The sequence below is a fragment of the Haemaphysalis longicornis genome, unplaced genomic scaffold (assembly GCF_048455015.1).
Source record: "Haemaphysalis longicornis isolate Haplotype H1 unplaced genomic scaffold, Haemaphysalis longicornis Haplotype H1 scaffold_1, whole genome shotgun sequence".
Taxonomy (NCBI): Eukaryota; Metazoa; Arthropoda; class Arachnida; order Ixodida; family Ixodidae; genus Haemaphysalis; species Haemaphysalis longicornis.
In genome coordinates this window covers 271,187,446-271,259,534 of record NW_027526203.1, presented here as the reverse complement: position 1 = coordinate 271,259,534, position 72,089 = coordinate 271,187,446, and the positions used below count along the sequence as shown (strand labels likewise).

General features: G+C 46.6%; 1 protein-coding gene across 4 annotated transcripts; it reads right to left on the bottom strand.

The window, feature by feature from the left end:
* Positions 1–26,399: 26,399 nt before the first annotated feature.
* Positions 26,400–66,742, bottom strand: LOC144145752 (ragulator complex protein LAMTOR3-like). 4 transcript variants are annotated; one of them, XM_077677471.1, is made up of 7 exons: positions 66,673–66,738; positions 66,351–66,385; positions 62,262–62,320; positions 55,228–55,361; positions 46,144–46,207; positions 37,540–37,626; positions 26,400–26,691 (listed from the first exon to the last, which is right to left on the bottom strand). In XM_077677471.1, exons 1-6 carry the CDS (start codon positions 66,700–66,702, stop codon positions 37,553–37,555), a joined length of 396 nt encoding a protein of 131 aa, XP_077533597.1. In that variant the 5' UTR covers positions 66,703–66,738; the 3' UTR covers positions 26,400–26,691; positions 37,540–37,552. The 4 variants fall into 4 exon arrangements, with proteins under 4 accessions (XP_077533597.1, XP_077533601.1, XP_077533609.1 ...); XM_077677475.1 differs by lacking the exon at positions 66,673–66,738 and adding an exon at positions 66,571–66,666; XM_077677483.1 differs by lacking the exon at positions 66,351–66,385 and having other exon boundaries at positions 66,673–66,742.
* Between the last annotated feature and the right edge of the window lie 5,347 nt (positions 66,743–72,089).

The following is a 72,089-nucleotide window of genomic DNA, read 5'->3' as shown; positions in this document are numbered from 1 at the left end:
TCGGTTTCACCTGCAGGTGGCGTCATGTATAGAACTCTCCGGCCGGTCGCGCTGCAGGTGGTTCTTTTGGAACGGGCGGCATTTTAATGGAGAATTACGTCAACACTGCACCCGCTTAGCTTTAATGCGGGGATTGTGAAACCGTTGGAAAGTGTCCCACTGCGCGTCACGCGCAGTCACTAGCAGACAAGGTCTGCAGCGCCCTGCTTTCGTTATTCGCTGCATGTAATGGTTGCTGTCTTTCTTGTGCGTCGTCCTACACTTTTTGCGTCGATCGAATTACGCCCTCCCATTTGCTGACAGAGATGGGGTATGTGACCACAAAATATGTTTAAAGTTCCTTTGATCTTTTGTATAGAAGAGAACTAATGCTTCATTCATTGCGCTCGTGGCAGACATGATGCTTGAAGGCGGCTGCAGCGTAAGTGATTGATTTTACTACTAAAAACTGCTGTGTTGAATAGCACCAGTAAATTCCGTTCTTTTGAGTATTACAGCTAAATTCTCTTTAACTATAGTAGTAAAGCAACAAGTTGCAATATTTTCTTTAAAAGCAAAACTTGAGGAGACATTTCATAGCGTGAGGGTGGATGGCCAGCGAAGAAACACTTCAAACCCTCGACTCCCAATAACTATCAGCAGAGAAAAACACCTTCAACTGGGGGATGTACGTGGTGTACAGACAGTAGAACTAATCTTGACCTTTACCCATACATGTACCGAAACACACCTAAACCTTAAATAGAGAACTTCGTACGCACGAACTTTGCCTGGACGATGTGTAATCTGTCGATGACCTCAATGTGGGCGTTTCCAAACTGACAAGAAGTGGTTGACCTAATTCGTCTGGGAAAAGCTTGGCCTAGACAAGCACGGCATTCTTAGCATGTTTTAATCACTTCTACTAAAATGTATGTGTCATACGTGGGTGTAAGTCAGGGGCTGTTTTTATTTTCTAAAAAAGATACAGGGTGCTGTGGCGCATAGTTTTCGTTGACGGACGCAGGACACGAAAAACCCTTCCATTCTCTTCATATACATCTACGCTTCAAAAAAGAAAATTCCTATGTTTCTGCCTGAAGGTTCAAATTTTCGCGAAATAGATAGTAAAGCTTGACTTACCGTAAATACATAATTACAAACACGCTTGAGTTCGTGCGGAAATGGAATCCAGGCCTACAGAGTACATTACCACGGCGTTACCGCAGCTTTCTGCCAGATAGGGGAACAAGAGCTAGCATTGTGCGTGCCGGGCAGCAGGTGGACGTAAAGGCACGTGAGTAGAACCACGGATAACTGTGGTCGTGAAGTGTCCCCCGTCTGCCTGTCGTAGTAATTTGCGCCAAAATACGAAGAAACGAAAGTGCGGAAGGAGACGCAAGCACGATGCAGCGGGGAAGAAGCCTTTACAGCATAGGCTTTCGCCTTCAAAACCCGGGTGAATACTTGAGTTCCCCAAGGAATTGTTGTATCCTTTGCGTGATTCATTTTACTCGAATCATGCGCCACGCCTAGAAACAGATAGAGAAACAGAAACAGAAACGGTCATAGAAACAGACGAAGAATTTTTTTTTAGTCAGAAAGAAAGTGGTGAAAAAATGCCCACCGGGTGGGATCCGAACCCACGACCTTCAGAATACCGGTCTGGTGCGATGACCACTACGCTACCGGCGGGGCTGTTTCCCCACCACTTTCTCGGGTATTTATGTTAAGGTATTTTTTGTTTCCTGCACTTGGGGGTGGTAGCCACCGCCACCCTGACTACTCGGGGTGAAGGGGCTCTCTTTTTAACCCCGGGCCGTGACTCGAGTGTCTACGACATGTCGAGAGTGGTCGACCAGCGTTGAACCCTCTTAAGCTACCTTTGGCACCAAGACTGCCAGAACAGAGGCCCTCGCTATGCATGTAGCGAATCAGAAATGGGAAAATGAGGGACTCAGTGAATTAAGACAGAATAAGGGTTGGCAGTCAAGAAAACCTCGGAAAGAAAAGGGGGGAATGCGGTATGTCATAGAAACAGATGAAGAATTTTTTTTTTGAGTCAGAAAGAAAGTGGTGAAAAAAATGCCCGCCGGGTGGGATCCGAACCCACGACCTCCAGAATACCATTCTGGTGCGATGACCACTACGCTACCGGCGGGGCTGTTTCCCCACCACTTTCTCGGGTATTTATGTTAAGGTATCTTTTGTTTCCTGCACTTGGGGGTGGTAGCCAGCGCCACTCGGACTACTCGGGGTGAAGGGAACCTTCTTTTTAACCCCCGGGCCGTGACTCAAGTGTCTCCAGTATTCTGGAGGTCCTGGGTGACTCGAGTATTCTGGAGGTCGTCGGTTCGGATCCCACCGGGCGGGCATTTTTTCACCACTTTCTTTCTGACTCAAAAAAATTCTTCATCTGTTTCTGTGACCTACCGCATTCTCCCCTTTGCTTTCCGAGGTGTTCTTGACTGCCAACCCTTATTCTGTCTTAATTCACCGAGCCCCTCATTTCCCATTTCTGATTCGCTACATGCGTAGCGAGGGCCTCAGTTCTGGCAGTCTTGGTGCCAAAGGTAGCTTAAGAGGGTTCAACGCATGGTCGACCACTCTCGACATGTCGTAGAAAGTAGTTGAATTCTGAATTTAACAAATTAAGAGAAGAGAAGAACTGAGTAGCACTGCGCAAATCGCTATTAGTAGTATCGTTCCCTCAATGGAAGTACCACACTTCTACAGCAGCATGCTTGGTGTTTGGTTGGCGTATTGTGTCAATTTCGGCTTGTTTTTCCAGGGGCCGTGTAAATGTCCACTTAAAATTCCCTACGCAGTATGGCAGCGATACGTCGTCTCCATTCCATCGTGAGTACTAGTGCACATGGGTGTATCAAGTGGTAAAGAGTTGAACATTATCCTGCTATGTTACCCCCTCTAACTAACACCAAAAGCTCAAAACTTTTTATTGTACTAATGAATGCTAAAAAAATGCTCTGAATAATTCACTGGCGCATTATTTCCTAGAAAGAGTTTGTTGTGAAGCACGGTACGCCTAACGTTTAGTCTTTTTGTGCCTCTGTTCTAATTCAGGAGAGTTTGTGAGCGTCGGGTAGTTATCGACTTCACTGCCACTTACAGTTCCTTCGAGGGCATCCAGGTGAGCAACGAGCGGAACTGCGCCCTGGTCTTTCCGCAAGCCAGAGTTGGCGACGGTGGCCATGGGATCCATGCAGGGCAAGCTGTTAGGTAACCAACCGATGGCGCAGCGCTCTGAGAACCAGCCACCAGTTCCCAGCCTGCCGGAGCTGTGCCAAGCCAACGACGCCCGACTGGGCGGCAGAAACGACCGGGCTTCAGTGGACACTGTCGGGGAGCAGAGCGGCCTGGCCTCTCCTCCGGCCAAGGAGTGGCAGGCAGTGGAGTGAGAGGCACAGGAGTGCCCCGAGTGGAGGTCGCTTGGCTGGTGCAGGTATGGCTGGCACTGACACAAGATGCACCTGATATGGCATCAGGGCATCGATAGGAGGCTGCCACCGGACGATGGACGACATACCAGCACTGGCTGGAATGTCGCTCTAAGTTGTGAAAGTGAAGCGGCTGCACAATTTGCAAGTGACTTTGTGGTTGTTTTTTTTTTTTTTTTCGAAATTGTTGTTCTTTTGTTTGCAAGCTTGACTGTTGCTCCTATTTGTCCTCATGTTTGTGGTCTGTGCTCATGTTTGTGCTCCCGTGAACGAACTTGCTGTTTGTGGTATTAAAGCGCCAGTGTGGCTTTTTTGTGTGTGCACCGGCTCTGCTTGTTCCATGTGTAGTAAAAGGGCTCAAAGCATCCTTTTTCGTAAAAAAATAAGGCTTTCCCGACTCGCATGGTGATCAAGTAGCGACCTTCTGACTGCGCTAGCAGTGGTATTGTCATTTCGTAACAACCCTATATGTGGCATTTGTTTGTTGGAAACCTCCGCAAAAGAGGACGCGAGGACAGAGTGGTGACGATGCTGGAGAGGTGGTGGGATTGTGGGTGCAGTCAATTCGCTTCGTCGACACAGATCAGTCACACGTCGACACAGATCAGTCACGCAACCAGAATCGTACTGCTAGCGCAAATCAGGCTGCTGCATCAATCGGAAGAAATGCTCGTAACTTTTACATCACAGTGTGTGAAGCCCGTCAAGGGCACGGCCCATGGGAAAATGGATATGCCGGTGTTTCAATGCCCCCAGGGATGCACATCCCCGCAGAGGTGTACTGGACACAGCTGGGTAAACCGGCTGATCAATTGAACCAATTCAGTTAGTTCAAAGGTAACCATGCAAAAATTTCACCACCTTCCCGTGGGGGGAACCCTGAGGAGGATGCGAAGCAGCAGTGGGGGTTGGTTGGTGTGTAAGTAGAGTTGAAGTAAGTAGTGTGAGTAGAGTTGGTGTGTGGTGTTAGAGTAAGGAGACGCGTGGGTTGGGTGAGGAGGAGAATGGAGGAGAGATGCGCATGCACAGTGGAGTAGCGCGCAGCGCGTGTGCACACCTGGTTTATACGGCTGTGAGGAGGAGAATGGAGGAGAGACGCGCATGCGCAGTGGAGGTGTGGACGGCGCAACAACAAGGGAGGGAACAGGCTCGACCATAAGCATCCTACGGGAAGATGGTGTAATTTTATTGGAGGGGGGGGGTGTTAGAGTGGAGAGGCATTAAAGAGAGAGTGAGAGAGACGTTGTACGTGGTATGAGTTTGTCTTTATTTAGGCATTATCATCATCATGTTCAACGTAGGTGACGTCGAGCTGTGGTTGGCGTTCCGCTTTGATTATGACCGCCTTAAGGTCCAGGCACGTACCCAGGATTGTTTTTCGGGGTTGCAACCCAAGGCAACTTTTCTATGCAAATTAGGGGAGAGGACGAGGGTACCAGCCGTTACTAGTACAAACACGGTGAAACCCAGCGTTTAACATTAACATTAAGAAAATAACATTAAGAAAATAACAGCAGTAATTAAAATGTTTCCAGAAATAAATGCGCGTACCGCACAGTAACTATACATTCCCTCTGCTAATGTTAAGGCATATTTCGGGACCATCCCATACGTTACACGCAATCGAAGTCGGCAGAAACAGAAGTGCATGTAGGCACTCGACCGTTTAAATCTCCGTTGCAAACCTCTTGCGCTTCCATATTTTTCTCCAAACAAAACCTGTGACTACTAGTTATGAAGCAAGGAAACAAAATGCTAGGTAAATCGGAGATGTCATACGCCTAATACCGGGTGTTATCACCCTAAAACACACTCAGAGTTCCACGTTTAACGGTCTGCCATTCAAAGCGCCAACGATTCAGACCTCGGGAATTGCAGTATCGAGGGGCACTGGACTGCAGTATATGTATAGATAAAAAACGGTGGCAAGTGTCAGCGCGTCAGCGCTTACTTATGGCAGTTTTGTAAAGAAGCTTGTTATTTCCAGGGATGCGCCTTGTCGCCTTCTCGGCGTCGCAGCGTGGCTTGCCCTGATGTCTTCGCCCATACCAACAGCTCAGGATGCAAGGCGGGAGTGAGCTTCTCCTCCGTCCTCTCGTTCGGCCCGTTGATGAAGTAAACTCGTTGCTATCTGCAGACATCTTGACGATATCCGACATCGCGAGACTACGCTATGTTTAATGCGCCTCGTATTTGCATCCTATGTACTCGGGGTTTTATAACCTCTCTAATACAAAAAAAAAAAAAAAAACAATTCACAGTCCAAAGGTGAATCCGAAATTTTCCTTGGCCAAAGTCTGGTTGGTGTCCGTCGCGATGTCCGGCCTGGGTTCATTTCCACCAATCACGCGCTGCACACCCGTCTCTCTCATGTTTACCATTGGCCACCTTGACCCTGTCTGTGCCCTTGCCTGCTCAAGCCCGGTGTTCTCGAGGTTTGTTCATACGAATGCAGCTCGGGGTCCGTAAACCCGCTGTTGTGCATAGCAGCCATTAAGCACAATGGCTGTCAATTAACAATGCCGCTGTCAATGGTTTTAGTTGTCTGAAGGATTGCCGCCGGTGTCTCTTGCCGCCATACAACTGCGATGCGCGCTTTCACTTTGGCACCCTGCCGTCGTCGGGCTTTGTAACGTTCTTGCGCTTCGTTTATGAGCGATCCTTCTTGTCCAGACAGACGCGCCGACTGTGGAACAGTGCTTTTGTACACCCACGGTAATTTTCCCTAAGCGGGTGTAACAGTCGTTAGAGTCGCCGGGCGATGGGGTCAAGCATCGCCTCGCGCCACTCCGCTCGTCGCCATCGGGCTCCAAGCCTTTGTGTCGCTTTGGCTTGTTCGGCGGACGCTGCACACGTGCGCGAGCCAGACGTTGGAAGGCATTCCGTAGAGAAACCCCACAGCGGGTTCCTCTGCGGCAAGCAGATTTCTTACCGTCAAACGCAAGAACAGCATTCCCACGAAAACCAATGGAAAACACGCTGTGAGTTCGGCTCAGGGAAGGAAACGGTTGAGCCACAAACACCAGGTATGAGCGATAGTATCCGTCGACACCACGTCGCGCTAGGGCGGAGGACTTCGTTGAATGTTTATAGGCAAAAGGTTTTCTTCCCCACCAAAGCATGTACGACCCGAGCAGCTGAAACCGCCACCCTGGCGAAACAAGCGATAAGTTGCTGCTGTCCGAGAGGACCCAAGCACCGATTGCAGACGAACAGGGTAAAGCGGGTGCAGCGAATGGCAAGTGGCAGGCCGGCAGCAGTCAGGGCGGTACTGGCTTGCGTGTAAACGGAGCAAACAAACCTCACCTGTTACGTTTTGTTTTAAATCCCACGTTGACCACCAAATAAGGCGTCTTTTTTTCCGAAATGAACCTAATCCATAAACCAAAACGAAGCCAGATAAAACTGCACTGCCAAGAAAATCCCGACAACTTTCCCCTAGAAAAAATGTGGCAAGAAAATAGTTGAGACAATGCCCTGCAAACGTGTAGGCAGATCTTAATTACTTCGTATGGAAAATGAGCCAGACCCTGCTGTGGCGCGGATCAAAGAGAGCCAAATTCATTTGCCCAGTGGGATTTCGCTTTTTGTGTGACTGTTCGGGCTGTTTTGTGGGTGTTTTCATCAGACTTTTTCTTTTTTTTTTGCTTTTGAGAGCTGGCTTATTATGAGTTCAGACAGCAATTAGGAGATAGCGAATGGTCTGCCGCCAGACGTTTACGATAACGGGAACCGAAGTGAACGAAATGAAACTGAGAGATGTGAAACTATCATTTTATCTCGTCTTCCTCTTCCGAGGGAGTAAATCTGGTTATCATTATAATTTGTATAACTCCCATATTTCCTATTTACGTACCTAACAAATTAGCTGCCGCTTACAAGCATTGGCAAATCCCCCCTCTCTGTGAGTACGAGCCACTTCATTAAGATGAAGAAGATATGAGCAGGCTTCTTGTGAAGCCTTTTGGAAATTTATGGCAAGGCAATGATGAGCTTCATGAGTGTCTTCAGGCGTGCCCAAAAAAGTACCCTACGGAAACCATTTGAAAAGAGCTGCAAATGCTGCCAAGAGGACTCACCGGCTCTCAATGTATGGTTTTACTGTTCTTGAATCTCTGTTGCATGTTTATTCCGTTTTTTGCTTAAAACCCTATCGTACCATTCTTGAAAGTCAATTGCAATAAAGTTTTCATAAGAATTCCGCGTCATCTTGACTGTTTCAACTGAGTACGAGCCAAATCCGAACTTATCCTAATATTGCTCAAATTCTCCGCATAATTATTAATTACTAATCGCCATAGATTCCCCTAGCTGACATGCCATTTAGTAGTTTTGACGGCATTGCATTCAGGTCCGGTTCCAAACTTTCGTTTTCTTCCCCCTCAAATTCTCATTAGGTGGATTCGGCTCATTTTGAAAAAAAAAAAAAAAAACGCCCGAAATAGCTATCAAGACCGCGATTGATATGGCGGCGTTTTAGAATGTGCAAGAGGGGAGAAGAGAGGTGGCTCGCGGAAAGGGGGTATGGTACCCTGCCGCCCCTCTGGGTACGTCCCTGTTATGGTCTGTGAAATGTAAAGTCAAGGGCTGTTGTAGTGGATGAACCCTAAAGTTGCTGAAGATGAGGTCGATGCACGTTTCCCGGATGGTTGTGGGCTGCTTGTAATCACGGCCCGCCGATACTCGCCGACGCACGCCGCTGCCGACGACGATGAAACGTCGAAGGCGCGTGAAGCGTGCTCGTCTTGTGCCGGCCCAGGAAGACACCGGCAACACTGTCGCTCCAGGAGCCATTAAAGGGTAAGACACCACCGGGCGTTCAGCAAGCCGAGCATGCGTAGTGGGGGTGTGGACGGCGCAACAACAACAACAAGGGAGGGACATAGCCCCAACCATGAGATGCTTCGCATCTAATATATATCAGCGCGCGCTACGGGAAAATGAATGTGCCAGAGTTTTAAGCGCGACTTCCATCATTCAGTAAGCGCAGTCTATACCCTGAAGCAAATGATGCCAGGCTACGGCCCTTGGTGTTAGTGATTGAGCTTCCCAAAAGAAAGTGGTGTGCATTAAAACCACCAGTGATGGCCCACGGACCCAGTCGCTGTGCTTCATATGTCATCTAGCCTTCTGCAAATAAAGCGAGGTCTGAGGTGTATGTCCACACCCACAAGTGAGCTTGCACTTTCTGGCGGTCAGTCAGATGTACTCATTACCACTGTAAGGTTGCACAGGATGGTGTACTTAGGTCAGCTTACGTTTGACAAAAAAATTGCACCATCTTCCCGTAGGGGAACCCTGAGTAGTATGCAAAACAGCCATGGGGTCGATTCAAGTGCCCATTAGTTTTCAGTTCGTCGTTTCCGTTAGGTTGAGGTACGTAGCTACCGTTATATTTACCGTTTGGTTTCCATGGTAACTACCACACTTTTCACTTACCGGAACTACGAAATGGGGTATTGCGTTGAGCCCATGGCTGTTTCGCATACTACTCAGGGTTCCCCTACGGGAAGATGGTGTAATTTTATTAGATGCGACGGGGCTATGTCCCTCCCTTGTCGTTGTTGCGCCGTCCACACCCCCACTGCGTATGCTCGGCTTGCTGAACGCCCGGTGGTGTCTTACCCTTTAATGGCTCCTGGAGCGACAGTGTTACCGGTGTCTTCCTGGGCCGGCCCGAGATGAGCTAGCCGAGCATGCGCAGTGAGGGTGTGGACGGCGCCACAACAAGGGAGGGACATAGCCCCGACCATGAGATGCTGGAGCGGCATTGTTGCCGGTGTCTTCCTGGGCCGGTGGATGGACGGACGACGGAGCCGAGAGCAAGAGATGCTTTGCATCTAAAACAGCGACTTTTCTGGGCTTTCGGCGGGTGGCTCATTGAAAAAGTTTATAGCAATATACCATGAGATGATTTTGGAGGTTTGGCTAGCAGATGACGAAGATGGGGATTGACTTCATGACCTCAAACTAGCGAAGATTAGAGATGTGCGACATCAGCGCTCTGGCGTCCTGCTGAAAATTGAAGTTTCCTTGACGTCTGTGCTGAATGATGGCCGAACGTAGGCCATGCACTTGCTCACCCGAGGGCCTCTTGTACGCGCAGTGCACTCAACGTAGCTGAATTATTCGTGCACGCGTGAGCTATGTGCCGTGCAATTCGTGAGGGACCTCAGGACGCTCCTCATTCATGAGGGACCTCAGGATTCATGAGGGACCACAAGCGCTAGGATTATTGCTCAACAAAGCAATAATCCTACGCCAGCGCTGCCGAGGTTGGATGTATACAATGTACAACCAGTTAACGCTTTTATTTAGTTTTAGCATTTCAAGTACCTTAGGTGACTATTTGTTGTATAGCGCTCGTGCAGTAAGCGTCCCCCAAACTTCCACAATATCTCACGTCCAGCAATTGCATTTCTTAGACAGAAAAGCGTCCGCAGATGTGTGGTCGTGCTGCTGACCGCTGTGCTTGTTCACCCAGCGCAAAACAAAAAGTGCTTCCTGCTGCCTAGTTTTGCGCTGTACGGTTGATTTTATCTACTTAGCACCTGTATTGACTTCGCTGACTCTTCTCCCGCCTTCAAGTGGCCTTAAATTTTCCTACTAGCGTACCAGTCAGCGAAGCGTCGCATGTGCACTTGTGCAGCGCTTGTGTGGAGCGACCCGGACTCGGAGCAATTGATAGTGTACAAACTAACAAAGTAAAGAAAGGCACATTCTTCCATTCACAAACGTGTTGTGGCTTAGTTTCAACTGAGCGAGCGAAGTGCGATGACCCGTGGGCGGCTGGCGGACTAAACGCTGGGCCGACTGACTCTGTCGGAAGGTCGGCGACCCGTGCAGTAGCGCAGCCAATTGCCAGCTCATCTCCTCCTGACGTCATACGAAAACGCCACAGAAAATGGGCGAGGGTGCAGAGAGGAGCACAGCACTTTCGAATTGATTTTTCTACTAAATAAATTCGCGTAAACGCGCTCAGAGTGGTTGAAACATGGCCTATGGACTCCGGATTACAATTTGCGCTAGTAATCCCGCAATGTTTACAAATCACTTCAGTGTCCCTTTAAGTGTTCACGAAGCATTTATTACAGAATAAGCAAAAAAGTGCCACAGGAGAAGTTCTAGATAGAGGTCCGTAAGATTACATGGGCATGGCTAGGGCCTGCGGTTCAAAGGCTGAATGACATGCCGTAAAAATGTCTTCAGCCATCTGTAGAAAAAGTTAGATTCCTATAGAGAAACGCTGACAGGATCATTAAGGCACTAAAGGCAACCGCAGGGATGTCGATAAGAAAGGCTAAAGGCAGCCATGAAAACTGCTGTAGACAAATCATAAAAGAAGCTAAAGATATCCATAGCGATTTCTATAGGAACAGCTAAAGACAGCCATACAACCGTCTGTAGAAGCTAGACACCCATAGGAATGTCGATACGAATAGCTAAAAACAGCCATAGAACCGGCTATAGAAAAGCAAAGAAACACCCAGAGGAATGTCAATACGAGTAGCTAAAGACAGCCATAGAAACGGCTATAAAAGGAGCTAAAGTTACCCATAGGAATGTCGATACGAATAGCTTATACAGCCATAGAAACGGCTACAGCAAATTGGGCCAAATAGCTAAAGCCAACCATAAAAAGGATTTTCTATAGGCGACCATCGACTCCTGTGGGACCGGCGGCAGGGGCGGCGGGGGTAGCAGTGGTGGAGCAGCCGCTTGCGTTGAGTCATGAGTCAGAGAATATGCAGCTAATAAAGCTACCTATTAAGGCAGCTAATAAAGCTACTGGTCTCGAAGCCTTCCGGCATCGAGACCGGTGGCACCGCCGCTGTCGTACAGTCGTGGTAGCCTCCCTGTAGTGAATTGGTCCTTCACGACCTTTTTCAAGACAGCGACCTCCCCAATCATGCGTGGACACACCTTTGCCTGCTCCAAGCCTTCGTGGTGAGCAAAATAAATTACTCCATCCCCTACCTCCACATAAAACTGACGTCCCAATTAGACGCGCCTACAAGGAAGTGGTACGTGCTCCCCAGGCACGTTCACCTGCAGACTAGAAGGAATAGGACTTCACAGCAAGGCCAGCAGACTAGTCGAAGCCCACCAATGGGACAATATGAATGCCTCACTCACACCCCCACGGGAAGGCACACACTCAAAAACTAGTAATAGGATACGACACACTATCAGGACGCGGCCACAATTCCCCCTAATATCCAGTGTCACATTGTAGCCAAACCACTTCCCTGAAACATGCATGATGCATCCCATGTACCTTTCCGATCGGAAGATGCAACCAGTCCACGCCCTGCACAAAAATTACAAAAATGACCCACTAGTCATGTATGTTGGTGCTGCAAAGTACAGACACCATGAGGCCTTCACCGCAACCGCTGTTCGCAGTTACCGAACACCAACACGCTTGATTCTGTCACAGTCCAGACACCCATCCTGGAACTGATGGAAGAGGCGGGAATAGTGCTGGCCCTTTCACTCAACCCCACCCCACAACAATCATTACAAAGTCTAAATCTGCTCTCAAAAATTTTGCCGCTGGACTATACCCCTGACAGTGCTCAGAATTTTGCGCAGGAACCCCCTGCAATCCCCAGTGCAACTAATCTGGGTCCCCACGCATTCTGGGCTCGAAGGAAATGAGGTGGGCCATGCCCTAGCCCGAGGACTTACTATCCGGGTGGGGCCGAGCCCATATCCTTACCACGGAGCCAGGTCCGTGGGGAAACGTTCAACTTAATTTCATGATATCACCACCTACTACCGCCTCCCCCTTAGGATCTATCCTCAGGCGGATAAATACAAAAATTTGAACAATCTGACGTCTGGCACCAACTCCAGACCCAATCCAGCCACCATGACCCACATACGCCCTTGTCTTTAGCCAACCTCGGCCTGCCCCTTACGTAGCGCCCATAGCAACCTGGCACATCATCTGGGCACGCCCCAGGACCCTTTCTCCGAAATCCCTACTGAGAAGAGGTGGGAGGCCTCGCTTCACAGCCCCAACCCGGACCTACAGGCCCACTTGGTCAAGAGGGCGGAAGAGGTTGCCGGAAAGCACCCGCCTACCGCCACCTCGGGACTGCCAACCCAACTCAAGGAGAAGACGTTCAGGAGAGGGCGGGTCTTTAGCCCTTTGCCCGCCACCACCATCAGGACTTTGATTCTCTTTGGTTACTTCCTCATCCAATGACATTTTTTTTCTCTCTCTCCATGAGGAAGGAGGGCCTTAACAGTTGGTGCACTTTGGGTACCTTCACTGCAGTCGCTAGCCTTGTGGGGCCCAGCACATTTGGGACCAGTGTTGCCACCGCTGGGCGTCAGATATCCACTAAAAAGCCATTAGAAATCCGCCAGATTCCGCTAGATTCTAAAGCATATCCGCTAAATTTTCCGCTAGGGCCTATTTTTTTAGAAAAACAGTGCAATTTCGTATGATAAATACCTTTATCATTCTTAGAATCTCCCCAAAACTGCGAGAGCTGAAATAACAAATAAAAGAGTCTTCCAAAGAGTCTAACTAGAACACTTGAAGCTTCAGTGCGGCGGTGGTCGTCATTTGTCAATCACAGATGAGGCTAAAAGTTATAAATGTTCACACTGATGAAAAAAAGAACTCACAGGTCAACAAAAAACACATCGAGGTCTTCGTCGCCGCTGTCGTCGTCTGATATCATCCCTACAGGAACTTGTTCAGGTACTTGTTCAGGGACCAGAAAGGAGACTTGGTTGCACATACGTTGCAGATGTCCCGATGGCACTAAGAACTGCCGCGGGAAGTTCGTAATCAAAACAACGTTTCTGGTGTCGCTTCAGCCCCGCTCTTACGACGAAGATGGCGTTTCTAGTTTCAGGCTTCATCTTGTTCCGCAGCTTGGATTTTAGTATTTTAAGCTGACTAAACGTACTCTGTACTTCGGCATTTGAATACGGCAGCACGAGCATCGACATGGCAAATCTGGCCAGCTCGGCGAACAGGTTTTCGTCGCAGGCGTCCTTACAGGAGTGAACTTCACACCAGAACGACTGCGTGGATGATATTTGCCTCCAGTTCAGGAGGGTGATTTTGCTCCACTGGTTTTAAATTTTTTGTATTGTCTCAGGGGGCACTGCCATTGCTTCCAGCAGAGGAATCAATGGCTCCTTCACGACGCACAAAGCGTTTTCTATCGATAATAGTGATGTTTCCTGGAGAACTGTGATCTTGTAGGGAAGTCGCTGTCTGATTTCATCTACTAGCGTGGTAATAAACCTTATGCAGCTTTCTCGCATCACAGCGTCATCTGCGAGAGAGAACCCGTCGGTCTTCTGAGCTTTCACGTTGTTAACGTACGTCTCAAACACGTAGCCCAGATATGGCTTGGGGTTCAAGTGGTCCTCAAGTCTGCACGTCAGAACGTCAATCTGCTCTGTCGGAATTACGACTTTTTTAAACAAGCTTGAAAGCAAAGTCATAAGGTCTTTCTTGCAGGGCGATTTTGAATCGGTGCACTGCGTGAGGTATCCGCCAGAAATCCGCTATGTATGAAAATGGCCCGCCGAAAAATCCACTAGCCGCTAGACTAATTTTTTCCCCGTCAGGACAAAATGAAATCCGCCAGATTTAGCGGAAAATCCGCTAAATTGGCATCACTGTTTGGGACATACAGTTGCACTACCGCAGACTGCAGCGACATAGCCAATCTTAAGGCACTGGAAGGTTTTGGTATGCAGGATCGGACAGTCAGATGGAAGTGACCGATTGACATGGGCATGAATCAATTTTCACGCCCACAAACGGCGCTGGCTGCCCCTGAAGGGATGGCATTGGGAAGCGTATAGCCAATCTTAAGGCACTGGAAGGTTTTGGTATGCAGGATCGGACAGTCAGATGGAAGTGACCGATTGACATGGGCATGAATCAATTTTCACGCCCACAAACGGCGCTGGCTGCCCCTGAAGGGATGGCATTGGGAAGCACGTCAGAAGTAATTGCTTTGTGGCGTAGATCCTTGTTCTAATTGACGCATATAAGTGCATGAAGAACAAACCGTGAAATGGTGCAAAGAAAGCAGAAACTACGTGATGCCCCAACAACAACAAAAAAATTGATGACGTCTTCCCAAGCACCATGAAAATTTTGCAAGTCAAATATGAATGGAGGTCCAGCGACGGCAAAGGGCTGCAGAAAGGAGTCTGTGTCTTACTGCAGGCGAGTACTTACCCTTTCCCGTGACCCACCGCGGTGGCTCAGTGGCTAAGGCATTCTGCTGCTGAGCACGAGGACGCGGGTTCGATTCCCGGCCGCGGTGGCCGCTTTTCTGATGGAGGTGAAAAGCAAACACGCCCGTGTGTTCGAGATTTCGGCGCACCTTAAAAATCTCCAGGTGGTCAAAATTAATCCGGAGCCCTCCACTACGGCGTGCCTCATCGCCTTGAAGCATCGCCGCGTTAAACCCCACAATCAATCAATCAATCAATCTAGCCTTTCCCGCGGAGACTAAACATGTTTGATCCTGAGATGTATATGAAGACTTATTGCCAGGATTGTGGTGCTTTACCCATGCTCGAACACGATCTGGCCTTGCAGAACGAATTGAAGACTCGGCAATCAAGGACGCATCCAGGGGGGGCTGCACTTTGCAGTACGGACCTGGACGATCAATTCTGGGCTGTCCAGCAGGCTTACGACGTGGCTGCAAGGCTTGGCCTTCTCATCCCGATGTGGGAGCAGCCAAGTTAGTGGTTAATTATCACTACTTGAAGGACCAAATAAAGTTTTCGATCCATCCATCCACCGACATGCTCGCTCCCAGCTTCGGGAAAAGGCACGTGCGGATCAAGCACGTCAGCGAAAGCAGTGTCGCATGTCTTGGGTCGCCTGATGTTTCGTAAACTGAACCCGTAGCAGGTGACACACACACAAAAAAATCTTGCTCCCTTCAGTGTCAGATAGAACTCTGTTCAGTGTCAGTTGCAGCAGGGCTTGCATGCTCCTCAATTTTTCAGTTTCTGCTGTACACCAAGGCACTTGAGCTACGTAATCATGATGCCACCATTTGCCAGAAAGCAAACATCTTGCAGCATGCTGGCTACCGGAACGCCCGTAAATCGACATGGCCCATTATCATTACACACCTGGATCTACCAATGCGGCTGACTGGCCTGATGACAACGCCTTCAGACACAGGTTTGATCAGTATAGGCAAGCTATTCACAGGAATGGAAGCACCGACGTCATAAATGATGCCTGTCGTCGTGCTTGGAACTGGTGCAACATGGGCGCAAGCTTTTATTTCTTGCCGTGATGTGAGATTCCGCGAAAGCTCGAGGGCACTCCGATGCTCCACTTCGTCAGTCAAGGTACTTTCCCTTGAATTTTTCCTTTCGTCCTAGTCTTCTCGGGCCACTGCGGCCTCGAGGAACGCGGAGAGTGATCGCTTGTTGAGAAGCCTCAAGTAGTCTGTATTGGCCCTCGACAGGATCGTGTGCACAGAGGCGACACCAACCGAGACGACGTCAAGGCCGCGTCGCGGCGAAGTACCCTAACAAGACCAGGGCGACAAGCCGTCTGCAGGCACTATCAATAAAGTTGTCGTACCGTACTGTACCGTAGGCATGCCCTCCACTGTTGAGGCGCTCGATCGTGGAGGTGCTGTAAAGAGCCTCCTTTTTGCCCTTCTCTCAAGGTACTGCTGAAATACATCATCAGAGTCACCATCACCGGGCGCTGTGTACAGCTAGGTGTCCTCGCTGTCCACATCAGTTGTAAGGCTGGCACGCTTACAGGAGACGGCACCCGTCGGTGCATTGGCGCCAAACGGTTTCCCTGAGGGATCCCCATCCATCACCGCTTGTTTCAAAGGTATAAAGACCCCAAACAGTCGCAGAATAAAGAAGCGGCAACCTACCCTGCACACTTGGGAATTTGAAGGCTCCTGCAATGCAGGTTAATTGTGCTCTTCAATTATTGTGGCTTCTTTTCCATGCTCCAGAAACTGCCCACTTGAAAACTTACAATGTTCCCGGCACCCGGACACAGGAGCCACAACACTTGAAGTGCTCAAGCCCGCTTTGCAGGATCCTGCACATTGGCAATATTGGTCAAGTCGTTGTAGAGCCATAGCCGGTCCCACGCCGCGCACCTACACCCAATCTGTCTGTTCACGAAGTTGGAGACCGGTGATCATCCAGCCAAGGGCATCAAAGAAACAAAAAGGGGATGTGAAAGTTAGCCTACAGAGCGAAGACATCCTGTCATATACCTGCACAAAATTCCCGGTTTAAGCGACATGCCTAACAAAGGAACGCCACAAGGCTCAATAATCTCCCCCCTTCTCTTCAACATCGTGATGATAAAAAGTGCAAAAAGAACTGGCGGAAGTCCCCGACGTCAGATACTCTTTATGCAGATGACATAACAATTTGGGCAACCAAAGGATCACTAGCTCAGAAAGAAGAGGTGCTTCAAGAAGCCGCGAAGTTGGTGGAATCACTAGCAGCACAGAATGGGCTATAATGCACGCCCGAAAAATCAGATATCATCCGAGTTCACAATGCCCGGTACAAAAGCCCAGGGTTCATCCACACAACAGTTGGGGAGAGAAAAGTCTCTGAAACAGATAAAATGAGAATTCTGGGGATGATTCCCCAGAGAAACGGCATGGCAAACCTCACCATCGAAAAACTAAAACTAAAAAAGACAACGCTTCAAGTCGCTAAAATACTGAGAAGACTAACCAAGAGGAAAGCCGGCCTCAAGGAAGAAGAAATCCTACAGATCATGCAAGTCTTGGTAGCAGCCGTGCAGCTTACAGCCTGCCTTTTCACTGGCTCAACAAACGAGGTTGAACAAGCCAACATTATGATGCATACTGCGTATAAAGCACCCCTTGGATTCCGCATTATATGGCCAATGAAAAACTAATGAGCCTCCGGATATCCTACTCGTGCGATGAAATTGGGGAAGCTCTCTTCATTTTTCTCACACAGAAAGAACGACTCCAAAAAACGAAGACAGGCAGGGCCATTCTATCCAGAGTGGGCTCCCCAGCAGACGTATGCATAATCAACGAAAGAAGACTTAAGGGTGGAGGGACGAAAAAACTAAGGGTGCTTCCCCCTCCAAAAAAAACATGGACCCCATTTACACGAGGTACGGCAGCAAGCTGGGGTCGCCTTCCTAAGAAAACAGCTAGCAAACGACACCAACGTCGTATACACTGCCACTGCCTTCTACAACAGGAAACACGCTTTCCTCGTCGTCGTAGATCAAGCGGGAGACAGTAAAGACTGTCTCTGGAGACAGTAAAGACTGTCTCTCTCTAGGGAACACCTGGACTGAGGAGGCTGAAACCAGTGCTCTCCTACTGGCCATACGGTATGGCGGGCGCCAAAATAAACCCCTTCAAATTGTGATTGTGACCTTCAAAGAAGGCTATACAGAACATTATTTGTGGCCGAATCCACAAGCGGTTCAAAATACTAGAGCCGAAAAAAGCCAGCTGCCCCCATCGCATCATCTGGACTTCGAGGCATGAACATTTGGAAGGAAACGAGGGAGCGGACAGAGCTGCGCAGAGAACTTGCAAACTGCCCACCACACAGCCCCAACTCCTTCCAAACCCTTCCCAACAATTTTGGAGAAACGCTCATGATCCAATGAGATCGAGCCTCTCTCCCGAAGCCTGACAGAAGTCTGATGGTGACAGAAACCCAGGTACTTCGACAATCACAAACCAACACCTTCCCTAGAAAAACAAGGTGGCCCAGATGTTTCCACAAACTATGACAAGAAATTCAATATGTGCAGAAATGCAGCGAACTTATTCCACACAACCTGGGGCTGCCCCATCACACGGCCCTCAGCACCCAGCACCACAAGCACTCTTCAGCTATGGGAGGCAGCTCTCACTAGCTTCAACCCTGGGGTTCAGAGGGACTTGGTTCTTCGAGCCTGGAGAGATTGAAAGAGGCCGGGGCCCCAGACGGAGGGACCCACCCGTTAGCCAAATCTCAATCCCTCTTGCCCAAATAAATGTTTTTCTCTCTCACTTGGTTTAATCGTCCAGGCAGAGAAGAGGGGATCAATGTCCGTTGGGAAAATAAAGCATACGTTGGATCAAATCCTCCATTCGCTCTGACGGGGAGCGTCAGAAGAGGAGGCCTGAAGGAGAGTGACACACTCAGGCTTGTCCAAGCTTTTGTGATGTCCCGTTATCATATACGTCACACCTTATCTCCTCCTGAACAAAGGGAACCCACAGGTGCTGGATTCATCATCCGCTAAGTCTTTAAAGGGGCCATGCAGACAAAATACAAGTTTGTTCTATTTGAAAGATTTGGTGTTTTACAGTGGCCTCCACGCTTGTCTGGCAGCAAACGATGCTTTATTCACTTAGAAATTAAACATTTTAAGCCAAAATTTCGATTCTCCCGCTACATCGTGTTTCATGACGTTGACAATGACGTATCCAGAGCAGGGCATTAAAGCTGAAGATAGCATGCTGAACAGGGCTGCTACCATCTCACAGACGGCCGTTTGATTATCATGTTTATCGCCCACTTTCATGGATGACGCTGCAATACCGCTCAAGTACCAGTGTTCGCACTTTCTTCTGGCCAGGCCATATCTGGCCAATCATACCTGCCGTATTTTTATTAGGGTTGATACTAATCGTTTCCTAAAGCGTAAGATATGACTGAACAAGTATGGTCGCTTAAGTGGCCGTGCCACTTATGTCAGTTGGTCAGTGTTGTATCAGACAAGTCCAATGCGTCCCACGGCGGTGTTAGGCAGTGCCAGCCAGCAAAGTGCCGCACTAACTGCTTCAATGTTTACGTGTTCGTCCGCAACTTTCATTGTTTACCCCACCATTCTTACTGCAATAAAAAGAATTTGCCATGCCTAAATTTAAGTGCTAATAGCTTGTTCTGCAAGCTTATAATCCCTGTTCAATTTGTGTTTGGCTTTGCTGGCCTCAGCCAATCACACAGCTGTCCATAATAGATCACACAGCTGTACATAATAGATCATAAATTCTAGTGCAAGAAATGAGCTAGTGGGTTGCATGGTCATTCTCTTTTTTATTTTTTTTTAGCTTATTTGAGTGAAGTTCGCATTAAAAGTGGTTTCAGTGTTATTCTAACAAGGCAATCGTTCGAATGAAACAAAGTTGCATTTTGTTTGAATGGCCCCTTTGAGTCTTTCACCAGTCACATCGTTGTGACCCTGGCTGTCGAGCATCACCACTAAACATGGTGTTTTTCTACAGGTTTTTAAATCGTTAAATAAATAAGAAAAAAAAAGGAAAACAAACAACACAGCCTGAAACGAAATTCCACTGAAACAAAACCAAGAGCAGACTCCAAGCATGTAAGCTGGGCTCAACGAGTAACTACCACTGCTCAACCTGAAACACCAACTTACACCCCGCCCGTTAGGCCTAACAGCTAGGGCCACCAATGCATACAGCTACTACAGACTCTTGAGCAGCAAGAAACAATTATAAAACTCCTTCAATCGCGATTAGACACTTTAGAGCTCACGCAACAAGGGCATTGTGAGAAAAAAAAAGAAAAAAGCCCAATCAGAAATCAACACCTTCGCCATCCGCACAACCACCAGCTATATTCGCAGCTCCAAACACACATCCAGAGACAACACCTGGCTAACCATCGTGGTTTCAGGCAGCAACGACGAAACTGGTCACACAACTACAAAACTTAAGGGGTACTCACCTAATCACATTTCTATGGGACTTACTAATTCATGATCCATGGGCTTAAAAAGCATCGTGTACAGATACAAAATTTTCTACATCCAGGAAACTGTCCCCAACAGCCGAGTTTGCTTCTCTGAAAACTATATCATTTCTTTACTAAAATAAAAATTAGACAAGAAAACATTTTTGTTTATACAGCTTTCACTCGATGGCACTAGCTGTCTAGCAAGCAAGAGTTTTGTTTATTTAAGTAAAGAAGTGACATACATCCAAAATAAGTAAACTAGGCCATCTGGAGCCTTTTCATGGGCCAGCAAAACTTTTTCTATTGGTGCACGATGGTTTTTAAGCTCGCGGGTCATGAAGTAGTAAGTCCCATAGGAATGTTAACAGGCGAGTCCCCCTTAAAGGAGCCAAAAAGACAAAACACAAGTTTGTGTTATTCGAAAGATTTCGTGTTTTATAGTGCCCCCAGCACTTGTACGAATGCAAATGACACTTTGTTCACCGAGAAATTAATCAATTTAGGTTAAAAGTTTGCTTTTCCTGCTAAATCATTTGTTTTTGTGGTCCACAATGACATCACAGACCGCCCTGCAGCCTAGGGTCCCTTGATTCACGCGTCCGCCGTACAGGGTGGAGACACGTATACGCTGGCGCCGCCATTTTAGGTCGCTCGCTCACTGCCGAAGCAAGTCATTGTATCAAAACCGCGCTACAATTATCGCCGCAACGCGGTTAACTGGCGAAGTTTGAATCATCTTATCTGTTTTGCGTTGCTGGGTCGCGTGGGAAACGAAAAGAACGACTCGTTGAGCACGTTGACCAATTGCAGCGGCGCGGGACCGTTCAAAGGGTGCCTCCACCCTGTACGGCAGCGTTGGCATCGAGGTGCTCACGCGTTTGTTTACGTTAAACCTAGATGGTGCCACCATACCGTGGCATGCCGTTTTGTGCCTTTGGTTTGTTTTTGACCTTCTTTAACCTGACTTGTTTTTGTTCTGGGAGAAAATCGTTGCCTGAAACATAGTGCTCGCTTGACAAATATGGTCACGTAAGACACCGTAGCGTCAATCAATCGGCCAGTATCGTCTGTCTCTGCAGTTCTGTGCAGCTAAACAAGCATAGTGCGCGCAGTACCAACAGCAGTACGCATCGGTACTTCTATGTTTACATGTGCTTTTGTAACTTACACAGTTTGTCCCACCATTCTTACGGCTTTAAAAAGAATGCGCCCTAAATTTAAGTGCAAATAGCTCGTTCAGCAAGCTTATAAACTCTGCCTAATTTGCGTTTGCTTTTGCCGCCCTCCGCCAATCGCAGAGCTGTCTCATGTGACATCATAGGTTCTGTTGCGGGAAATGAGCTAGTGGGTCGCACAGCCATTCCCTTTTTTCCTAATTATGTAGCTTATTTGAGAGAAGTTTACGTTAAAAGTGGTGTCAGTATGATTCTAACAAGGCAATCTTTTTAATGAACCAAACTTGTGTTTTCTCTTCATGGCTCCTTTAAATTAAGAAATCCAGAACGTACGACAAGACAACAACCTCCTCAAGCAAGAGATTCACATCCTCAGAACAGACCACCTGAACTTTAGACAAGTACTCACCAACCCCATCTTTCCAGCTGCTTGGAGGAACGAACCGACACCTGCCCAAACTGAGCAAGACAGGTCCGAAAGCATCGGCTCAATCCCACTACAGAGCAGTCCCATATGCTAGATCAGTGGAAGGCCTGGCCCCAACCCTTAGATGGCCACGAGTCAATCTAACCAACAGGGCACTGTACTGCTTTAGTAGAACTGCCGCGGCTTCAAGGGAGAAAGCAGGGGTACTGCAACAATACCTTAACACCCTAGATCCACCGCCAGATATAATCGCAGTGCAAGGAAGAAATGGTCCTACAAAACTCCAAGGCTAGATCACATACGAGAACACATCTATGAAAGCCACAGCTACCTTTGTCCGCAACAAAAAAAAAACTGCCACACAGCACCCCACGCCGCAGAGGGGCTGCGAATAGACGCTGCTGGAAATCCTGCCTCCCTCGACAAAACAAAAGTTCAAACTTTGCTCTGAACATCCATTGCCGACCCTCCACCAAGAAACCTGAAATCCAGACCATGATGCAAACAGCACTAAGTCTCGCCGGACAGCGTCCCCTGTTGATTCTCGGAGACTTCAATGTGCTTCATCAGCTATGGGGCTACAAGTACAACACCAAAAAAGGGCAAAGTGTTGTCAGCCGTCGAACAACACAACCTTACTGTAGTGGATGGCCCCCTCACCCTGACTAGAACATGATCCAGCACATCCCGTGACACGTGTCCAGACCTCTATTTGTTAGCGGACCAGCTCGACATCGCATGGACCTCCTTGCAATTGAATCTGGGTTCGGATCATGACATCATCCATCATCTCATCCGGAAAAAAAAAGACAGGGCACGCATAGGCTCGGCGCGGATCACCAATTGGGATGCGTTCCGGAAAGCCTTCAACAACACCACGCCTGACCCCAATCAGGCCTTCGAAGCATGGATAGATGCCATCCTTCCGGAAGACAAGGCCCAAACTCAAACCACTGTGTAACACTATCAGACGCTAAGTGTTGGCGCAAAACTCCTCCACATGTAGGAGGCACGCCACAGCTTAACCCGCAGGTGGAAATGTCAGCGTTGCAATCGCGAGAATTGGCAAAGAGAAAGATATTAACCACCCACAAGACAAGGCACTTGCCCTGACACCTCATCGACACCCTCAAAAGCAAAGGGGAGTCAAACATGGCCCGTACCCTTCACGCATTATCAAGCACATCAGAGCAACTCACCCAGGACCTACGAAACAAGTGTACTTACAAACGGAAGTCCTTGCACCTCCCCCTTCAACACAGGAAATCCCAATGAGCACCTTGACCGTGACATTCAGTCATATGAACTCAAAGCAGCATTGGCAGAGTGTAAGATACACAGCGGTCCTGGCCTGGATCAGATAACTTGCAGAATACTAGCCAACCTTGGGGATGATACACTGGCAACCCTGTTCGCACACCTCAACGAGTTTCCTTCAACCGGCAGGATACCTACCCAGTGGAAGACTGTGGAGGTCCACTTCATTCCAAAACCAGGCAAATCACCACACATCAAAAACCTACGACCTATTTCCTGACCTTATGTGTTAGGAAGATATTAGAATGAATTATACTCAAAAGACTACAGCAACACCTTGAAGATACCAACCAAATTCTGGACACGACGTTCTGCTTTTGCCGAAACCCGAGCACCCAAGACGTCCTCCGACAAATAAAAGAAGAAATTATTGTACCTGCCACGTGTCACTCCCCACGGGCCATCCCCGCGCTAGACCCAGAAAGGGTGTTAGACAACATGGCGCACGCAGCAATTCTCAGCTACCTCAATTAAACTGGCTGTGGAAAACGGGCATACGACTACATCACTGACTTTCTCACGGGCCGATAGGCAATCCTCAATCTCGGCGCCATCAAATAAAAACCAATCGAACTTGGCAGCAGGGGCACACATCAAGGGTCGGTGTTATCCCCTCTTCTCTTCAACATTGACTTCCTGGGTCTGCCATGGAAGCTAGAGGAGATACCCAACCTACAGCATGCCTTATACGCACATGACATCATGCTTTGGACAGGCACGGACTCAGTGGAGGGCTTCAGGAGACGCTACAACTTGCGGCAGAAGAAGTCATCAAATATGCCCACGCAAGTGGCCTACGGTGCTCATCCCAGAAATCTGAACTGATAGTAATCAGAAAAAGAAGATCAAATCAACAAAAGGGAGATATTTCGGTAACTCTAGATGGCTACATGATTCACTCCAGCGCTTCACTCAAAATGCTCGGGCTCACTATCCAAGCTAATACCAAGAATGACAATACAATCCGCAACCTCTGCAAAGACACAGATCAAGTAACACAAATGATTCGCCGGATCACCAACAGGCACTGATGCATGAAAGAGAGGGACAAAGTGTACTTAGTTCAGGCATTCGTTACCGTATTTACTCGAATCTAGGCCGATACTATATTTAAAAAGTTGTTTACGAAGACGGGGGTTGGCTTAGATTCGAGGATGTGACTTTCCTGCCACTGCTAGACACTCAACGCCATCTCGCGGCCAAAGGCTTGCAGCTGGCAGGTTTTCAATGGGTTTTCAGAACTCTATGGTTTTCAGGCTCCATTTTTCTTGTTTGAATGTTGTGAACCATATGCTATGAACCCAGCTCTGAGGGTTCTGTGATTGCTTGCGTATGTCGCCGCGTGACCTCAAGAAGCGCCCGTGTTTGCGGCACAACCGCGCACACGAAGCGGTGCCACTACATCGCGGCTTTCAAGCGGAAGGTAGCCTTGGAGGCCGAGAGAACTTCAAACCTCCATGCACAGCGCGACTTGAGAGTCAAAGAGAAGAACGTGTGCTGATGGTGGAAGCAGCGGAACGAACTTTTCAACTGCGCCACCAAGCGAATGGCCTTCACAGGATGCAAGAAAGATCTACACCACGAGGTGGAGAAGGAAGTCACTGACTTTACCCAGCAGCAAAGAGACGACGGAGATAATACAGGCGAAGGCGAAGGAGATCGCAAACATTCGAGCCGTCGTGCGGGCTCAGTTCAAGGCCAGCAGGGGCTGGGTTAAGCGTAGCTTATTTAGTGACGCTAGGCTGGGTCAACCATTTTATGCAGCGGTTCCAGTTCAGCCTGCGAGTGAGCACCGGACATGCTGCGACAAGCACCGCAAAAAATAAAGTGCATGTTCTAGTCTCGGTCTAGTGCCTTTTCTCATTCGGCTTACATTCGAGGTAAGCTTTTTTTTGTTTTCTGACCTTCCAAATTTCGGGCGGCAGCCTAGAATCGAAACCAGCCTAGATTCGAGTAAATACGGTATACCCCGACTCACCATGGTTGCACCCTACCTCATACTAGCTAAAGCAGACGTCGAGAAAATCAACCGTCTCATCCGCAAAGCCCTCAAGCAGGCACCGAGTTTACCTGTAAGCACGTTCACAATAAAACTACTTCAAAAATGGGGCTTCATAATACCAGAGAAGAACTTACTGAAGGACACCTCTCGAGTCAACGACTTCGTCTGGCGCAAACACAAGGTGGATGTATAGTACTTCGCCAAAGTGGACCTGCCCAGGACAGACTCATCTGGTTCTAAAACCAGACGTCCAGCACCAGCACATTTCAATTCAGCCTCTTCGAAAAAACATGCACCTGGACCTCCATTAAGGTGGACGGGAAGGCTGAAGTCAAGTGCATAAACAAATTTATAGCAGCCATTCCGTTGTGGCCTACACTGACGTAGCCTGCTACGATGACAACCGGACCATGGTGGCTGTAACAACATACAAAAATGCCCTTATAAACTGCGCGTCACTACGGACGTCCTCCGCGAGGAAAGCAGGACTGGCCATCACCCTAGCCATCCCCCAATGCTCTGCAGACTGTAATCGCAGACTCCCAAGCAGCTTGTCGAAATTTTTTGTCGGGGTGAGTGGCTCCCACGGCGCTCCGAGAGCTCAAGAGACATCACCCAAAACACCACGTCAACATCGTGTGGACCCCTGCCCACTCCCCATTGACGGGTAACAATTTCACCCATCAACAGGCTCGAGATTTGGCCCACCGAGCTACTGAGTTTCCGGCAGCCCCCACACCTCTCCTAACCTGTCAAGAAATTACCCAATATTACAGGACTACAAGACAGACACTCCCAAGCCTCACACATCCCTTAGCAAAAGTGAAGAAATTACACTGAGACATTCACACAGGCACTTTTGCGCACCCCGTAAGAATGCATTTATTGTTCCCGACACAGTATGCAGCCCAATGCAAATTCTGTATTCAATTAGGTACACTCTGCCATATCATTGTGGACTGCAGGATAAACCCCGACCTGCCACCCCTTCCAAATGCTTTTTCCCCTGAGCAGTGAGAGATACTGCTGACTAGTGGTCGCCTAGAGAACCAAGCACTCCTTGTAACTCGAGCTACAATGGCACGGTCAACACATGGCTTCCTGAACTAAGGATCTACTCCTACCTTAACAGCTCAATAAATGTTTTATCTCTCTCTCTCTCTCTTTCCCAACAAACTGGTGCTGGGCTGAAATGCATTTTAGCCCTGCTTGTCCAATATACGTAGCAGCCCCACAGCCCAACATACCCTTGTGACAAGGTCACCACTAAAACTAAAGAAGCAAGGCACTCCTACAGTTTGGCACACTAGATGTGCGGCACAAAACATTTATTAAAAAACAATAAAAACCAGCTGTTCGTTGGCTCTGTCAAGTTGCACACTGCAGCCTGTGTCAGGTAGGAACAAAGATAAACAATGATGCACTGGTCGCAGGCCAGAACCAGCGCAGAACATGCCTGTTAGCTATTGTCGCTGCACAGGCAGATAATGGGACTCCTGGCCTCACTGCACTTGTAGAATTCCCAGCCAGGCTGGCACACCGCTGCGAGGACCCCTCCAACATGGGGGGTAGTCACCATTAAACCTGCAAACCAAATTGCAAAAAAACACTGCTCTGTTGAATTGCAGTTTGTGGGACTATAGGTCAAATCTTGCATGAAATGTCCCATAAATCAGCTAACGCAGCATGCGAAGAAAGAGTTCACAGCTTATGAACAAATCACAGTTTTAAAGGGCTGCTGAAGAGCTTTTCAAAAAAAATTTTGTTGGGAACATTAGTTCATAGTTTCCTTCATGCTGAATTAGAAAAACATGTTTACTTCACGTGTAAATACACCCAAACCACCTTTTTTTGCCAAAACATACTACCCCTGCCCGAGGGCGTGAGCCAGAGCCCTGGCTGACTTTCGTGATTGGCTGGCGGTAAATGACATTATACTTGGAAGTGCTGGCACTGCGGTGATTGCACGGCCTGAAGAGCTCATTTTGTTCCCATCCAGATAGGGGCCAGAAAGTCTTCTGGGGAATGGAAGACGCACACAATATTTCATTAGAATACGGGAGCGGGGAGTAAACAAACGCAACAGGACGAGCTTTAGAAAGGGGTTTTCCCAACGACTTGCAGCCGACTTCGGTTTTTTCGCTGTAGGGGACCTATGCAGATATCGGATCATACTTTTACTACCAGCGCTAATCACAATTCCTAGCAAAATTTCTCAACACACCATCATCCCCTTTCTCACGAGTGTAACTTTGCCTTTACATTTGGGCAGGCGGCAACAACTTGTGTGCAGCGGCCTGCATCGATTCATGTGCGTAGATAGCAGTGATGCAGCTGCCGGTCGTGGCTCACGCAGAGGTGCTGCTACCAGGTCGCTCCGTGGCCGGTCAGCGCAGAAAACGTTAGGCTTGGCATTGCATCACATACGCAGTTTTAAAATAGGGGAACTGAGCATTGGGGGTCCCCCAAAAGTTAAGAGATCGCAAATGCAACATGCTCGTGCGATGAGTTTTAGAAGAGCGTAGTCCCTAACAGCTCGTTGCCGGCTTGAGGTCCTCATATGTTGGGAACTTAAGGCTTTGCATCGAGGCAGATATTTGGTCGCTATGATCACTACATTGCGAATGACAATCCCTAACACTAATCCCTAACCACAACATCATCCCCTTTTTCGCATGTGGAACTTTATTTTCATGGTGACTGCCAATTCACGGTGATTGTCATTTTCACGGTGCTGTATTGAATTTGTGCGCAAATAGCGCCATCCTTCAGCCCTTCGCCTCATCACGTCCTCAGGCATCGGCTCAGCCAGGTGCTGATGCCAGCGGTGCTGGGTCGCTCCCCAGCCTCCGCGGCTGCCGGCCCGTCGGTGTACAGAAGTGTAGGCTTAGTTTCGCAGCACAAATTTGATCACCGCTTTCAAAATCACCTCGGATGACAATCCCTAGCACAAATTTTCACCACACCATCATCCACTCTCTTGCACATTTACCTTCTTTTTCGCGATTGCTTTGATTCTGGACAGCAGCTACAAGCAGTTGCTGCTGCGGCCTGTGCACTTCGTAGGCTGTACGGGCATGCACAGCTGGCGTTGTGCGTAGTGCTTCCGCGTGCAGAAAATGTTTCATGCTCTCCAGCTGAATTCATCCCTTGCTAACAACGTGCAAAATCTACATACTTACCTAGCTATTGTCATAGCCCACAATGTTGATCGGGAAAGCAAGCAAGACATTTGGGGGGCCTACAGCGCTGTGTTCCCCTAAATATTTTAAACCCGTTATAATAATAATGGATCAGGAACGTGGGGAACCACCATATTTGTTTGAGCCCGTCGCTTTGCCTACGAGCACAGGGCACCCGACGACACGTGTCTGGCCCGGACTACCGGTGAAGGCAATGCAGTAACCACGGGCGCTCGGGTAGGAAATCTCCAGTATCTAGAGGTCATCTTAGAGAATCACTTGAAAACACAGTAGCATTATTGCTAAAAATTCACGCCGAGGGACTCAAGACAATAGATATCAATAAAGTTTACATTACATGCCTGCAGGAAGATGAAAAAAAAAAAAAAAAAAATTGGCACCAATGCAAGCTGTGAATGTGGTTGGAAAGCAAAGCTGTAAATGGCACCCACAACGATTACCCATGCGACGTCACTTAAATTCACTCACGTCGCTTTACAAATATTGAAACCAGAGAGAAGTGAAATACACTTAACCACACCCTCTATTGCTTCAAAGAGATATTCTTGGCAAGGTTAAATTAATGCATGATGCATGAACGGTGGTTGGTTGAGTTGCATTGGTGTAGCACATGAGTGGAAACTGTCTTTTATAAAATCAAAGCTCAAACCCGGTGTTAGACGATCTCACTTCTCCGTCTCTGCCGTCGCAGGCGGAGGCGACAAGATCAGCGGCAGAGACGGAGGAGGAGCAGAAGGTGGAGGAGGAAGAAATACTTCTTTTCAGATTTCTGAACGGCCCAGAGTGGGACCAGGGGAGTGGTTCACTCTTCACTGTAGCCCATATTCAGTCCACGCCGTATGTGTTCTGTCCACCAGCTGAAGCTGGGTAGGCAGAGAGGGGCTGGACAGCAGCATCTCCCATTGCTCTTGTTTGGTAGCTGACGGAAAGAGGGGAAGGGTGCTCAGGGCTAAAGTCGCACAGCCCGATTATGTTTTAGATGTAGATGTGCTTGGTGAGTGCATCACTTGTCTCCCCCTTCTCCGCGTGGGCTCGTAGCTAAATCGGTAAGACAACAAGCTCTGGCTCTGCTACTCTATTAGTTCCAGGTTCGAATACTGGTGGTGCCAGTAAATTCTTTTATTTGTTCGCGGGAGTTTTTTGTTGACACTAACGGTTGCGAAAGAACCCTTGGGGGGTAGAGGTAAAAAGCTTTGCTATAAAACAACGAAGCGGCGGCACACGTCGCTGGCCGCTTTCCTAATGCAACGCTACTTCTGGTGGCTGCCTCTTGGTTTCTCACTCTTCCGGTGGTGCGGAAGTGAGTAGTGGGCCCTGGTCAACTTTACAAACGAATACCACTGTCCTGAAGCTAAAAACGCAGAAAGAAAGTTTACAAGCATAAAACTGACCAATGCATTAATTGTAAGAAACAAATTTTCACCCGATTTTAAAGCACTCCAGTAGCCCTTTAAAGGGAAACTGAAGTAATCATTGTCCGATTACCGTATTTACTTGCGTAATGAACCCACTCGCGTAATGAACCCTCCCCCCACTTTCCTTGTTGAGAATTTACTTTTTTGTCACTTTGAATAAAAAATGCAGCGGAAATATGTTTTTATTTCAGCATGGTTGCTGATGCTGTAAGCGATCGCCGTAACTTGCTATCGCGCTACAGTACGTGCAGAAATGCCAGAAACGCATTCCAAGAAAAAGAAATCTGAAGCGTAGCCGGAGATGAGAGCGCGAATGCCGTGGCTTAGAATTGAAAAATTGCGCGCTTGTGGTGCGCCACCTGTCGAATGCAAAACAAACCTTCTTGCACCATAAAAACGTTGCGGTGTGCGAACAAAGCACAAAACGTACTCCGCACTCCTTCCCTGCACTTTGCTGTTTGGGCTGGTTCTGCCGGCGTACGAACAAATCACTAAATGTACTCCGCACTCCTCTGCTCTTGCTGTTACACGATTTCGCCATTACGCTACGTGGTTTTGTTGTTCAGCTATGTTCCAACCTTTTTTTGTGTTCCTGGTGCGCGACATTTTAAACTACGGTGGTGGAGCATGCGGTGCACATGGAAATGGCACAGCTGTGTGGCACTTCAGTGTTGACCGAGTGAGTGTAGGCTACGGGCGAAAACGAGAGGTTTTCGGGCGGTGAACAGGGGTCGCCATGTGTTTCGCGGGCCCAAAGAAGGGAAGTTTGCTGGTGTCAGGAAAGAAATTTTGGAGTGCCTTGACAGCACGGAAGACGGTGCCGACAACAAAGTGCGGCCACAAGCGAATTCAGTGAGGAGGGAAACTCCATAGCGAAGGGGGACGATGGCGAGTTGCGAATAAAATATAAATTTCCTTACATAATTACCTACGTGTTTTTACGAAAATGGTAAGGCTCTGACAGCACTTCTCTTAGCAACTTTATTGTATGAAATTTCAACTTTTAAAAATCTATTGCAATTTTTTTCCCACATAATGAACCCTCCCCCCCCCCCAATTAATGCAGAATTTTCTGGAAAAAAAGTGGGTTCGTTACGCGAGTAAATACGGTACTTGTGCAGGTGAAAGTCTGGAGTCCCTAGGCAATGTATTGACCACTCTGGGTACATTTAACTATTTCGCTACCGCCAGAAAATTGACCAATTTTTAGGGGTCCAAGAAAACACTTTTTTCCTGCTAAAAAAATTGGTTAGGCACTAATTACAGGAACACAAAATGCAGATTATTTAACGGCCTTTCCAATAATACCAGTTTTTTTAAGTTTTTCTATATCATAGTTGTGAAAAAAAAATATCAAAATCAAAATATTTGTTAAGTTGTCGAAAAAAATGATAAGAAAGGAGTTGTGTATATCAAACCACCGGTAGTAGAAAAAAATTAGAATATACATTTTGCAAGGAAACATTTCAAAAACATGCCCTAGAAAAAATGTCGACTTGCGCAGAACAGTTTGTCAGATATAAAAAAAAAATGTTAGCATGCACGGTGCTCGTGTCATGCGGTGAAGCCCAACCTCCAATTCAAAATGTGAAATTTCGGGTGGTTCTCTGGAATAAATCTGGCGGTTTGACATTATCAGAGGCACCAATTTGCCCCCACATAATGTAAAAACATCTTGTCAATGACTGACTTTGCATTTACAGCGAGCGCAATATTTGGGACAAGCACGTGATGCGGAAAAAAACATGCATGAAGTTGAAAACGGAACGCCGTGGTTGATGTTTGTTGACGTTCACGGTCAGTTATCTCTCAAAACATAAAGCTGAGCTTTATTATCATCTTCTTACTTGCAATTGTAGCCTTGCTCGCAAAAATGAGGTACGATGCGCTAGAATCGTGCCCTGCGATCTTTGGCCGAGTCGCAGTTGCGCGATGAAAAAATCAGCACAACGAGCCTCCTCTATTGCAGCGCCACCTAACAGTTTTCAAATGAAACAGTACAAAAACTTATCGGAGACTCCGTCCGAATAGACAGTTCAACTAAGCAGCAACATTAGACACCCGGATATACCCTCGCATGGAAACGAAACTGGAAGGCGAACAGCTGGCAGTGTAATGCTGATTTGAAGCGCTGTCCTCGGCGGAACAGATACAGTAAAACCTTGTTACAGGAGACACTGTTACAAGAGACACTTGGTTATAAGAGACATTTGAATGAAGGCGGTTTGGTTGGTTTTCCCATGTTCGCCATGTTAGCAACATCGCATACAAGAGACCTTGGCTACAAGAGACACGTTTCTAGGGACCCTTGAGTGTCCCTTGTAACGAGGTTTTACTGTATCTGGCGACTGGGTGTGATCTTTTGACTTGCAACTGAAGTTCTTATCGCAGAAATCGGGTTAGGGTAGGGGGAAATCAGGAGCGGCGTGCTTTGTTCGAGGATCAGTCGCGGACGCTCCAGGCGCCATGGCAGGTAGCCTTGAAGTTGGGTAACTGCGTAGTAGCGCTAAATATGAATTTTGCGATGCAGAAACGAAACCGAAAATGTTGTAAACTGTTCGCGAATGGTCCTGAAGTAAGTAGAACTACCACAGAACTTATAACAACGTGCAGAAAGGCAATAAAACTGCCTAAAATCATAAAGTAGCTTTGCAACCAGGCACTGCTTGACATTTTCAGCCGATTTCTGGGATTATTACTGTCAGAGCGCGAACCTGACGATTGAAAATCGTTTGCTGGTTCACCATTCACGCCCTGATAGCAAAAAACAAACGCTGATGCAGAGTAATTACGAGTGGCACGCATTCTTCATTGGTAGCAGTGACGCACGATGACCACGCCCCTTTTCCACACCCAGGTGATCCAAAAGCGTGTCAAAAATCCTGTTTTTCTTGCAAAAATGAACACAAAGCTGATTTTGAAAGGCCATTTTCTCATCTAACTCCGAACAGCTTTACTTGTTCGAGCAACAGCTGGAACGCTATGAAAAGGCGCTCCCAAAGTATCGATCAAATTGATCGATTTTGAATAGGCGCGGTAGCGAAAGAGTTAAGAGAATTTATTTTGTAGAAAAATCAATTTGAAAGTGCTGTTCTTTTTTCTGCATCCTCTTTGCCGATTTCCTATACCATTTACTATGACGCTTATACTCTAGCGATAGCTTGACTGCACCTACTGCGGGGCTCACCGAACCGCCAATGGGTCACCAGAACTGAATTGAGAAGTGAAAACTGATCTGTGAAAACATTTCTGCCTTGAAGAATGTGGCTCCATTTTATTAGCTTGTAGAGTGACTAAGCTTAGCAAAGTCGATGAAGTCAAAATAACTTTACACAAGCACTTATGCAAACCATATATTGGTGTTAGTACAACGCTTCGCTGATCTCAGTTTGCTGGAGTTGTAACTGCGTATGCCTGTGCAACTAGCACGCTTGTAGAAAATCTAAGGCCAATTAAAGGCAGGAGAAGAGACAGCAAATTTAGTCTCGGCAATAAGGAATCAAAATCAACCAAAGCTTTTATTGTAGACAGTAAAATCAAGGTACGAGAAGCACTCTTGTGCCAGGTGAACAAGCCCACTGGCCACAGCACACCACACATTTGTGTTCACTTTTGCTGCCTGAAGAAACACAGTCACTGGTGATCAGATATTTGTGGGGGCTAGGGAGAAGCTTTATCCAAGAAATGCTCAGCTTAGCTGCCCTGAGTGCTGCAATCCAACAAATAAACAGCAATGTACATGTCGGGATAGGCCTTTGAGAAGCATTCATACAGGTTATTGCTGTATTGCTGATCTGCTGGGCATGCTGTTGTAGCTCAGTGGTGCGAGGCACTTTGCAAGGGGGTCTCACTGTGCAGGTTCGAATCCCATGCAGGTTTCTTTCTTCTTTCCTTTTTTGAATTGGTCTACTGTTGGTTTTGCCTGCATATGCCTTTTATAACCCTGTGGGACCTACAGAGATTAGACAGACAAGCTCCAAATGTGCGAAGGACACCCCTCCCAGTACAGCATCTCTGGTGGCACGGAGGGCATTCAGCACTGCGGACGCCCGGGCTCATCCTTCACTGCACAAAACGATGCTTGCTAGAATTCGTGCTAGCAGGTTTATCCAGCCCATTTCTGAAGCCCAACATTGGAATAGCAAGTTGTGATGATTCCTAAGGTATCACTAGTGCACAATTACAGATAACGTTGTCAAACGAAACTGTGGTGAGGTATGAGCTGCCAAAGCTTTCAAATAAGGCAATGTTGTTGTCCTCATGGTCCCTTTAATCTTGCTTTCTGCATGACGTCAGGCTTACTTCGCCATATCTTCAAATGATACTTGGTTAAAAAGTAGCCAGAAAAGGATAAGCATTAGCCGATGGCTGGAAAGCATAGGGATAAGCCTTAGCCTTCAGCCCACGGCTCGACACCGGCAGATAAGACATACTGATGCACTTCTCCTCCTAATACATGCACGCGGTTGCAACTGCCAAGGTGGTGGTGGAAAATAGGCATCAAAGTGCAGCCATTAACACGAAGCCTCATGGCAGCAGGCCAAATTTGCACAGGCCCTTAGTTGCATCACGCACAATCTCTCTCTTTGTCTGTGAATCTTCAAACGCACTGGTCTCTCACTACAGAATAAAGGAGAACAGGTGAATTCTGCTGCCCAGAGAGGATACTGACATGCTGTTTCTCTTTTTTTTTTTAGTGCACAACACTCTGGCGGCCGCTACTGTGGTTTTACATCAGCGTTGGCGTCGTGAAAGTGTGAGGGGGAGGGCAGTATGGCGAGCCTGCACGAGACGCTCGTCAGCAGCGACGCTTCGTGATAGTGTGAGGGGGAGGCAGTGAGACTTCCTCCTTGTTGCGTGGCTCGTCCAAGCCACGTGAAATTTGCGTGGGAGGTTATTTACAAGGAGGAATCAACTTTTACTGAGCCCAAGAAATCGGTGGTGCGCGCTGGCACCAGACGGGGTGGTTCCCTAGTTACGGGACCCATATGTTCCCAGCAGCTCCTGGCCCCTGTCTGTCAGTGCGAGCTGAGTCGGCAGGGCGGGGCTGGTCAACAAGGTCTCCCATTGCTCAAGGGGTTGGGGATTGGGGGTGTTCTGGGGAAGGGAAGGAGGGGGGGTCTTGAGTTCTGTACACTCTGTCAAGATGTGTGGCAGGGTGCCCCTCTCTCTTTTGCAAAACGGACAGAGTGTATCGTGTTCCGCAGGGTACATGAGGTTCATCAGTACGGGATTTACAAAAACATGCTCGACGGCGGTGACACGCTGCGAGATAACGGCGGAGTAGCGCGCGCCACCGTGCGTTTGCTGATCACACGATCACTTCCCAAGATGCAGCAGCTATGTGCCATGACTGAGAAGACTGCAGTTTGCGGTGCGCACAAATTTCGCTTTAGGGAGTATAGTAATCGTCCGCCATTTTTTGCTTGGTACTTGCCTTTTGCAGCAGTGCCAACTTCTTAGGCGTTGTCGTCGACTCTAATTTTAAGTCTAATGAGCATGTGATTTCCATTGTTAAGAAGGCGTCCTTCAGTCTCAGAGTGTTGATTCACACACGCCCATACTTTCATGTCCAAACCCTTCGTAGCTTATATTTCGCGTTCGTTTACTGTCATTTGAACCACTGTATATCATTGGGGTAGCTCGTACACCACTCACCTGTCACCCCTCACTACATTACAGAAACAAGCAGTTCACGTTATCAACTCTGCTCCCCATGAATCACCATCATTTCGGTTACTTCAGAAACTCCGCATTTTGCTCCTAGCTCAAATTTATCGCTACAGCCTTGGTACTATGTTTTTTAAAATTCGTGATCATAAACTCGTAATAGACATATTTCCAGTTCGCTTAATTACTAATACGAATAACACGTGTTTTTCGAGCCAAAACAACCTTTTGCTCCAATGGATAACGTTCGAACCAATTATGGCTAACACACATTACAATTTTCTGCTATATTATTTGGGAATTCCTTGCCTACCAATATAAAAATAAAATCATTTTACAAGTTTAAAACTTTACTTAGGAACTACCTGCCTGAAGTCAAATTTTAATTTCCTTTTAGTGCAACATCTTGCTTGTGCTTGTATCTTGTTGACATTTCAGTTTACCTCAAAGATGTCACATATTGTTGCTGTATCTATGCTTTTGTGCAGTTTATGATTATCTGTCTATAGTTATGCTTAGTACTATAGTTACCTATGTACATGCTTTTCTTTTGCAATGTCACTCACATTCTTTACTTTGTGTATTTTCAATGCAGGTCCCACGTACGGCTTTGGCTTTGGGACCTTCGTCTGTACTACAACCCAGCTGTGAACACGTATAAATTACTGTAATAAACTTGAAAATTTCTGTGTTAGCCCTTCAGCAATAAGCATAACCTAAGGATGGTGCTGGCTGAGCTGAGATTCAAATGGAAGGTGAAGCAGGGATATATAAAAAAAAACTGCACTTTCCAGGAGAGGAACCCTTGGGAGGGTGTTCCTCTTGTTTTGCATGGAGGGAGGGTTGTCATTGTTAATAATTAGCACAAAATAGAAAAGAACCTACACTATTAGAACATGCATTTGAAGACCCAGGAAACGAAGGTTCAGTTTTGCCACAAGGCTTCTTGTAGAACCATTACAGCAGTGGACCATTTTGGGATGTTTTCTTCCTTTTTCCTTTTTGGTGTGTGCGGGCATGATTTGAGTGGGTAGACATCCCTTCAATGTTTTAGGTTACACAGCACTCATGCATGAAACTTCTTATTTTGTTCAGGGTATTTTTAATAAAGAACTAGTTTCAAACTTCAATGTACAATTTTCACCCTGTTGAACACACACCCACCCTGAGCACTTCAGTTTGGAGCAAATACCAAACAACCCGCTAAGTTGATTATGCAAACGATCTTGCTTTGATTTAGTGAAAATTCATTCGTCAACTTTTCAATTGCTGGCTCCACGTGTCATACGCATATGCATTCCCCAACATACGCATACCCAAAGTTCCTCCACGTACTCAATATTTCCGCCCATACTATGCAACCATTCCGCTGGTGCATCAAATGACCTAGAATGCCAACGTTGAAATGCCTTGCAGGCAACTTCTTTTGCAGCGAAACCTTGACACACGGATTCTATTTTTACCTCCACTTGAAAAACAGCAACCACAGCCAGGAACGCATGACCTCTCGCAAAAATGGCTACCAGAAATGGCTATTCACGATGACTGTAGTGTGGCTTCCAGTTGCCTCCCGCAAAGCACGAATAACTATGTCAGTCAATGTTATTACATGAAACAATCTGGCAGTGACCCTTAGTGTACGCCTATATTTCTCATCAAGCTGCATTGACAAATATCCAACCATGCTGATTGCCTGTTCGTGGCCAATCCCAAGGTAAAATGAGATTTATGGAGAAACTAGCATTCACTTCAACACGGCTGTGTGTAACTGCATTTTGAAATGGTCCATTTTGGAATATCAATTTCTGGCTAGTGTGTCCCCTCAGAAGTTAGTAGGTAATTAAAAGGTGAATACAGTCAAACCTAGGTATATATTAAAGCCACAGCTGCTGCCAAAAGCTTCAATAAATAACAATTTTTGCCAGTTTGATATTCATTACATCCCATTTCCATGGCAAGAAAACTGTGGTACCTGCAACCAACACCTCAGAACAAGGCTGAGGTGGGTTCAACACTCGGCTGCAGAAATTGTTTTTCTGGAGAAGGCAAAAAACAAAAATGCCCATTTGCACAAGGGTTTCGGTGCATGTTGAATATTATCTGGGTGGTTGCTGCTAAGACAGAAGACATTTTTTACAGCTTACCTGTTCATCGCAGCTACGATGCTTCGACAACGGTCCGGAGTGCCTGTGAAATGGTGCTCAGCTCCTCTTCGAGGTTGAGTATCATGCCTGAAGAGAAAGTGTCACGAAGCACACTTTGAACATTGCCAATAAACTCGTGCAATCAGTAGGTTTGTAGTCAAGGACACTCGATTCAGACATCAGGTTTTCCCCCAACAGTGGGACCAGTTACACAGCAAAGATTGCCATCTCTTCCCTGAGCTGTTTTGAAGCCGTGCCATCCTTCATGCTTTGTTTACGTGCCATAAAGCAGGGATTCCTGCCACTGGCCAGCTTTTTTTTAATTTTTTTGCACTCTTGGAAAAGCCAAGTGCCGTCCTTTCAATCTCTCCTTGCTGTCAAACCGAGATCTTTCGTTGGTGCTGTAGCCTGCAGCTCACCTATGTTACAATTTTTATCTGCGCGTATCTCTTTCTGTTTAAATGAAACTTGCAAAACACAGTCGCAAGTTAGGTACACACCTGGTGCACGAACAGTTTCACAAAAGCACTGGTAATAATGACAGTCACCTATGCGGTAACTTCACTACTAACACCAATCGCACAAAATCATCACTTTTCATAACTGCACTATGCCTGTATCCCTCCATTCCAGACGAGCTCGCAAAATCATAGTAAAACAGCTTGGTAAGGGATGCGAAACTTGGACACTGGTGGCGAGCTCATTTCAACTGTTTCATGAATAAATAGTGAACTGACTGGGTGTTTTTTTTACTGCGCAAAAAGTAAGGAACAAACCGTGAACAGCTCTCAGAATAGAATTTTTGCATTAACACTAAACTGCTTACACGCCACAAGGTTAAATCACATGTTTGTGCAAAACGTGGGTTAATTGCAACTTTTTTTTTCTACAATGAAATGTACCCGTCAATTGTGTCAGGCAAATTTTTTTTGCTGGGTTATAAAACTAACATACCAGTTTAAACACTCTTTTCTTCCTATATTTTGACAAACTGACATTCTGAGAGGCAGTGCTGACAAATCAGGACATTATTCTCATCGGAGATTGGGCTCTCTACAGTGCCCTCATAGTTTAAGGGATACAAAGCAAAAAATTAAGCATTGTGTAATCAATAATTTGCATCAAGTCGAGTACTAATAATCAACTGAATAAATTGCTTTGGATGGTTTAGGCGCATCAATGTGCCATTTCTCTTTGAACAATGTCCTCAGACAGGATTCGGTATCAAATGTAAGGGATCGTGGGACATACTGTGCCCAAGTCTCGGGGATGGCTCGACTAGTGGGATGAGACCCGACCAGGCTGAGGAGCTAATGGGGTTGCATGCTGTGGACAGCAAGATGACAGTGTGGTCACACCGAGTGAAAGAAGACGTTGGACAAGGGAGATTAATGAGAAACAAACTTCCGCACTCGCATCTTACTGTTAGCTTGAAGTCTAAAAAGCTACACCCCAGAGCTTTATAGCTAGAGCGACATACAGGAAAGGGATCAAATTGGGAGGCAGCACCCCATTCATATTGTGAGGGCGCCCTAATGTGAGGTGAGCGACTTACTAAAAAATACAGGAAGTGTGTTAACTTGGAAGGACAATCAACGTAGGAACAAGGTTCAATGGCTTCTATTTCAACCAACACAGCTCGCACCGCTCACAGCTCTTTTGGATTTTGTTCGACGACAGCAATAGTTTGTTAGTTTAGAAAGAAATAAACAAAGCTGTTTCTGGCAGATGGCCCATGTAAGTGTGGAAAGTGTCTTCCCAAAAACCAACATGGAGGTGGTTGCAAGAAAGGAAGCTAAACCTATTTGTGCATAAGTGCCACTCATTATTGCCCCTTAAAGGGACACGAAAGACACCATTCCCACGACTAGCAGTTGTTTAACAAGGCAGAAAATGCCAGAAACATGAAAACAGGCGACGCCGCCCCGTACGCTTTTGGGTACTACGGTTTGTGAGATTATGAAAGTTGTAAACAGCGGGAGCTCACTGGATAAGCATCTACAGATTTTTTCCTGGAATAAACAGTGCCAAGTGGTTGAGCACGTAAAAAAATGTAAATGAGAACTTTCTGTGAGCTGATGCAATTTAAAAAACACAGACTACAGCTTTATACATTGTGAGAAAGGCTGCTTCCCTCATGCTTCAGAGTCGGCCATCATGCTTTCAGTTTCGTCTTTGAAGAGCATTGGTGTGCAATTAGCCAAGTCAATAACCTACCACGGTGAATGCCCGACCTTCTGCAAGCAATAACCCCGGCAGGAAGCGACAAAAGGAACAAGATGCACTGCAGTGATTAAGCTACCCACCTGAGCTTCTAATCCCTTCTCCACGCATGGATGTTGCTATCGGTATAAAGCGTGCCCGCACCCAGTTCGAACCTTACCGCCCGTGAAAGGTTAGGGTACTTGCTGCAGAGGGTTATCCGAACGATCTGAACTTGTGCTTTTCCGTTCGGTGCGAGCTGCTGTTGGTGAACATTCTGTAAATCGTGTGCGCGAAGCTCTACCCTTGTTATGTTTGGGCCGGGCGGTGCCTCAGCCACGAAAACTATTTGAGACAGGTGCGAGAAGAGAGTGTGCATTTCACACCAGGTTGGCGCACAGCGAGACTGAAGAGGATATAAGATGGACATGATCGTCAGACGAGGTGAGATGAAGGCTCCCGCTTGAGCGCCACCTAACAGGGCAGTCGCGCTTGCACGATATTTGAAATGGCACTTGTCGCTGCTTCACTCCCGGTCGGCGCGACGGGGTCTGGGTGTCTGGTGCAGGCGGGCACACTGGCCGCTGGAGCGGTGAAAAGCACTTCTCGTTCCATCGGTGAAAAATCCTAAATGTCTAAGCCAGCCTCCTGGGCCAGAGAAACGTTGCTGTAGTCAGCCATGGCTTGGAGATGTAAAAGCTATCGTTGCAGCGTTTACGCCCTAGACCCCACCGGTGCTACCAGTGCTTCGCTCCTAGTCTGTGACGCAATGGCTACGTCACGAAAAAATGAAAGGGAAGCAAAAAATTCCAGCTTTGTTTGCTTATTTCTCAGCAAATAACGCATTGTTGCTCGTCAAAAAAAGCCGAGAGAGCTATGAAATGTATGATCTTCCAGTTAAAACAAAATTTCATTCAGCCTTTAGTGTCCTTTAAGGGTGTTCATGCGGTCAAAATGAAATGTAAGCTTATCTACTTTAGATCTTCCATCTTAGTTTCTTGAGCAGGATTAAACTGTTGAAGACCGTAACGTCGAGTTCAAATAATATTTGCCAAGCCAACGGCACGCAGTGCTCTCAATCGCAATGCCCCGATTGGCGAAATCCACACATTCCACTGCTTTCAGTTCATAAATGATATTGGTTTGTTCTGTTTGCCAGCATGGCTTGCTGTCACCACCATTTCATCATTAACGGGCCTTTTATCCGTCATTTGATGATAGGGAGCTCTACTCTGCATTCTGCAACAACCTCTATCACATAATCAATGTCAGAGTCATCACTCTCCTCTAATAATAGCAACATTTCGGCACATGTCATTATTTTTGCATTTTTTCTATGCATTCATGTTCCCCCTCTCAAAGAAATTCCTTGTCAAAACCCAGCCAATGTGCGAACAGCAATGCATTGGCACATGTGCTCCCCACTTCAGTGTCAAAGAAAAGCAACTCTTGCCACCTGGCACAAAAAAAGGGAATCGATGTACTGTATTTACTCGCATAATGAACCCACTTTTTTTCCAGAAAATTAGGCATGAATTTGGGGGGAGGGTTCATTATGCGAGAAAAAATTTCAACAGATTTTTAAAAGTTGAAATTTCATACAATGCTGCTAAGAGAAGGTGCTATCAGAGTCTTACCATTTTTGTAAAAACATGTAGGTAATCAAATTTCTTTTTTATTTCCAATATGCTAGTGGCCCCTACTCGCCATGGAGCTGTCCTCACTCAAATCGCTTGCGGCTTCACATTTGTTGTCGGCCCACAGCGCACCATCTTCCATGCCATCAAGTCACTCTAAAACTTTTTTCTCCCACACCGGGAAACTTCTCTTCTTTGGGGCCACGAAAAACACGGGGATCCCTGTCCATCGCCCAAAAACGTCTCGCACGCACTGGGTCAACACTGAAGTGCCGCCCAGCCACGCGGTTTCCATGTGCATCAACGCATGCTCCACTACCTTCAGTTTAAAACCAGCTGTGTATCTCACGTACTAGCCCATCAAACGGCGCGCTCCAGGAGCACAAAAAAAGGTCGGAACGCAGCTGAACAACAAAACCACGGAGCGTAATGGCGACATCGCGGAACAGCAAGAGCAGAGGAGTGCGGAGTACGTTTAGTGCTTTGTTCGCACGCCGCCAGAACCAGCCGGTAGAGCAAAGATCAAGGAAGGAGTGCGGAGTACATTTTGTGCTTTGTTCGCACGCCGCAACATTTTCATGGCGCAAGAAGGTCCGTTTTGTGTTCAGCAGGTGGCGCTATGGAAGCGCGCAATTTTTAAATTGTGAGCCACGGCATTCGCGCTTATGTCTCTGGCTACCATTGAGATATCTTTTTGTTGGAATGCGTTTTTAGCATTTCTGCGCGTACTGTAGCGTGACATCAAGTTGCTGCGATCGTTTACGGCATTAGCAACCATGCTGAGATAAAAGCATATTCTTGCTGCATTTTCTATTCAGTGACAAAAAAGTAAATTCTCAAGAAGAAAAGTGGGGGGAGGGTTCATTATGCGAGTGGGTTCATTACGCAAGTAAATACGGTAGCTTACTTTTCAAGACTAGCAGCACATGTACTGTTGGAAAAACAATAAGGCACTCACTTTAAACTACACTGCCTCCGTTCACTGAGAGAGCAGTGTGTCCAGAGATGTGCTCCACACTTATACGTCAAAATTGATGCGCGTTTATAAATGCAATCCCCAGCAAACGGGTTAACATTGTTTAGGAACTAAGGTTCATGCTTCTCAAAAACATGCAGTCAGCAGAAGTTCACCTAAAGTATACATTTATTTTATAGTTAGATGTACAGGTAAGTGCACAAGTAAATGGAGTACAGGAGCGGTGGCCGAATTGCACCACTGCCCCGCCCATGTAGGGGCGCCAACAGGGACCAAGGGGAGGTGTTCTGCAGTCCATTAGCACTGCCTCCGCCTCGCTATTTGATATGAATAGTAATTTTTCAGCTAGCATGTCACACCGGCGTAACAGTACGGGCAGCGCTAGGCTATACAGTGGCGCTGTTTACAGAACAGCCTCAGAAGCGGAATATCTTTTCTGAAATGATGATAATTTAGCTAAACATTACCATTTACGGGGTGGTTTATATATTTTTCAAGCATATTTTTCTGTTGCTTTATAATCCCTTGTATCACATAGGCTTATAAGTGCTACAAGAAACCGGACAGGCAGGCAATACTAAGCCGCCCGTGAAGAGGACTTCCATGGGTGCACTTTACAAATCGCAACAAGGCATGTTTCCGAGCACGCGTAGCTTCCTTGAACCCAACAATGGCAGATGCGGTCACCGCTGCTGGCTGCGAGCAGCAATCTAACCAGCACCACTCTTAGCCTAGCGCTGCCTTTGAGAAACTGTTACATCCAGTTTAACATGCCAGCAAAGCAATGATTAAACAAATGAGATAGGGTGGTGAGGGCAGTGCGAACGTACTCGCAGAATGCCGCTCACTGGCTCCTATCAGCGCGCCTACACGATGCAACGATGCAATTCGCAGGGGTGGAACAGGGTACATGGTTTTGGGAGCAGTCCTGGGAGGAGGCAAAAGTACCTTTTGTAGCAGGCATAGAGCAGCCAGAAAGGCCTTTTGGAGCAAATGTAGCACCATTTCACAGCATTATGGTGCCTCCCTTACTTCCCTACAGACCACTGTGCCAGCCCCCTGCCAATAAGCTTGTGCTATATACCATATCAGGCGCTCTACCGTGCACTAGAACCTACTTTGAACAAGAAACACAATTCTTGTACTATATCTGGAGGGTTGCAACATGCGGAGTAGCTTCGACCCCAGCGAGTACGCCGCGATATCACCATTCAAAGGACAAACCTCACGCGCACAGTTGAAGGAGATCAGATAACAGGCCTTTCTTCGTGTACGGTATACGGCGGTGTTAATAAACGGATTCATGACGGTATTCCGCATGAAGGCATTCACTTGCATTTTTTCTATCGAACAGCAGTTGCAGTGCGGGCAAAGCTGACCATAGCTTTTTTGTCGCCCGTCACGGGGTTTTGAGAGTCAACGGACGCACACCGTAGACTACATAACTAGAGCGTGTAAAAATGTTGGACCACCCTCGACATAAGCAAAGTTAACCCCAAATTTCACAGGAGAAGTTGAGTAATCACCTCGCAACAAAAGGGAACCCAATTAGCAAGTGAGGTCAAAACGTCCCCTTCCCCTTTTTGTTCAATACATGCGGCTACAGAACATTGAGGGCTGCAAAGCTAGGATCGCCAAAAATGGTCAAATAAATTGAAGTTCACCTCCAGTATACAACAACCATTCATGTAAATATTATTCTATTTGTTTTCTATCTGTTTGCGATGAGACACGATAACATTTTACTTACTTTTGGTCATTTTACATCGATTGTGGCGCAGTGGCCAGCACCGGCAAACAAAACCATGAAAATGCGCTACAAAGAAATCCAAACAGAAGGCGGAGAAGGCGCATGGTGCCTGCAGAATTACGGCTAAGCCAAAACCAACTTCCATAGCCACTGATAGCCTTAACTGCCTTGAAACCATAACCGCCTTGATGAAACCGAAAACGCACAGTTTCTGCCAAATTTTTGCTCACAGGGCATCGTAGAGGTCGTATCTAGCGGTTCAATTTGGGCGCTGCGGCACAGGACAGTGCTGATAAACGAGTTCGGCGCAACAGGGACGGTTTGGCGCAGGATGGCGCCGGTAAATGAGTTTGGAGCACAATGGCACAAATGGCGCTGCTGTTCACCCCTGAATTTGGCCACTGCTCCCGTGCTCCGGTTACTTCTGCGTGAACCGGTACATGCCCCCGTGTTTGTCTCAGAAAAAAACTTGGACAAACTCCACCAATCTGTTTGAGACAAACTCCTCCCAATTTCAATGGCTGAAGGTGGTAGCATACCCTCATTTTCCATTGTGGAAAGAGGCCAGGGTGTCAGCGTTACACTAACTATAGATGTCTCATCATTGTGCCTGTTTACGATTGGGCATAGGCTAGGAACAGCACCGCACCTCTGTAACTTATGCCACGAAGAGGCCTGGGCAGGATGTTGATCAGATTTTGCTGACGGAGGTGGCATGTTTTTGACTGATTTGATTGCTTGCAGGGTTTAATGCACTGACGCTACACAGGCGACGAGGCGCACCGTAGTGAAGGGCTCCGGATCAATTTTGACCACCTGGGGATCTTTAACGTGTGCCAAAATCTCGAACACACAGGCGTTTTTGCTTTTCGCCTCCATCAGAAAAGCGGCCGCCGCGACCAGGAATCAAACCCGCGTCCTTGTGTTGAACAGCACAACGCCATAGCCACTGAGCCATTGCAGTGGGTGGCGTGTTTTTGCAACTTTGGCTACAACAGGTCTGAAAACCACATTGTAGAGGATGATGCAACTGGTCATCTGGCTGATCCTATGCTTCTATGAGGTTCCCACCAGGAAACCAGCAGAACCTGTGCAGAGGGGCAATACTAGGCTAACTAGGGTCACCCCATCGCTGCGAGGTCATTTGGATCACAGTTGCAGGGGTGGAAAAAAGCAGACACCTGTCTCACAGGGGGCTGGCTAAGCATGGTATCTCTACAGTTGCCTGCCGAGACAAACAGGTGTTGAGTCTGTATTTGCATCTATACCACACAGACCACAGAAGGAGACTGGTTGGAGGTTTTGGCAAGTGAGGTGATGGGTTGGCCAGAAATGTAGGGCAGCGTAAGAAGTGTTTGCCCCCTTGCGATTTATGGGTTCTAGATGTTAAGTCTGGTGTTGCTGAGGGGCGTCGTTGCCGCCCCTTACTACATACCCAAAAGGGGGGTAACTGATGAGTGAGTGGAATCAACCAGCAAGTGGGACTTTTGGGTGCCTGGGAGGGGCCTTCTTACCCTGAGCATTTCATTGCCATTTGTCTCCCACTACAGGGACATCTCCAGTTGTTACTAAGAAGGCGACGGATTAGGTTCCCTTCCCCCTTCTCCCTGATGCTCTAAGAATTTGCTGCATTTTTCAGCATCTGCTGCTGCCATGATCGATATATTTGTATTCCTGGCTGTGTAATCTACTGATAGAGATCAACTTATTGTTTCTAGACTTAGTGACTAAAAGTGCAGAAAAACACAGGACAAAGAGAAGAACTACGCAGGACGAGCGCTTGCTAACAACCGAGTTTTATTGAAACCAAAATCATTGTTGTTGTTTAAACTCGATGGTTCTTGTTTGTGCATGTGTGTGTCTGTATGTTGCGCCGGAAGGGTGCACTGTGTCAAGATTTTCCGTTTTTGGTTTCAATAAAACTCACTTGTTAGTAAGCGCTCGTCTTGTGTAGTTCTCTTTGTCCTGTGTTTTTCTGCACTTTTAGTCACTATTCCTATCAATAATGTGAAACTGGGGAACCTAAATTACAGCCTTACCAGTGTTTGCTGTACTGGTAGCAACAAGGGTGATTGTCACAGGATGCCGATTAAAGCTGACCACCTGCAGAAGGACAGACAGAGAGAGGCAAAATGTAACTGCACAGACTGAAGAAAAGGAGTGAAACACAACAAGTATGGAAACACGGGTGTAAGAAACTTTTCAGTTTGCAATCCGTTTACTAATTTGTAATTCATTAATCAATCAACAGCTTCGTCTCAGGAGTAAACCGTAGATGTGCAGGTGAGGAAAGGGCGAATGAGGCTTTCACAGCCACCTGCACATTTGAAGATATGCCGAGGTTATGCTTTAATGTAAGGGCATAGGAGGAGGCGGGGCTATCCCCATTAATCCTTCTAGAGAGGCACTAAGTGGACCCAGATCTTGCGCCTGCCTCGCCAGTGTTTAAAAGATGCGAATGAAAGAGCAGCAAAATATTCTGAGGCAGCATGAAATTGGTCTATGCTCCTTTTAGCACAAAGCTACGAGTGACATCAATGTATTCTTGCGAAAATTGTCATCGTCACCACTCTTCACACGGGTAATACCCCGGCTACACTAGGGTCCCAATGTCATTTGAACCAAATGTCATTTGACTCAAATGGGGTGCTTCGAATGCCTACACTACAATTTCGATGGCATTTGGAAGCTTTCACAATTTCTTGCCATGCCGTAATGGCGCTCTGTCGCCCCGTTCCGTTTTCGTACAATAATACAACAATCAAATTTAGGAGCAGTCTAAGGCAGCAAAATGATATCAAATTAGAAGAGACACCAGTTTTGACTCTAATGTGGTGGCTGTTTGCGTAGTTTTATTTTATTCTTTTTGCAACTGACCCACTGGTTTTGAGTATGAAAAATATGTTGATTTCGTATTTTAAGTAATTGAAAAGTGAACAAAGTTCCACAAACAAAAACATTTTGTTTGTTTTACGTACAGAAGTATTATATTTCTTATTGCCGATTGAAGACGCTGAGTGCGAGAGTGCTAGAAATGGCATTTGAAATCCCAAATGTTTCTCTCAGGGCTCATTTGGCTCGAATGTCATTTGAGCATTTCAAAACCTTGTGTAGCAGCACAACTTGGCATTTGGTTCAAATGACATTTGGTTTAAATGACATTCGGACGCTAGTGTAGCAGGGGTACAATATGCATTTCACTGTTTTATACCAGGGGGAAAAAATGTATTGAATAATGTGTAAGGACCAATAGTACAAGATGTAACAAAGATCAGAAAAATTCTCAATTGCAAAACCACTAGTTCCATCCCACACCAGACTCAGAGAAAATCAATAAGACTACTTTGAGTCAACAAACGGTTCCTTACGAGACAATTTATTTCAATATAAAATCCTGATGAGAAAAAAACAAAACAAAAATTACTACTTTCAGGTTGTATTGCATGCAATTGCAAGGACATCTACCCTTCCATGCATGTCTTGCATGCTGCTTGCAGTAGCGGGAAATTAGAGCCATATGATTCAATAATTTTGCACCCTTTTATGATTTCAAATAAAACAGCACGAGGCCTGCGCCCTTTCCCTTTCAATTAATCTGCTATGAACGTTACATGGTGCAACATCTTGATTAGAAGAGGTGAGGTTGGATTGCCAAAAGAGGCAATCCATGTTTGCCTTATGTTTACAATGCTCAAACGGCTGCACCTCCCCGTGACTGACAGACACTGTTGTTGACGGGTGTTTGGTGTGGACTCCTATGCACACTCACTTCCTGCATGAAAACCAGTGCGACAGCACTGCAATACTTGCCTCTCTGTGTAGTGCGAAAAGCATGTCTAAGTTTCCAAACAAAATTGCGATACATACACACGTCTTGGTATTGCCTGACCACACTCCTGAAACCCCCTCGAATGGGCGCACCACACAGCTTGCTTTTTCTCGTTCAGCAAGTTTGCATTCTTCCCATCACCATTTCCCTATCCTCCAATGCTATTATTCAAACGTGTGCGACTCCATCAGAAGAACTCCTATCCCACAGCGCAAGTTGTCTGTTCAATTCTATCCCATGTTTTTGTTTTTATTTAAAATAATGCAATTTCCTAAATAGTGATTCTGGATTTTTTTGTTCTGGACATTTATTTATTTATTTTAGATTCCAGTGTTTGAAGGGCCAAGCAGAACCAAAATTCTTTAACTGGGCTGCCTCGTTCCATTCTTCCGTTTTATAGTTTAAGACTTTCACTCCGAACTCATGATCCTCGTCAACATAAAATTTTGCATTCTTACTTGATACTAGAATCTTGATACTTGATACTAAATCTTCATACTAAAAAAAATTTCATACTTTTACTTCATTGATAAATATGTGGCGAAATTCCCACTGTAGCAGCATCAACTGTCGAGTTCAAACTTGCCACACCATCCTTTATTTCAATCAATTTTAATTCTTTTCATCTTGACAATTTCATTCCTGAGATTGAGCTAGTGTACTTAAACAAGTTAATGTGAGCCCCGCGAATTCCCACCAAATATTTCCACAATCCGCAAATTCATTCAAAGGGGGCATAGGAAATTTTTGCTATTCCTTTATTCATTTTTTTTAGTTTATTGCACATGTACTAAATGCCCATCTCCTCTAAAACCATTTCATTATACAGTCCAACCCACTTACAACAATAGCGGTTATATAACAATATATTGGGTATAACAATGAACAGTCGTGGCACCATCAGCTTTGCTATATGTTATATGGCAAAATAAACAATTTATTACAATGTTCATTTTCCTTATTATTGGCCATAACAATTGAGCCTGACGGTATGAGCCTACGTAAAGTACCGTATTTACTCGCATAATGATCGCACTCGCGTAATGATCGCACCCCTTAAGTTTGTCGTCAAAGTTCGATTTTTTTTTATTTCCCGCGCAATGAACGTATCCTGAACTATGCAGCAATATGTCGTATGTGTGCCAAGTCTAGCTGATGATGGTCCCGCGTACCTCTGTTTCCTTCCCTTTCAATGAGGACATGGCTACATTATTGCGGCAGACTTGCCGATATTAGCGATATCAGCAAGCATGCGTTCAATGTTGATGAGGAAGAAACTCCCACTCAATGCATACAATGTACTCCCACGACAAAGAAAAAAACGCGGTCAGGTTGCTGCGTCAGCAGCCATGTCTGTTTTGATGTCCTGTACTGTGACAGTGGCAGCCCCCTTCAGGTTGAACTGTTGTCACCTCGCAGCAAACTCTTTCCGACATGTTCCATAATTCCTGAAAACACAGCATTTTGCTTCACTTTGCAAAGCGGCTGGCAGCGGTGTGTGGAGTTTTTATGTTTTTATTTATCATTTTTTTTATTATGTTCGCGAGACTTACCATAAAAATTTTGACCCACAACTTGCTTGCGTTTTCTGTGCTCAAAACTTTTTCGCGAAAAATTTACCCCGCGTAATAAACGCACCCCTAAATTTGCATCAATTTTTTGGAAAAAAAAAAGTGTGATCATTACTCGAGTAAATACGGTATAGCATTTGGAGATCTGCGAGAGATTATGGGTGCACTGTTTGTGACTAGGCACGACTTTAAGCATGAAAGAGGTTGCAGCATCTTCTATCCTTCCTGCGTCTTCTTCAGCAGATAAAGGAAAACAGATTTTGCTTTCGCTTTCAGTGGGTCCCTTCCCACGTAGGAGTGCTTGGAAATGAGGCTGCGGATCAGTTGGCTCATGAAGCGACATCGTGCACTCGTCTTCTGAAGGTGGCTCCAGATGAACGGCGCATTTTAAAAACAATCATACAAGATCATTTCCGCTCTCTTTGGCGACCACAACATCAACCTTGCGTCACAAAAGGAATGAAGAGGACAGAGGCAGCCTTACTGTTCCGCATCCGGACCAACTCAGCGCAGACACCGGCGTGGCTCCATAAGCTGAACATTATCGCTTCACCTCTGTGTGAAACGTGTGGTGCTACAGGCGACATCGGTCATTTTATTATGGACTGCCGAGAGCATGCGGAGGAGCGCTTAGTTTTGTTTAAAGAACTGCGAAGGATGGCCGCTCCGCATGCCTCTTTGAACGATTTAATTTTCCCGGAAAGCCATTGGATCACGAGAAGGGACATCTTTCGTTTGATCCTGCAATTTTTACGTGTCACAAGCCTCAGCGAGTCATGGTGAATTCCCGCACATAGCGGTAAAAAGGTGCTGATCGGGTGAGCAGAGCAATTGCCGGCATACCACGCAAGGCTAGGTCCACCCGTCAATAAACATCATCACCACCACCACCATCTATACTTCCAACATACAAAAACTTGGTGCCTTTAATGTAGCCATGCTATCTGTGAAGGAAGAGACCTCCTGACTGCCCCTCTTATCTCCCACTGTCAGCAGGCCCAGGAAATGAGAGAGGCAGGGGGCACCTCTTCAACACTGCCTAGATTAAAACAAGGCTTGTTACATTCGGGGAGGTGTCCCTGAACCGGGCTCCATCGCTCCGTCATGCGAGGTAGCGTGGTGGCCGAGCGGCCAGCAAAAGTCGCTGCCTTGGTGAAGACGACAAGAAGCCGAAAGCAAACTTAACTGGTTTACTGCATGGCGACAGATGAGCCAAAGCAATACAGGAACAATACCCTTCCGGGTGAGGTTACAGTGCAGGACTCAAGCAGAGCAACAGCATGGATTCACTGCTCCAAAACGAATGATTTCTGCGCTCGGAGGCACCATGTATTTATACCTAAAGCGCTAATGGTCACAGTTCTGGTGCTTCTGCACACGGCCTGAACACAGTACAGACACACACAATGCTTTTCCCAGAGTTCGTGAGGGGCCGGCAGCATCGGCGCTTGTTCAGCCTGAGAGAGGGGGGGAGAGAAGATCTAGGCTGCAGCGTCCACCCCGCCGGGGCAAGCTTCAACTTAGTCCGCTGGCTGTCGCTGCAACGATTTGAGTCACTGACAGCGAGACACCCAAGCGGAAGCGGTAAGCTTTGCCACCAAGCACAAGAGCACTGCATGAAGCTTGCAGTACGGGCAAACAGAATAGCGGCACGCTGGATCGTAACAAGGTACAGCGGGGTAAAGGCTACTGTTGACTGCCAATGTTAAAAAAAGGCAGAAAACAATGCCACTTCAGTAACATGCAATCTGCCAACCCTTAAAAAAGAAAGAGAACAAAGTCAACGACTTGATGAAGGGACTTCCTCCTCGGTGAAAGACGGTAATGCCTCTCAGGGGTCCTGTGGAGTCGGTTGGCAAATGCATGGCTAAGCCTGAGTGGATGGCCATGCAGTTACATTTCCATTTTGTAAATATTGTATGAAAACCACTAAATGCTTACAAAAGTAGCTTTTTCTGCCCAACCCTGTTATAACAATTACTGGTCATAACAATGACTTTTTTGTGGCACTTCAATATTGTTGTAAGTGGGTTACACGTATAACAAAGCGTAGACAAACGGCACCTTGCCCTATGCACTCGACAGCAAAGCAGCTGGCATTCTTCCTAGGCATAAATCTCGTGCCAAAACATTTAGAGTAAGGAGGGTACGCATACTCCTTGTCTTCACTTCCCTAACCATATTGGTGTACAGTGTGGTCTAGCTGCCAATCTGACTGCTTGTAGATAGTTACAAGGTAGCAAGAAACTCCTTAGTCAGCTGCGCCTTATCTAATCATATTCGACAATCCCTTCCACGGAATGGCATCTGACCTTGAATGGTGAGAACACTTGTGATAAAAGACAGGATAACACTTGTGTCCCAGACCAAACAGAACAGAGAAAATTCACTTTCATTTTTCTTTTGACAATAAGCTGACTAGAATAGAGCAGGGAAAGAGTACCATGACAGCTGTGATGTTGCATAGATAAAAGCACAGCGTGCACTGCTGTGAAGCTGCACTTCAGGGCAAAATTCACGTTACACGTGTTTCTTTCACATTCCAGGCAAAGTGCAGCACAAGACATTTACCAACGTCACTTTTCTTTACCCTGTAAAATGCAGTAGTAAGCAACACGGACTGCACCGCTCACTTGGAGGCTGTTGCTAACTCGGAGAACCCTTCATACTGCTCATGCCAGGCCTGTTATCAGATCGCTTCAATGCTTCCATATGGTGCAGCAGTCCTTGACCTTCCAAAAGAATGAGTAGGTGCTAGCAGTCAATATTGGATACCTGTACCTCTGCATATAGTATAACTATTCTCAACAAGAGAACTCCATTCTTTATTTTGATTTTAGGTTGTGCTCAAACTTATTGAACATGTGGCATGGCTTGGCAAAGAATACCAGCGGATAATTGCTCTTAATTTCATCCCATAACAGCTGCCTCCACAATGCATCATGAAGCAGAGCAAACAGCCACCAGGCTTTATCGCTCGCTAAGTTAGCTGAAAGGGATGAAAGCTTTTGAAGGGGAATTTCCTGGCGTTCGTTTGAGAAGCCGGCGGAGGGGGACCGTTGACATTTTAACAACTGCGATTACCGCCGCGAATCCCCGAAGCAGACGGGAGCTGAAGGTCGGTCAAGGGGTCAAACCTTGGGTCAGACCTAGGAAGGTCACCAGACGTTCTGTCTACGATAGTTGCACTGCTCAAAGTTACTGTGCGAAGCTTGAGTTCGTCACACGTCTGAACATGGCGACTTGGCGGCTGGGATGCGTCAATAGGTAGGCAACCAGGCTTTTTTAGGTGCTCCATGTGTCTACTAAGGAAAGGAATTCTGGTGGCGCGGAGCACAAACATAGGCGTGCACGGTATGACAATACTTTAAGACGTGCCGCCCGAGAGCCGCTTCCCGGAGTTGGGTCTGCTTTTAGTTGGTTGGTTTTCATTTCTGTTATATTTGTGTTTTGCAGAATACCTTTGGGTTTCTGTATGAGAGTGAGAGAGGTGGGCCACGTGACTATTTTGAACCCACCTAGCTTTGTTTGTCACGGTGGCCAATCAGTGGCCTATGTGGGCTAATGAATGAGCCATCCTCACTCTCAAGCTGTGATGTCCCATTTGTGGGCGGGGTTTTAGTGGTAAAACCGAGGAGTTTGATGTTTTAAAACGGACAGAGGGAGCTGAGAGAGGAGAGATTCAAGGAGAGGTGTAGAGCGCGGCGAGCCCTGCTCGACGCGGGCCTTGCCCGACCTCTTGTATGCGATCATGAACCTTGGAAGTTGTAAATACGTAATGTAAATAAAGTGTACATATTGTACATTTTGAGTTGGCTTGGAGTAGACCGTCGTCGGCTATGTGCCGTCGGCCAACGAGCCAGCAAGTCATCGTTCCAGCGATCATCGACTTCGGCGACCGATCCACCCTTGAAAGTTAACTGCAACGTTCGTTTTCTTGCTAATTGTGCGTGAAGCTTATAAATAATCACTGACAAATTTGATGAAGCTTCTACAGTAATATTGTTGCTTTTCGCAGCCAGAGCCAATTTTTCAGCCAGTTCATGAGCTATACCAAGGACAAGTGGAACGTGCCTGCCCGGTACATGACAGAATGCCCACTGAAGCACGGCTCCCCTGGACAGTGGCGCCAGATTTCCCTCTAGTATATATTAGTATGGAACTCTATGGTGCAGGCAGCTCCAGCGACCGCTTATTACTGCTCGCTGAAACGCCGCACGAAGTCCAAGCGAGGATGCTCACGCAAGAAAAGAGCTGATAATCTGGGTGAAAAGAGGAATATAAACTGCCATCCACACTGCTCATGAAAGCACCCATCAAAAAATACCTTGGTGGTAGGCCTAAACATCTCTGGCGCAGCCAGCCGGTTGCTCGGAGCGCTTCGGATCTCCCGCCATTAGGTGCACGTCTCCCCATTGGTGCAAGTCGTCAGGCTCCTCCCACTGCTATGCGTAGAAGCCACCGCGAGCGAAGAATCGTCGACACGAGTGTGAAAAAAAAAACACGTGCAACGCCGACGTCCACGAATCGTGGGCGAAAACGGGCCATGCCGTTCACGCTTAATAGAAACAACTTGCCGCGTGCGGACGGGGATGAAAGTCGCTATCTTCCAAGGTGCACCAGGCTATGAGTTGTGGTTACCACGTACGGGCGAACTAAAGGGTGCCTATTCTTTTCTTGTGTGCCGAAGTTAGAGGAGAGCAAGGGGTGCGCACAGCGTCAGATGGCCGATTTCATCCTTTGTTTTCTTTTGCTACCCTAAAACGATGCCCCAGCTGCGCCGGTCGATCAGCAGACCCACCAGAAAACCGCACTATAAACGGTATTGTGCTTTGGCCAACCACATTTTAAGCGTTATGCTTATGCATTGAGTTCTATGGGAGGTAAACCGGTGGCCACAAAAACCCGTGCTATATCCGGTCCCGCACTATAAGTGGTCACATTATAAATGGTCTGCACTGTCTTGCTTAAAAAAATTAGGTAAGAAAGTTAGTTTAAAACGTGCCCCTACCATAAATTCGCTCAAAAAGCTTCTTTGACATGCTTAAGACATTGCACAGTCACGCTGCTCAGAAAGACACAAAGGACTGCTTAATTAAACCAGCATCACACATGTGATCGTAAAGTTTGCAAGACCTTTGAGGTCTCTCAATGTATACATCTGAAAGCCCTTGTTTGTGTCTCTCCAGTTTCGTGTCTTCGTCCAGTTTGCGCTGTTACCCGCCATGGAACAGTACCAACCAGCCCAGCTTACAACACTCCTGCAAACATTTAGACACTGCTTGTGGCACATTGGTACTCACCACTACAGCATGTGACTGCTTGGCTGTGTGTGTGCCCAGCAGTGCATATTGTACTGTGTATAGCCAAAAGAACAGCACACCGTAGTTTTTACTATAAGCTGTTATCACTGCTGTTGCTGGTCTTCGCCAAGGCATTCTTTTTTCTCCAAGCATGTGTAATGCATTCCCAACATCCCGGAAGCAGAAGGCATGTTCTATGCATCCAGGGCAGCTTGAAACTTAAGAATTGCCCAGATTAGTATCCATTTGTCTCACTTGACGCAGCTAATAATCAAGCTGGTGTTCCTACACCACAGGATGCTCGTGACAATGTTTTTCACCCCTGCCCACTTATAAGACCAAAGCAGGTGGTGAAAGCAGTGGCAAGTGCTGACTCTTTGCTGAGTGCGAAGGCCAAGACACCTTGCGAGTGGAACCCACCTGGTAGTTGCCATAAGCGGAGATCATCTTGTTGCATTTGCCCAGGCCCAGCTTGTTGCCCTGAGACATGGCCATGCCTACAGTGGCCAGGAAGCCAGGCTTCAGGGCATGCTCGGGGACACCGTCCATGGCGGCTGCATTCAAAAAGCGCACAAGTTGTAGCAGGAAGCTCCACAGCCACCGCTCACAAGCATAACCGACAGCACATGCTGGGAGGAGACTCTGATTGGGTACAAAAAATGATATTACCTAACCCACAGTATCTGGTATAAACCCGAGACCACAATACGACATTGGAAGCCGTGAGAAGGCTGCTATGGGTCACCAACAAATCGCAGCAGCACTGCACACATTTCCACACTGAGAATGGTGAACAGGGAATGAATCGATTTTAATATCAGAGCTGCTTAAGCCAAGCATTATCCGTCCGTCACACCAAAACACTTCGCGGAGCGATGATGTCACCTCGCGTTGCCTGGCAACCCCTGGAGCAACTGTGCATAGCTTCGAGCTCGCTTCACTAGCCTAGGCATGGCTCTGCCGAGCCTTACCAGCGCCTATCAAGCCGTGACGTCGCTGCAAAACACATGGCATAAAAGCTCATGTACAGCGGCGGCGTCCAGGCTTGCACATGGGCTTGCGCCATGTGAGGAGCTTGCAAAAAAACTAAATACCAAGAAAAAATACCAAGCGCATGTAAGCGTTCGCCTCGTGAGGAGCGCCCAGTGTCAGCCAGCTCGACCTTTGAGAGCCCTCTGCCCTGCGTCCGTGGCGTGATCTCTAGCGTGCTGTTCTCCTTGCCAGTTCCCATGCGTTCGCGCCTGAAGCAAGGAGCACCGACGCCGAGTTCGCGCTACAGACGCTGAGTTCGCTAAGCCGATTGCCACAGGTTCTAGCGCGTGCATCGCAGTCCACTTTGGGAGAGGTGTGAAAGCCTGCGGACCAAACAATCCGGGCCTGCCAGTCATAGAGAAGTTTCAGCGGCAAGTTCAGAAATCCATGTGAGGTGCAACAGCCGGGTCTCCAACGAAGGGAGAAGGGCCGCCAGCTCTGCTGCTTCTCCAGCATTGCACCACTAATGCAAGCTGCGGCAATTTTTTTATCTAACCCAAATTAAAAGTAGCGGCTGCTATCACACCAGAGCAGAAGCAAAATAAAATACAAGGAATTCTATAAACCCATCTATCCGTAAGCTATGAAATGGCAGCTGACTGAAAAAAAAACACTGCTGTTTTGATAGATTCACAATTTCATCCTGCCTTGAGGGCCCCCACCATACTGAAATTTCACCTACGGTATGTGAAACAGGCCCAGGGCCATTAAACTGGTGATGACAGTAACACTTTAGGGAGGGTACACACAGATACCCAGAATAATGACGGACAGCTCACATTACTCTAGAAGTCATGACTTAGGCTAGGTTAGCTACGATTCACGTCTGCTTCAATTTAGCCCTGTCTATGAGCAGTGCTGCCCGCCCCAAAGCTGCAGTAGAGATCTGCTATCCTGCAAAATTTCAGCTTGAATGTAAAAACCACGAAGGATGGTAGGGAAGAAAACATGGACACCATGCTGTTTTCTTCTCTGCCATCCTTCGCGCTTTTCTCATTCAAGCTCAAATTTTGCAGTGATCATGAACCAACTTGCTCAATCCCACGAAGTGCTATAGAGACCTGTACACGTCCTCCAGCTGGTTCAGTTTAATTTCATTCGAGTGTGTCCCCACACTTTGTGTGTGCCCTTTTTGCCCTCTCTATATTCCCGCGCTGTTTCACACCTTTCAAGTTTTAACTGTAGCATATCTCTGCTCACGTGGTATGCTGAATATGGCTAGGCTTCATGCACCAAGTGAGATACCTACGAGGCCTTGCCTGTGCCCTGCTGTAGGCAACCGCAGAGTCCATTTACAGTGTTCATACACAAGCTGCATAGTTTGCTTTTTTTTTAAAGCAAAGCTTTCTATGCCTCACTGATGGCATCTGTCCTGGCACGAAAACACGCTGCAGGAAAGCCAACTTTACATAAAGGGTTTCACAAAATAATGATGACGATAAGTGAACACACCAAGCGCCTCGAGAAAAAAATGCTTGCCCTGGTTGGAATCGAACCTGGGTCCCTTGCGTTATGAAGCCGACGTCTATCTGACTGCGCCATTCCGACACGGTCAAAGCAGTTCATTAAAGCAAAGTTTTCTCGGTCTCACTGATGGTGACCGTCGCTTCACCAAAACACTGTGAACCCCTACAACCCCCATGACAGCAAATGAATCCCTCATGAGAAAGCTGAGCGTTTAAAGGGACCCTGCAACACTTGCCATCGACTACTAGTACTGTATTTTGGGATAAAGTCTATTGTCCCAGAAATCTCCTCCCGCAAGAATTATGAAAATCCGTTCACAATTACCAAAACTACGCGCGATGAGAAATTGCGCATAATCGTTCCCTCTCAACTCGAGCGCGGACAAGGCGACGAAAGCTGCGCGCTCTCTCCCGGAGAGGGGGGCGCCTCGCGGCGTTCTCTTCGGCGGCCTTCGATATATCACATGCCAGGTAGTTTTCTCCTTTTCTCCGCAACGCGGAGGGGCCTATTTCCGGTCTGGTGCCACAAAAAAGCAGGCATGGGCGCCTGCTCGCAAGTGCGCGCTCGGGCTGGTAGGGCGTTTTTGAAGCAATAAACGTTTGTAGTCGAGTGGTCCCGTTGAAAGGGAAGTATTGAGCTCATCACTCAAACTCCGCGCGCGCTCAAAACACAAAATAAATGGCAAAACTGTGCCTACAGGTTCAGGCATAGAAGAGGTTCGTATACAGCGATGACGACGACGGAAATGGGAGAATCTAGCCGCGAAGTTGACCAGTGGCAGCCGATCGGGCAGTCATGGCCTATGTGATGTCCCTTAGGCCATGCATAATGAGGACGACTGAAGAGAGCGCGGTGTGTTTTTCTGCGTCTTTCACATCGATTTGCGCGCTCACCGCTTCACGTGCACGTGTAATATTTGGCTCAGGTATTCCTGGCCGTGTAATCTAAACGTCGCGCAGGTTTACTTGTACTGCTCAAAGAGTGTTGCAGGGTCCCTTTAAACTCTCGTTGTTCTTGACAAAAGGGCATTAGCGTTTTTTTTTTTATCACACTGACATTTTTTTCCCATACACCTCAGGTAGTGTCCTCAGTGTTCTTATAGAATGCAGCAGCAGTAGAAGCAACCAGTGGACAACATAATTACATAGTAAAAGGCAGCTGCACCCATGATGGTGCGCTGACAACATTCTCCGAAAGCCGAAGAAAAGAGTAGTTAGGCAGCACACTGAGACATCAAATAAACATTACAAATAGCCACTGCATATTGACCCTGGCACTGCAAGAATAAGGTTTCTGTATACAGTCGAACACGGATATATCGAACACGGGTATATCGAATTATCGTCTATATCGAACTCATAAATTATCCCCTTGAAAATTCTGTGTAAAAGTATAGGAATTCGTACGTTTATATCGAACCGTATTTTTCCCGACATTGGGTATATCGAACGCCGCGCGAGTTGGAAGGTGCTCTTCGGCGGTCGCTGCACTCCCGATTGAGGTTGCGGAGGATGTGGAGGAATGCGCGGGCATGGCAAAGACTGGCTCGCGTAACTAATCCCCCCTACCGGAATGAATTTGCGCTTGCCCAGTCGGGCCCCGCTACCGGACGCCTTAGCGTTAGCGGACGGAGCCCGGTATGCTAAATCTCTCTAGGCACACAAGCCCGAACGCTCGGAAAATATGACAGTGCGAGGTAGGCATCTGCCCCGACTGCACACGTCCTTTTTTTTTTCGGCTGCGTATGTTCTCCGGCTTGCCGAAAAAGAATTTTTCTTTCTCTCTCTCTGGGTCTGTCTTCCCCCAATGTCGTCTCGGGAAAGGGAAGAGGGAACGAAGGCGCTGGCGGCCTCCTCCTTCTTTTGCTTTTTGCTGCTGTTGCTGCTTTTTGGCGAGTTGTCCCGTACCTTTCGGAGATAACTGTTTCTCTCGGAGATGACCATCGCGAGTGCTTTGTTGGAGTCCGTTCGGAGAGCCTTGGAATTGTTACCTTCAAAGTTCTTGTGGTACGTGCGCGCTGTTCTTCTTTTGCGTACGGGTTGTGCATGGTGTGCGAAGGCGCAGCGTGCTGCTGGAATTTTCTACTTGTGCGGCCTCGAGCAGATCGAGACCAGCATCTTTAATTTCATTTCCAGGACGAAGAAGCAGGCCAAGATCAGCGATTTTTTCACGGAAATAAAGTGTCCTGTTGCGTCGTGAGGGCGGAATTAGTTGTCATTCTTGAATGCGACGATCGTCCGCCATAGGTGAGGTCTCAGAGCCCATATTTTTATATCGAATTTTTCATATATCGAACTAATGCGCGATCCCCTTGGAGTTCGATATATCCGTGTTCGACTGTAGTTTAAATTAAACATTAAACAGTTGTACCTGAGGGCTTAGATTTGCACCATGGATGGCATCACTACATTTTACTGCATTCAACATACAACCAAAACCCCAAACTAAGTTTACGTTAAAGTGTCCCTCTAATTAAAAAATTGGCCGCGTATCTGTTCCTTTCGTTGCAAATGTCGACAACAGACGATAGCCTTTATCGACTTTGGCCTCCCTTCGCTTTCCCGCTCACCTCTCATGTTGTTCCTCTTGCGTTGTGCTCCTCCCAAGGTAAAGACGCCAAAGGTTTGCTTAAATCCTTTTAAATTTACCGCGTTCCATCCACTGCTCCAGGCCGGGTGTCTCGATGCCAACGCTGCCGTACGGCGGAGACGCACGTGAATCGAGGCGCCCTACTTCAACGTTGATAGAACCGTGTTGCCCTACTCCACGTTCGTTCCAAGCAGAATGTCGAACCTATCTAGTGGAACCTTTCGTAACTGTTGCCGGTTGATTTCTTAAAATGGCGCCAGAAGCTATAGTGGCGCGGGCGACAGCAGGTGACGGCGGAGGGAGTTTTTTTTCTGCAGTTGATGAAGTATTCAATTTTGCAAAAATCGAGCATGTATGATTTTTTTATTAAGGAACACTGCAAATATCACTTCTGTATTAATTTGCTGTCTTATATTTGCGTAATGTCTTGTTCTTCTTCAACAATGTTGACAAGTATGAGCATTAGACCGGACTTAGACGGGTAGATTTAGCTGCGACTATATAAGACTATTGTGCAGGCCTTGTTTTACTTTGGCTGGGTGGCTGAACCGAGTCACAGACAGACAGACAGACAGACAGACCAAAATTTCTGGGTTTAAGTAGCCCAAGACTATCGTCTTTAAAAAGTTATACTCACCAGCTCACAATTAAGTACTCTGCTTCAGGCAGCACAGTGCATCTGACCTTTGCTATAAGCCAGTCATCATGGTACAACACTTGATAAGCTATTTTGGTTGATTTTATTTATTGATTTTATTGTTTTATTTATTGACTACATTATGATGAGATTTTGAATAGTAAACCACGTCTAATCAAACAGCATTTTAGTCAACAATAAAACATTAAACTGGGACTTTACAGGCCAAAGGTACACCTAAGGTGGATGGCTGCAGATGATTGGGAACATCTAGGGAGCTTTAACATGCGACAATGTACACACACAAGGTCATTTTTAGTTTTCCCTTGAATCGGAAAAAACAGCCACCACAGCCAGGAATGGACCTCATATCAGTACCGAACCTCCTTGAAGCCACCACGGTTAGCTGAAAACTACAGGCAGTCATGCCCCCACCCTGAAGATTTAACTATGAACAAACCAGTGCACGAAACATCCTCGTCACTCAATTCTTCCCCCCTCCCGAGACTTAAAAGTGCAGTGGGTGAAGTGACGGTTTCTTTACTCTTTTTTTTTTTTTGTCTTTGGTACTCCCTCACTCGTAGCCTCAAACGTGTTTGCCCGTTTTGTTTGTTTGAGTGCGTGTGTGTGCTTGTGTGTGCGTGCGTGTGCACGTGTACAAACCAGCAGCGAGCTGTTGAATAAGAAAGGACAAATAGGTGCAGCACTAGAAAGTAGAGAAAGTGCCCGCTTGTTATTTGCCCGAGCACCTCGCAAATGGAGGACCGGCAGCCCGCACTTGTGTAGATCGCTACTGGAAAAAAGTTAATTGAACCTGCGACCTCGTGGTCAGTAGAGCAACACCTCACCCACTATACACTGCGGCAGCTGGTTCGGTAGATAGTAAAAGTGCACAGTGCAAACTTTGACTTCTCATACGTGTGAAACAAAAAACTGGAGGAAATCTTTTTAGTGCAGTGCTATGAATTATACTGCCCATCAAATGGATGCTCGAGGCAGACAAGTTTAACAGGTTGTAAGCTACAGAATTGGCAAGGTGATGATGACAGTACTGGCTAGTAGACAAGCTGTGATTAATGAATTCCAGTGCAAAACATTAACGATGAAACTAAAACGGACTTCATGAGGGCTAACAAAGGAAGGAAATGCTTTATTACCTTTGCTGCTTACATTCCCTACAATGCAGATGCAGCTGTGCTTACTGCACTGCCAATATAGGCCTGGCTGAGAAATAGACGGCCAGTGTAATAGCAAGGAGAATTACAGGGGAGTTTAATTAGAAATAGCCTTTGACGTTCCACCTGGAAAGAATGCTAGGAGCCAGTAACAATGCCCCATGCAGATTCCAGTCGTTTCTGGCTGTTAAGATTTGGTTGCATCAGTTTAGGCTAAGTAAGGTTAGGTAACTAATTTCAAAATACGTGTTGAAAATTTGGGTTCCCTTTCATATTTCTGAGCTTACCACTGAGGTACCATCCCTGTTCCTGCTGATACCGTTTAAACGAGCCGACCTTACTGTGCTTTCCTCCCATTCAATAAATTACTCTCTCTCTCTTAAACAATGACTTGTTTGGCTAGAACACTAGCCACAGTCTTGCGTGAAACAATGTTTGTCTGCAAACAATTCTGAATATAATTATCACACAAGAGACTGGCCTCAGCAGCTGCCAAAGTTAAGGTTCTCAAGGTCCAGTGAGACACCAAGTGCTGGAAATGTGTCATTACCCACCTTTAATCAAGGGAACACCATCCCGGTCTGTAAACACAATGGCCTGAAGACCTTGGATCCTGAATTTGAAGGAGAGAAGGCACTGGTTTGAGATTTGAGCTCCCGAATGGTCTGCGCACAAAACAAGATCCCTTGTCAAAGTGTATTCACTTATACGCTACAAGTGCGTATGCCATGGTGATGCCACCATTTCGTAATGTTCGTAATGAAGAGATATGTTCGGGCACTGTCTGCCAATGAGCTATTTCGTAGTTACTTGTGACTGATGCACTTGCAAAGCCCAAACAGCTGTTGGAATTTGGAACATGGGTTATCTTGTCTACAGATATTTTACTCCAAAACCAGCATGGGTTTCTCTTTACGCGATTCAGAGTTTGCTCTTTTTGGTTCTGTTGAGTTTAGATGCTTCCGTTTGCCCTGCTACTGACAGCTTTTTACTGTGCTCAAAATGGAAGCAGCACGGTTGCACTTGGAAAAGGTACATAGAGTTTCTCAACCCTAAACTTGAAGGAAAACCGATGCAGCCACTCTTGGCACGTCAAGTGTGCGCCTTCAATGCTGCAAGCAGCCAAATTCATACTGCTTTTTTCAAGAGCTGTTATTTTTTTTAATCATAGCAGCTTTTCTTCTCAAGCCATAGTGCGCCATTCATGAGCCAGTGTGGAAGCTGCATTGATAAAACTTCTGTTGCTCATATCAAGCACACAGAAGAGGACAGAGAGAGGACTTAGGTGCATCAAATTTCAGTGTACAACGGATGGAACTGGATACAATGGACACTCCTGTCAGACCTTTAAGGCGGAGTATAATGAGAGTCCATTGTAGGCGTAAAGGGCCTCAGTAAGAATGTATTACAGAGGGTATCGCACATTAACACCATCAAAAACAATCTGCGATAAGAAGAATCACTGAAAAATACATAAAAATCATGTAAGAAGCAAAATGTAATGAACAAGTCACATGCACATACTAATGGAGATAACAGTTGTGCACAAAATGAAGCATTTTTAATGGCTGTCAGCTACTTTTGAAAATTTTTAAATTGACCTCAGTGGCAATGCATTGTGGCAGCTTATTCTATCCGTTACTTTGCGCAGTGTAAACAACCGCGTGAAGAGAAATGAGCGTCATGCGAAGTGTTTAAATCACTGAAATACGACTGGGGTTAAATAAAAATTATCGAAAGATCTTGTTTTACGAAGTGAGCCCAAATAGAGTTTTCTGAATTAGCTCGGTTCCTTCCTCTGGGGACGAATGTGGGGCATGTTGCAACGACGTCATAGTCTTTGGCGCAGGCAGTCACTTATAAAGTACCTTGCTGTGGAGCACGTCCACGAGTCTACAGATTGCCTTCGAAGCATTCCGAGGGAGTTGGCCTTGAAAGAAAGACCAACTGGAGAAAAAGACTACTACTTGAGTCATGGCACATTCAGAGAACTGCACAAACCATAAACCCTTTTTCAGACCACCTAAGTAGACTGAAGTAATTGTCACATTCTGCTTAGGTATAATTGGCCATTTGACTTCATTTCCATCAGCACTACCTGCTGTACTGGTTTAGTGGCCACGGCGCTATGGTACTGAGCACATCATGAATTTGATTGCCACCTGCAGTGGTTATTACAGAGGAAAAAGACAATAACACCCTTGTGTCAAGATTCCAGTGCATGTTAAAGATTCCCTGTGGTTTAAGTTAATCTGCGACCATCGTCTAATGTGTGATTGATAGCCAAGTGCAGCTTTGGCACTAAAAGTTCCAATTATAACTTGTGCTACATGCAAACTTCGTTTCAGGCATTCGATTAAAGATTTCTTCTGGTTAGAGAGTCCATTACCAAAACTGTAACACAGTGTCAAACTTTTCAAAGCATTCTGCGGGTGGATGTCAGCATTCCTCGCTTGCTCTCCGGAGAAGACTGCCTCTCTGTTGCTCCAGTATGGCTTCGTATTGCTGAAAACAGCGCTATCTTCGTTACTACAGCACGTGTCCTAAGGATAAGTGGTGCTTTATTACGACTGTTAAGGGAACTCCTTCAGGCATTGCAGAAGTGATGGTGACAGTAAAAGGGGAAAGAATGTGGACCCACGACACACCCCAAAAATTCTTGATGCACTTGAGCGACAAAAATTAGCCTGCAAGTAATACAAAAATAAACGACATTAACATAACTGATGTATGCAGCATAGGACCAGCTTTGAATATTTGCTTTTTATCTGTGCTTCCTCACAGTAGTGATCATGCAAAAGAATTTCAAGCTGCTAGGCTAGAAGTTCTGGTCAGCTGCATTATCGATGAGGGAGGAATCTTTTTAGATTTGCTTCATTTCAACCCCAAAAATCAACTGGCTCAGATGCAATAGTGAACACATTTCTACATAGGCATGTGGAATGGTATTCCAAGTTACTCTTGATTACAGGGGAGGTTCCAACTGACTGGACAGTGACTAAAGCTGTTCCAAGCTATACATCCTGTGCAAAAATTCCCGTGACGAATTACTGACCAATTTCCTTCACTATGCATGGTATTGGAACACTTTTTATTCAAGCCTTTGAGCCCCTTTCCTAATAAGTAACAAACCTTTCTCAAGCAGCTGACATGGTTTTAGATGAGGTTTTTCAACAATAACACCTCAAATAAGTGATGCAATCACTATGGTAAAGAAAAGAAAGTGGACAAGCTCGACACTGTGTTCTCAGATCTAGAAAGAGCATTTGATACCGTGTGCCTTGACAGTCTGGCAACTGTTAATGGAACTATGAAGACAAAGTACTACTTTGTCCCACTCTAAAGACTGCTTTGTCCGAACAGCAATAACATCAATTTTCATGCAAACTTCAGACAACTAAGCCAGACATTAACGAAATCAAATAAAATGGTGGCGATTCACCAGCCACTTTTCTTTTCACCGCCCTCATAATGTTCCAGGGTCTTGTGTGATTGGCAGCCGCTGTCCAAAGCCAGTGCCTAGAAATATGGCTGTCCAACTGCAGTGGTATCTTTAGTTTTACTTCATCATATTGCTTGAATGCTAACAGGGAGTTGTTGCAAAGATTCTTCACCAGACATTTCCTTACCAGGGTACTGCCCCCAAACAGTCGCTTTCTCGTGTCCCTCGATATTCCCTGTACGCTTTAATGCTGCATTATTTTGGTTCCATGTTATGTTATCTCTCAAGCTGACCACACTAATGCTGCAACCAACCCCCCATTTTTTTTCTCCCCCGTGTTGCATAGTTAGCTATGTTGCATGCGCAAATTATGTTGAAAGATTTTTTAAAGCTTTGCAGGGGCCCTTCTGACATAATTAAAATGGTTTGTTCACTGTTTTATTCTTCTTCCAATGTGTATGCCACGACTATTGTACAACACGCTATTCTTGCATTTTTCTATTTCCTGCAAAATTATTATGCCTGCTTTCCACTACTGCTTCGGCTGCCAACCTGTGGATTGGAGTATTTCATAAACAAACAATCTGTAAGGGGAACAAACAAGCTGTTAACATGGCCAACCTATGAAAAACTCGTGCTGATACATTTAATTAATGACACGTCCTGAGTTGTTAAGTCCCTTGATGACTTGGGATTAATGTATGATAAGTTTCACTTCCTGGCAGATAGCATCCTCAGAAATATTCCAGGGGTCAAGTGGTGATGTGCGGTCACCAGATTACAAGAATGAGATGACGTCAGCCACATGCTATCGTTCGTAAAACAGATAAAAAAAATGGTTTCAAGCTCTGGAAATAGCATGGGATGTATTCTTTAAAAGCTTGTTGATGAAGGCGCAGGTATTGAATGCCGGGAAAATTCAATAGCCGGCCGGAAAGATATGCCTCACGTAGTACGACGCTAGCTGTCAGGCAAACGTCAAATTGGCAATGCTGAACGTTGGAACAAAGATGACATTTGCTCAGTGTGCGGTAAATCTATACTGGTTACATAAAGGAGGGTCTTTAAAGGAATAACAGCGCAATCCCCATCCTAGTTGTTCCAAATATTTTCAACATCGTCGGTGGGCGTTTGCCGGGTTTCTACTACGTTCAGCGGCAGTAGGAAAGCCGGCACTCCTCATACACAAAAATGACCTTACCTGGACATTAGCTGAACAAGGTGTTTCTTTAGTTCCTGCAAGTGTTCAGAACAGTGGTAAGGTTCCGGATAAAAATACACTCCCGACATTTCTGAGCGGATGTATAACACGGCCGCGATAGGATAGCACAGTAAGCGCGGCTTGCACTCCTATCGTTTTTAGTCGTATTGGGCTAAATAAGGCCGGCTCCCCAATAAACAGTTGCAAGGAGTGGACTGACCATACGATTTCAAATGTCACGCTTGACTAGATATCTGCATTAACAATAACATCTTGTGGATAAACAATACCACAAAGTAGAGATAATAAGCACATGACTTACATCGGCCATGGTGTTTACTCGGGATCGCATGCGGTGCGCCGCGGCGCCGCCACACGCAAACTCCGCTGGGACATCTATTTATTACTTAGTTCAAGAAAAATAACATCGTGGAAGCAAAATTAATTCAGTAGGTCAAGAAAAAGTCATTCTAGGAACTTTTTGATGCCCATCTAAACAGTTTTCTTTTTTTTTTTTTGTAATCAGCTTTTTGGCATCAAACTTCGAATATTTGCGACCGGAGTTGCGCGAGTTTTGAAAGGAACTTTGTGACGAGGTACTTCACACACGCAACCCAGGAGAGAAAAATTGAGGAAGGCAGGAGTGCAAGGTTGTGTGACGTGGATGAACATCTGAGAAACCGGTTCGGACAGTAGAGGCTGTAAACGAAGCCCGCCGTCACGACCAGACCCATTGAAATGAACTACTCCGGGCGGTAGAAACAAAATATGAATATAAATTACTAGCCATAGCCCTCCTTGAAAGCCAAAACAAACACGACAGCTGACCTTTCCCCAAAAAAGTCGTCGATTGTAAGAGCTGGGAAAATAAATATTTCGTAAAGAGTCTGCAAGGACGATAGTTGGCAATTGCTAACACGCTGGCATTCACAGAACAGTATGCGCAGATTTTCTCCATTCTTTGCTTCGATGCGGGTACTCCTGAGAAGTACAGTGATGGTGCGGAGCATGGCCCGATAAATGACCGCTAAGTGCTTCTTATGAGTCGAGGATAGGCTGTAGGCCAGATCGCCATAAGTGGGATGACCGACCGCTAGCGCCCGACAGAGCGTGAGGCACGCCGATTGGTGAACACCGCCAAATTTGTTTGAGAGGCGAGAGATTAAGGGGAGCATTGGCTTCCAATTTTTCCGCAGTTGACTTATCCACTGTTGAGCGCTGTTGTGGCTGGCGAGGGGGGTGCCGAGTAAGCGAATATGACCCCAGTGTGGGGAAATGGGTGCGTCGCCGATGTAGATGGTATGGTGCATACTAGTGGGTGGTCGGGGCTGACCGTGGACCAGGAGAAATTCGGTATTCTCGGGGGCTAATTCAAGGCCGAGAGTTGTAAGAGTAGCGAAAAGGCTGTTCACCGCCACCTGCAATTCTGTAGCCATCTCCTCCGTGCAGTCGTAGTCGGCGGCGTCAACCCATACTGTGAGGTCGTCAGCATAGATTGCAAAAAACGAGTCCGAGTGCCCCGTTCTGGGTTTGCGGGCGACGCGTGCCATGGCCAAATTGGAAAGTGCGGGTCCAATGACAGAACCCTGTGGAACGCTCCTATCTAGATAAAAGGTCCTGGGGCTCCATCCTGGATGTGTGCTGTGGAGCCGAATCGGTCCATTTTCTAGAAAATTGTGAATCATCAGTTTTGGGTCCCTTCGCTGGGAAAGGCTATAGCGAGCTCTTCAAGGATCGCTGCCTGACTAACATTGTCAAAGGCTTTTCGCACGTCGAGAGTGAGGACATAATCTGGATTACCAGCTCGTGACGTATGGTTCAGAACGCGTCGTAGTAGCCAAAGGCAATCGTGAGTACCGAGGTGAGGGCGGAAGCCAGTTTGGGACGGATGGAACCACGGGGGTACATATTCCAAATAATACTGAAGGCGGCTGTTGATCAGGCGTTCAGTAAGTTTACAGATGGTGGGTGTAAGAGAAATACCGGAGGTTAGTCAGCACCCGGCGGGCATTTTTTCTCCACTTTCTTTCCGTCTTTCAAATTCTTCATCTGTTTCAACGATAATAAACGACCTACCGCATTCTCCCCTTTGTTTTTTTGTTGGCATTCTTGACTGCCAACCCTTATTTCTGTATATATATGGACAGAAATAGCGGTTGGCATGCAGTCAAGAATGCCAAAGAAAGCAGCGCCAACGAAAGCAAAGGGGAAAATGTGATAGGTAATTTCATTATGCTTAAAACAGATGCAGTTTTTTAAAAGAAACAAAGTGGAGAAAAACATGTCCGCCTGGTGGGAACCGAACTCACGACCTCCAGAATATGCGTCCGGTGTGATGACCACTACGCTACCGGCGGGGCTATTCTCTCCTCCACTTTCTCGAGTATTTATGTTAAGGTATTTTTGATTCCTGCACTTGGGGGTGGTAGCCAGGGCCACTAGGACTACTCGGGGTGAAGGGGATTTTCTTTTTAACCCCCGAGCCGTGACTCGAGCGTCTACGACATGTCGGGAGTGGTCGACCGGCGGTGAACCCTCTTAAGCTACCTTTGGCACCAAGACTGCCAGAACAGAGGCCCTCGCTACGCATGTAGCGAATCAGAAATGGGAAATGAGGGGCTCATTGAATTAATACAGAAATAAGGGTAGGCAGTCAAGAAAGCCAAGGAAAGCAAAGGGGAGAATGTGGTAGGTCATTTATTATCAATGAAACAGATACAGTTTTTTGAAAGAAAAAAAGGAAGGGGAGAAAAACATGCCCGCCATGTTCTTCTCCACATTTTTTCATCCCGACGGGGTCAAAATTATCAGGAGCCCTCCACTACGGCGCGCCTGAAGCCCGGATGTAGATTTTGGCGCGTTAAACCCCATAATCTGAATCTGATTCTGCCTTTGGGTGAATGTGGCTTGGCCTCATTTTCAGTACGGAATAAATTGTATATATTTATGACCTCTGCATGCAAGTTATTAGGAGAGCTTCCTTTCCCATGAGTCGTCAGGATTGCCAACTTGTAGCAATACTGAGACACAACACACTCCCGTGCATTTGACAAGCCGCGGATAAAAAATTCTCATGAAGGGCTCACTGAAGCCTTGTTTCAGCCTTGTTTCAGGCTAAAAAAAAAGCACGTAAATCAATTTAAAGCGAGGTGAACATATAGCAACATATTAATTCCTTGAGCATAGGCTACCGCTAATATTAGACAATGATGTTTAGTAGGCTCCGTCCTACTCTTTAAAAAAATATAATTTATTCCTGAGGGTATATTTAAATGTGTTTTGTGTCTACGGCACTTGTCCCCCTATGGTAAGGATTTCAAAGAACAAATGGAAAGTATTAAAGTAAGTCGTGCACGCCTGCGCCAACAATGACGAAGTAAGCTTTTAGCCACAATAAAGTTTTAAGGGAAAAGGTACAAGCAAATAGTAGAGATAGAGACAAAGGTAAAGATACCTCAACTGGTACTGGTACTGGCAATGGCACTGGTAATGAAACTTTGGGGAGCGGGGGGGAAGGGGGGTCAGCATCGCCGGAGGGGGCTAGGGGCTCTGCCCCCTGGGAAACACCGTAGGGGTCTCGTGCCCCCCATCCAGCCGGTAGTCGGCACCTATGACCTATATGTATACCTGGGCGTTCTTTTCTTTCAACAGTTTCGTTTTCGTGGCCGCAGATAACTTTCCTGAAATGCCTAGCATAAAGCCCCGCAACTACGTAAAGTATCGACTTCCTTTGAGTGGCTACGACCCTTAGTGGATACGACCCTCCACAGTGTTCCTTCTCTCTCGACCTTCGGGGCTCGACCTCGAAAACTCATTTGTTGGGGTTTTTAAGTTATTCGTGAGCTAGCGCCGTTTTTTTTTTACATTTTGTAGATGCACATATAGCACGATTGGCCTTTTCAGGGTGTATTGAGAAGAAGCGCTTGTTTTCCGTGCGGCAGTCAGTCCCGTCCAGAAAAGCCTGGTGTATCATACCGCAAAAAGTTATGCACCTGGGTTATTCGAGTGTCTGCTATTGCTGGCGTCTGCGTCAAGCGAACGCATTGGAGCAGCGTTGCACGCTCTCGGTCGTTTACTGGGGTGCTCAAGCAGACTTCCCTTCTTGTTTTTTGTTTTTTTTTTTTTGCCGCAAGGGAATAATATTCGGAAAAGTGTCACAGCCATTCAAGGCTTTTTCACGCCCGTCTTTGCCGAAGACTGCATGCACCGCGTATAGCAGTTCGTATGTTGTTGCTGTTGTGATATGTATTTATTGATCTTACTTACACTCCGTGCCTTGACCTTTGTCATCACCGGAGGGGGAGATGTGCGTGCGTGCGTGCGTTCGTGCGTGCTTGAGTTGCACTTCGCTGCAAGGACCCAATGTCCGAAAATGTGTCACAACAAGGGCTTCGAACCGGAACCGAACCCGAATTTTTGCCCGGAACCGGAACCGAGCCGAACTCGTATTTTTTCCGACATTTTTGAACTGAACCCGAACCGGAACGAATCGAAGGAACCGTTCCGAACCCGCTCCGGGGCTTCAAAACTGTAATTTCTAGTTTTTGATTATGGTGCTCTACTTTGTTTCTCAAGATACTTTTACCACTCCCCCGACAGCACCCCCAAATATTATGTATAATCTGTAGTCCCACAACCCATACGTTTCTCGTCCTATTACCACCCTTAATTTAATGTACACTTGTCCGTATATATCTACTATCAGTCTGCGTTAGATACTGCCCATCTCCCCCAATTTTCTTTTGCATTTTGAATAAGTTAAGCATGAACGTGTAATCCGAGGCAACATATCATGGCTTATAATTCATGGTTGTTATGTGCATGGCGTTTAATATTGTGCAAAGTTTTCAATGTATTGTTAATTTGAATGAATCCCTGCCCCTTGCGAAGGACTTCGGGGACATCATCAATAATGAATTTATATCTTCCACTTACTCTAGCCCAAATAGGCCGTTATATCTAAGCAGCGGTGATATACACACTCGCAGTCGTCTAAGACTTCTTGTACGATGGCATTGTGTCCCTTGTTTACTGCTCTAAGAGAGCATGAGAATTAAAAAAAAAAACTTTGGTGCCTTCTCAACTCCACTTTTAAAGTAGACGCGACAGCATTTCCACATAACCTTGAATCTGCCCCACCTTAAAGTTTAAGGGGCGCATGAATTAAAGCCGATTAATGCGGATAAACCGGTAGGCTAGGCTCGATTATTGACATGAGTGGGTGAGCTAATGTGAAGTACTGGGATTTGTGTGTTGAATAATTTCGATCAGAGGAATTAGCAGGCCGATTAAGGGGGATTAATGGGTCGGGGCCAACCTCGATATTTTTGGGGTCCTTGGAATCTGGAAATCTTGCGGCGCTCTCCGCCTTGGCCACTCAGAAATCGAACCTCGGTACCTCGCGTTATGGAACCGGTGTCTGTCCGATTGGGCTATCATCGCATTCCGGGCACACAGCATTTCCTTTGGGTTCGTAGCGCGGGCGTTGGCTTTGAACCCGGCCGCGGGTTCTAGCGCGTGCTAACGCGGTCCACTTTGGGAGAGATGTGAAAAGCTGCAGACGAAACGATCCGGGACTGCCAGTCGTGGAGAACATTCAGCGGCAAGTTCGGAAATTAACGTAAGGTGCGACAGCCGGGTCTCCGACAAAGAAAGAAGGGCCGCCAGCTCTGCTTTTCTCCAGCCTTGCACCACTAGTGCAAGCTGGGCCATTTTATTTTTTTCATCAAGAAAACGACT

Excerpts from the sequence above, each read along its gene's own strand:
- LOC144145752 (XM_077677462.1), bottom strand. The coding sequence starts at position 66,439 with ATGTCGGGAGTGTATTTTTATCCGGAACCTTACCACTGTTCTGAACAC. Across the intron at positions 46,208-55,227 it reads CCGCTTATGGCAACTACCAG|GTGGTCAGCTTTAATCGGCA; the intron begins GTGGGTTCCACT and ends GTCCTTCTGCAG. Across the intron at positions 37,627-46,143 it reads TACCAGTACAGCAAACACTG|GCATGATACTCAACCTCGAA; the intron begins GTAAGGCTGTAA and ends CTTTCTCTTCAG.